The following is a 72,089-nucleotide window of genomic DNA, read 5'->3' as shown; positions in this document are numbered from 1 at the left end:
CAGGGTCATGAAACAGTATTACTATAGATATTATAGAATCATGATAATTCAGTTTATACAAAATCATGATAAATTAGTAAAATATAGACATAGTATTATATAGTATTAGATCCTTGATGGACCGGAATAGATTACAGAGCACGGTACCCTAGCTAGTTAACTAGATCAGATAGTGTAACCCTTATGTGCCGACCCGAGAAGTGTTGCGGAGAGTAGGATGGGTGGACTAGGTTGGTGTTAGCTGAAAGTGTAATCCTTGTGTGCCGACCTGAGAAGTGTTGCGGAGAGTAGGATGGGTGGACCAGGTTGGTATTAGCCAACAATGAAACCACACTATTCAGAAAGTGTTGGGTCGGAAGCTGATTAGCCCCAAAGTGTTGCAGAGGGTAAGGTACCCACTGCGTGCCGACCCAAGAAGTGTTGTGGAGAGTAAGATGGGTGGACCAGGTTGGGTGGGCAATTGTGCGTAGTTATGTTATGATTGACTTAACCTGGTAGGCCATCTAGAGTTAAGCCCAGCCAACAGGCCGCACAACCCGAATTATGCTGGGTTAATTCAAGATATACGACTATCCATCTATGGGAAAATATCAGTGATATATAGATATAACATATGATTTACATGTTATGGAAATTTATTATGAAATAGGTTTGAGACCAGGATGTATTTTTAGGGTATGATCCTAGGATATTTATGGTCCTTTTGGGATATATATGTGTATTTTTGGTTACAGTAAAACTATGGTATTATATAAGGTGAAGGATATTTTGGTTTCCACTACATAGTTGTCATGTATGTATAAACAGGTGTATCCCCAATTCCCTTGGGGTTTAGGTTGATTTTGTATATGATTTACGGTATCAGAGCCATTATTATTATTATTATGTGGAAAAAAAATATAGCAGAATTTTGGGGTCATTGCAGTTTGGTATCAGAGCTTAGGTTGTTAGGTTTTGTAGACTTTAGTGCACAACGGAAACAATACCAAAGTATAGGAATAGATTTTGGGAGAGGATAGGAAATGGAGTGGATCATAATTTTAGTAAGTCAATGCTAGAAAGTTAAGATGAGAATTTAGGACTTTGTTCCGCAGTCTGGAAGTAGGATTTCCTTTATTATCGGGTGGTGTTTCTAAATTGTAGGATTGAATCTTAAATTGAGAATAAGGACGTCAGGTTAATCAATGATATGAGATTTTAGTTAGATAAATATAATAGTTATGTTATGAAGATTAGGTCCTTAGATTACGTTTATTTTCTTTTTAGGATGAACCCTGGGGGTAGCAGTGCTCACGCTAGTGGTGATGATGGTGCAGAACCCTCTAGTATGGGCAATAGTGATTCAGACGCAGTCCTGCGCAGTGTAGCTTAGCAGGTTATGGCTAAGATTGCACGAAACTCTAGGGAGCAGGGAGGCCCATCAGCAGGCCAGGGCTGCACTATAGAGCAGTTCACCAAAATGAAGCCTCCAGCTATTTTAGGGAGTACAAACCTGATTGCGACAGAGAACTAGGTGCAGGAAATGGAAAAGATACAAATTGTACTACACTGCACCGATGAGAAAAGAGTATTATACGCCACCTATAGACTAACAGGGGAGGCTAAACGTTGTTGGTCTGTTATGAAACTTCTATAGGAGCAGAGATCGGTACCTGTAGCCATGACCTGAAGCCGATTTAAAGAAATATTCTTGGATCGATATTTTCCTACCACCACTAGAGAAGCAAAAGTGGAGGAATTTTTGAACCCAACTTAGGGGAATTAGATAGTCTAGCAGTGTGCAGCAAAATTTATTGAACTTTCTCGCTTTACCCCGTATATCGTTCCTGATGAGGCAAATAAGGCAAGAAAACTTGAGAGAGGTGTGAGATAAGAAATCTATGAACAGGTGGCAATTTTAAAAGTACTGGATTTCACTAGGCTAGTGGATAGAGCTGTTGTGGCAGAGGTGAGAACGCAGAGGGGTGCTGAGGTGTAGGGCTAGAGAAAGAGACCCACACCTCCTAGATTTCAAGCAGGTTCTAGCCAAGTCCCATGAAGGAGAAATGGATATAGCGGAGGACAAAGACAGGAGACGGGGAGCCGTGAGATGTAGGGCGAGTAGACTTATCCCGATTGTCCTAGTTGTCGTAAGAGACACTTGGGAGAGTGTCGAGTAGGGAGAAATGTTTGCTATCAGTATGGTAGATCGGGACATTTGGCATAAGACTGTCGTGCATAGTGGAGTAATGCTCCCGCTCCTAGACCATTCCAAGGAAATACCCAAGCGCCCCGAGGCGCTCAGTAAAGAAATACCGCGCAGGCGTGGGTCTACACACTGACACCAGGAGATGTTGAGACAGCTAGCGATGTGGTGACAAGTACATTTAATACGCTTTTAATTAAATCTATTGTTTTATTTGATTCAGGAGCCACATACTCGTTTGTGTCTGTGGGATACGTCAAGGTATATAGGGTAGAAACTCAACTATTAGACACCGAGTTGTTAGTAGCTACACCGATAGGGTCAGTAGTGAGGTGTTGAAGGGTGCTCAAAGGCTACCCAGTAGATATTCAGGGAAGAGTATTATCTGCTAACCTAGTAGTGTTAGACATGCATGAATTTGATATGTTTTGGGAATGGACTGGCTAGCTGTGAATTATGCTTGCATTGATTGTCATCAGAAAGAGGCGATATTCAGACCTCCTAGGGACAAGGAGTTTAGATTTGTGGGGTCACGCGTGTGTTCCTTACCACAGTTAGCATCAACTATTCAAGCAAGGAGGCTACTCCTAGATGGATGTCAGGGGTATATAGCCCACATAAAGGAAGCGATAGAGAAAGAATTGAAGCCTACCGATATTCTAGTGGTGAAGGAATTTTCAGATATTTTTCCAAAGGAGCTACCTGGATTGCCTCCCGAATGTGAGATTGAATTTACTATTGATTTACTTCCAGGGATGGCACCGATTTCTAAAGCTCCCTATAGAATGGCTCCAACTGAGTTGAGAGAGTTAAAAGATCAGTTGCAGAAATTGTTAGATAAAGGTTTTATCAGACCTAGTGTATCTCCCTAGGAAGCGCTAGTTCTGTTTGTGAAGAAGAAATATGGGATGATGAGGATGTGTACAGACTATAGAGAAATCAATAAAGTAACAGTTAAGAACAAGTATTCTCTTCCCCATATTAATGATTTGTTTGATCAGCTCTAGGGGACACAGGTCTATTCAAATATTGATCTACGCTCTATGTGTCATCAAGTGAAGGTTAAGGCAAAGGATATCTCTAAGATAGCGTTCCAAACTCGGTATGGCTATTATGAGTTTCTGGTTATGCCATTTGGATTGATGAATGCTCCAACTGTATTATGGATCTGATGAACAGAGTGTTCCATCAGTATTTTAATCAGTTCATAGTGGTTTTCATAGATGATATACTGGTCTATTTAAGGAGTTTCGAGGTGCATGAGACACACTTAAAGCTGGTGCTTTAGATACTCAGAGAAAAGAAGTTGTATGCAAAATTTAAAAAGTGTGAATTATGGTTAGAAAAAGTTGCGTTCCTTGGGCGTGTGATATCAGGGGATGGAATATATGTAGATCCTAACAAGATAGAGGCAATGGTAAATTGGGCGAGACCAAGGAATGTTCAAGAGATCATAAACTTCTTGGGACTGGCAGGGTATTATCGCCTATTTGTAGAGGGATTCTCTAGGCTATCAAGGCCTCTGATGCTACTAACCAAGAAGAATGCTAGGTTTGAATGGAATGATGAATGTGAGCAAAGCTTCCAGGAATTAAAGCAATGGCTCGTCACTACACCAGTATTGACTATTCCATCGGGAAGTAATGAATATGTAATCAACAGTGATGCATCTCTGAAGGGGCTTGGATGTGTTCTGATGCAGCAAGGGAGAGTTATAGCATATGCCTCTCGACAGTTGAAAGAATATGAAAGTAATTATCCTATGCACGATTTAGAATTGGCTACAGCGGGGTACGCATTGAAGATTTGGAGGTATTATTTGTATGGTGGAAGGTGCGAAGTATTTTCAGATCATAAAAGTTTCAAGTACTTCTTCACACATAAGGAATTGAATATGAGACAGAGGAGGTGGCTCGAGCTGATTAAAGACTATGATTGCACCATCAATTACCACCCAACGAAGGCTAATGTAGTAGCTGATGCGTTGAGACATAAATCAGGGAGCGCATATGTATCAGTGATAGTAGTTGCACATCATATCAGAATGGATTTGTAAATACTTGGGGTGGAGCTTGTAGAGGGTAATCATCAGCCGTTTGTCACTAATTTGGTGGTATAACCTACATTACTGGAAATAATTAAAGCTGCTCAGGTAAAAGATGTAGAGTTAATGAAGATTATGGATAAGGTGCAGAGTGGGCAGGAAGCAGAGTTCAGTATTTCAAATGACGGAGCTCTGAGGTTCCGTACCAAACTTTGTGTGTCTGTAGATGCTGAGATTAAATGAACCATTCTAGAAGAGGTGCACCATTTCCTATATATAGTACATCTAAGGAGTACGAAAATGTACAAGGATTTGAGATTATCCTTTTGGTGGAGCAATATGAAGAGGGAAATTACGAAATATGTAGGACATTGTTTGACATGCCAGCAAGTGAAGGCTGAGTATCAGAGATCGGCAGGACCATTTCAACCACTTCACATTCCCGAATGGAAGTGGGAGCATATAGCTATGGACTTCATATCGAGGTTACCGCCGGCAAAGCATGGACAGGACGCCATCTAGGTGGTCGTTGATAGACTAGTGAAGACAACCCATTTTCTTCCCATTAGAGTAAATTACTCCATGGGTAGATTGGCAGAGTTGTATGTATAGGAAATAATCAGACTGGATGGAGTGCCTGTGTCTATTGTTTCTGATCGGGATCCACGTTTCATGTCATAGTTTTGGAAAAATTAACAAAGAGCTTTGGGATCCCAATTGGCTTTTAGCACGACCTTTTATCCTTAGACCAATGGACAGTCTCAGAGGACTATTCAGATATTGGAAGACATGCTATGTGTCTGTGTGCTAGATTTTGGAGGCAGTTGGATTCAATACCTGCCATTAGTGGAGTTTACTTACAACAACAGCAACCAGGCCAGTATTGGGATGGTCCCGTATGAGGCATTGTATGGAGGGAGGTGTCGATCTCCGTTATATTGGGATGAAATTGGAGAAAAACAAATATTGGAGCCAGAGATGGTACAACGGGCTTATAATAAAATCAAGCTTATCCAGGAGAGAATTAAGACAGCTTAGAGCTGATAGAAAAGCTATGCAGATATTTATCGACGCGCACTAGAATTTGAATTGGGTGATAATGTGTTCTTAAAGATTGAGCCAATGAAAGGATTAATGAGATTTGGGAATAAGGGGAAACTGAGCCCTAGGTTTATTGGGTCATTTGAGATATTAGAAAGAGTTGGCCCAATTGCCTACGGGTTAGTGTTACCCCCAGCACTATCCAGAATCCACGATATATTTCACATGTCCATGTTGAAGAAATACATCTTAGATCCATTTCACATAATAAGTTATGAAGCACTGGAGATTGGTGAGACCTTATCTTATGAAGAAATACCAGTTCAGGTCTTAGATCATAAAGAGTAGGAATTACGCACCAAGAAAATTTCCATAGTAAAAGTACTCTGGAGGAACCATGTTGTAGAGACCCGAATAATTATCAGAATTTAATAATAGGAGAAGGAGAGAAAAGGAATTAAAAATTGAAAAATTAAACAGGGTCTCATCGACGAACACAGGAGATTCATCGACAAGCACACATGAGGGGCTCATTGACGGGGACGCGTCTCATCGACGAGAAGATACCAAGAGGCTATATTTCAGTTCTGAATTTTGTTGACGAAGAGTAGGAACTCATCAACGAACTTCCTTCTTGACCTCGTCGATGAAGTGATGTGGCTCATCAACGAACTTCCTTCTTGACCTCGTCGACGAAGTGATATGGCTCATTTTTCGAGTTGAAAATCATGCACAAAATCCTCCTTCTCTCTCCTATTTGTCTCTCCCACCTTCTCTCTAAGTTTTTGGGCCGGATTCTCGCTAGTTCGTCTCTCCCACCTTCTCTCTAAGATACAGATTGAAGAACACCCACTTGAATCAAAAATCAATCAACCAAGTTAAATAAGTTTTCTCAAGTAATGATCTTCTCAAAAATAAATTTTATATGAATTGATACACTCAAGATCAAAACTTTTCAATACTTAGTCAAGAACAAGCAATGAGATGAGAATTTCTTAAGAATATAAACTTGAAAGATCAAACCTCAATACTAGATTGAAGTACAGTAGAGTAAGCAAGTTCCCTTTGAGAATTTGAGTTGATTTGCTTAAGCTTGAAGATTAGAGATTGAGAAGTAAGCAATCGTATAGCACTAAGAGTAGATTTTCAACGTTCTCTCAACAAGGTGTGTTCTTTTCTTTCTTGTGTGTCTCTCTCTTTCGTTCTAGGGTTTAGACATTTAATATATATAGTGTATGACCCTTAGGATTGATCTCAGACGTTGGATCAATCAGATAGCTCGCATGTTTTTAATAAAAATCGGATTTTTTAGGCTTTCCCACAAATTCAGGCAACCGAACTGGGGTTCAGGCTCCTGAAGTGACAACTTCAGGCGCCTGAGGTTCTAGGGTCAGGCGACCAAAGTACCTCTGCCAGGTTCTGTCTTTCCCATTTAATTCTTCAGGCGACTACACTTAATCTTCAGGCTACCGAACTTATTCTTCAGGCTACTAAAGTAAAGTTCAGGCGACCAAACTCCCTTTTTTCTCAAATTTTCTTTTCTAAGTTAAAAATCTTCTTTGATTCTCTTCTTGGGTCTTTTATAAAACATATTTTTCAATGATTTGAAAACATTTCTAAGCTCATACAGGTTCCCTAATGATATACATGAAATGCATGAAACCTAAAATCACTCTAAGTTATATTTGAGCTTCAAAATAAATCATATGATAATGTAAATACATAAACTCTAAATACCCATTCCCAAGAGATTCTTGAACTTTGCCGCTTGTATCTTGATTCTTGTACTCTTTGAGTTCCATGGTACTTGCCAAGATGTGTAAGCTTTACTTGAAGGATTCCATGACTCATTATCTTTCCGTGCATGCTTAATATAGTTCTTAAACACAAACTCAATGCACAGATCAAATACCAAGTGATTTGTCATTATCAAAACAGGATTGGACTCGTAGAGTCAACAAAAGCTTGTGATCATAAAAAACCAAAGGACAGGTTGAAGGAAGATCAGATCGTGGGGGAAATCACCATAATCTTTGGGGGAACAACTAGTGGAGGAGATAGCAGAGGTGCCCAAAAGAGGTATACAAAGCAGGTGCTCTTAATGGAGGAACAGAAGCAGAACCATAAAAAGCAAAAGTAGGAGGAGACCATCACCTTCACTAAGGAAGATGAAGCAGGAGTGCACCAACCCTATGATGACGCCTTGGTGGTGCTATTACTCTTTCTCGATTATTGGGTAAGGAGGGTGCTAATTGATAATGGAAGTTTAGCCAACATAATCTGTTGGTCGGTACTATAGGAAATAAAGATTAGAAGGGAACATTTAAAACCTATTTCAAGACCTCTGGTAGGATTCGAGGGAGACGTAATACATTATTTAGGCACCATTACCTCTTGTTGGCTATAATGACACCTCCACTACACGCTACCTTTATGACACATTTGTTGGTGACTAACCACCCTTCAGTCTACAATATAATATTGGGCCATCCAACATTTAATGCAGCTCGAGCTATGGCCTCCACTTGTCATCTAAAGGTCAAATTTCCTACTCCAAACGGGGTTGGAGTAGTAAAAGGAGATTAGAAAGTGGCACACAATTGTTATATGATGACGTTGAAATGAAAGATAGAGGGAAGGGGGACCTTAGCAATTGAAGATTTGGAGGTAAGAGGGGAGTACCCGCAGATTGGCACACTAGATGAGAAACTGATCAGTATTCCAATAAAAGGCAATCAGAAAGGGCGCGTTCATATTGGGAGCCAATTTTCGGAGTCACTGAAGGAGGAACTGGTAAGATTATTGGGCGAATATGAAATTTTTGCTTAGTCTGCTAATGACATGCTAGGAATCGACCCTGTAGTTATTGAGCATAGATTATAGGTGGATCCAAGCCATCGCCTCGTGAAGTAGAAGAAGAGAAGTTTTGCCTTGAAACGAGTCAAGATAATTGATGAGAAGGTAAACAAGCTTTTAAAGGGTAATTTCATTAGGGAGGTCAATTATCTAGAGTGACTTAGTAATGTAGTTCTAGTGAAAATGTCAAATGGGAATGGCGAACCTGCATCGATTTTACAGATTTGAACAAGGCATGCCCCAAAGATAGCTTTCCTCTCCCGTGAATTAACCAGTTGGTGGACTTCACATCTGGACATGAGCTCTTGAGCTTTATGGATGCATATTCAGGTTACAACCAAATTTACATGCATGTAAAGGATGAAGTGAAGACTTCGTTCATCACTGAAAGGGGGCTTTATTGGTATAGCGTAATACTATTTGGATTAAAAAAAATACAGGAGCGACTTACTAGAGGTTGGTGAGCAAAATATTCAAAGATCTCCTAAGAAACACCATGAAGGATTATGTAGATGACATAATAGTGAAAATTCTAAAAGCGGAGGAGCATGGAGAGGATCTGAGTGGAGCATTTGAATTATTACGCATGTACAAAATGAGACTGAACCTAGCCAAATGTGTATTCGGTGTGTTTGCAAGGAAGTTTTTAGGGTTTATGGTAACCCATAGGGGAATAGGAGCTAACCCTGATAAGATACGAACTTTGATGGAGATGCGGGCTCCTTAGACGAAAAAGGAAGTCTATGTGTTAACAGGGAGAATTGCCTTTGTTGAATCAAGTGTAATCCTAAGAGGGGGGGTGAATTGGGTATTTAAAAAATTCTTTGACACTTATTTACCTCTTAAACCCTTCTTATATATTTACAAATAACTTCTTATTACTCAATTACTTATGTGTAAGGCTATCCAACCTATATATGCAATATACACAATTTAAATGCAGTGCTGAAAATAAAGAGTAAAGGGAAGAGAGAAGACAAACACAGTTTTACGAGGTTCAGCCGACTTGGCCTACGTCCTCACCTTGAGCAACCACTCAAGGATTCACTAAATCTTTGCTCCTTAAATTGGGACGAAAACTTCCTTTACAATCTGCTGCTTACAAGAGGCACAACTCTCTTTTATTCCGCTGCTTACAAGAGATACAACTCTCTCCTCACACACCGGTTCACACACCGAACCGTGTATACAATAGAATCTAAAATTTAACATTCAAAACATTGCTTCTAACAAAAGTTTGTGAGTACAATTCAATTTCTTAGCACGTTAACATATGATTAAAACTTGAAGCTCATGAATGTATGAAAACGATACAATCGTTTTATGTATGATATGCTTCAACACACAAACCCTCTTTAATCAAACTCCCAAGTAAAGATATATTTAAAATGTTTTGGAGTATACTAGGGTTCTTGGTTCACCTTGCAAAAATGCACAAATATATTTGATGTGAACTTGTTAACAAAAACTTTGTCTTGAATATTAAATCAATCAAAATCACAAAGTTTTTCTTTCAAGTATTTAATCACAAACTGAGTATATAGTTTTTCAGAAAATATCCCTCAATAAAATATATAGTTATAAGTACCAAGGATATATAATCAAGCATTAATATATCTAAAATATAGATCCTTTAGAAAGCACACACTTGAATCAAACCTTTCAATCAATCACACAACTTAAATCAAGTAATGATCTTGTTTAGAATAACTATGTATATGTATAGGCACTTTCAAGATCAATCTTTTAATCAAAATAGGTTTTTCAATAATAAGCTCTATGAACAATGTATAATTATGTTTATATACTCTTGAATCAAAAACCAATCAACCAAGCTAAACAAGCTTTCTCAAGTAATGATCTTTTCAAAAATCAATTTTTATACGAATATGCATACTCAAGATCAAAAACTTTTCTAATGATAATCAAGAGCACATAATGAGATGAGAAGTTCTTAAGAATAATAACTTGAAAGATCAAACCTTAATGCTTGATTGACGTACAATTGAATGAATGAATGCCCTTTGATTTTTGGAATAGATTTGCCCAAAGATAATGAAGGTATAATGAATTTCATACAATCAGCTCAAGTTTCTCTACAATCTTGCAATACGATGTGTTCTTCTCTTGTTGTGTGTCTTAGCTTGGTTCTAGGGTTTACATATTCAGCATATATAGTGTCTTACCCTTAGAATTGATCTCAATCGTTGGATCAATGAAATAGCTTGCGAGTTCTTTTAATAAAAAACAAGTTTTTAAGTTTCCCGCAAGTTCAGGCGCCTAAGGTCGAAAGCCCAGGCGACCGAAGATCCTTAAGCCTTTGAAAAATCAAGTTGGAATACAGGGTCAGGCGCCTAAAGAGGGAAGTTCAGGCTCCTGAAGTGGGTTCAGGTGTCTGAGGTTCCAAGGTCAGGCAAACGAAGAGCCTTTGCCAACTTGCTGTGTTTCCAATTAATTCTTCAGGCTACCGAACTTAATCTTTAGGCTCCTGAAGAAATTCTTCAGGTGACTGAGGTGAAGTTCAGGCTACCGAAGTCCCCTTTTTCTTCTCTAGTTTTAAATTTTGCTTGCTTCTTTTCTTGGGTTTTTTATAAAACATATTTTCCATGATTTAAAAACATTTTTAAGTCCATGAAAATTCCATATTGATGTACATGAAATGCATGAATCCTAAAATCATTCTAAGTTATGTTGAGCCTCAAATTAAATCATATGACAATGTAAGTATATGAGTTCTAAATACCCATTCCCAAGATGTTCTTGAACTTTGCCGCTTGCATCTTGATTCTCGTACTCTTTGAGTTCCATGGATCTTGCCAAGATTTGTAAGCTTTACTTGAAGGCTTCCATGACTTCCATGCATGCTTAATATAGTTCCTATTCACAAACTCCATGCACAGATTAAATACCAAGTGATTTGTCATTATCAAAAACGGATTGGACTCGTAGAGTCAACAGCTTTGATCAGCAGGGTTGTCTCTTGTTCAGGATATAAGTGTCTGCCATTCTTTAAAGCATTATGAAAGGTAGGAAGGTTTGAATGGGGAGAAGTTTAATGACTTGAAGAATAATGGTATTTAAATAATAAATAAAAGAGTAAATGGGAAATAGTAACAGAAGGAGGCAACAGGTTTCGTCGACGAACACTTCGCGTTCGTCGGCGACGTTGCGCGAAGTGTTCGTCGGTGACGTTGCATGTCGAGAGGATGTTTTGGGCCTCTAAATTTTATCAACGAAGGGGAGAGTTAGTCGACGAAGTGCCTACTTGACCTCGTCAACGAGGTGACGTGGCTCGTTGACGAAGGCCAGTGTATAAAAAGGCCAAACTTCATTTTTTCAACAGAATTTCAACGCTCAAACCCTCTCTCTCTCCTCCCTACGGTTTCTCTCTCCTCTCTCTTCGATTTTTGGCTCCACTGCTTGCCGGATCGACGATATGAGGCCGCCACGACGCTCCTGGGGAAGTTCTCTCCAAGTTTGTCAGAGCAGATTGTTGGTGGGGCAGAGTTGAAATTCATCCTTGGTTTAAGGTAAGACTTTTTATGCAAAATTTGGTCTTCCCATAGTTATAGGAAATGTTATTCACAGAGAAATACTGAAGTTTAGTTCTGGGAATTGTTTGATTCAAGATGGTGAATGGGGAACCCTGCGGGTGTAGGACGAGCGTATTTTTAGGGGGTTTCTTTTCAGTATCAAGTAAGGGAATAAACTAAAGCAGTTATTTTCTATGCAAATTATTGTTATTTATCAGAAAATTAATTTTCAGAAAAGCATGTATTATATTTGAATATTATTGAGAAAATGCATATTTGGGAAAATACTGTTGTTATACAGGAAATACAATTTTAGAATGAAATGTATGATTTTACTCAGCATTGTGTGGCATAAATATTATTTTACCTGATAAGTATTATGATATGGCAAATTTATGAATAGAGTACATTTTTCAGAAGTAATGAAATAATGCAGTATATTATGGTTTTTGAAATATATGATAAATGAATTATTTATTCAGAGTGATATGTATGAAAAATTCGGTGCAAGGCCGTGATTAATAGCCAGCGCAAGGCCGTGCTTTACGTATGATTTCGGCCCAAGGTCGTATCTATGAATGTTCGGCGTAAAGCCGCAGATATGAAAGAAACTAGCGCAAGGCCGTATGTATGTATGTTATTTCAGAAAATGCTATCAATCTATTTATTTTAGACAAATATATTATCATGTATTATATATTATTAGAACCCGGATGATAGTCCAGTTCAGTTATAGGAGCACAATACCGTAGCTATACATATTAGATATTATGTTCAGACTTGTGCTAACCGCCCCACAAGGGGGTGGGAGGTAGATAGTCGATGTGACTTTCAGTGTAGAGTTGTAAACGTCCACCTGGCAGTCCGGACTAGGGTATGGCGGGCCCATCGTACTTACAGACATTTTTGACTCAGCAGTGGTCAGCCAGCCATTGTCGGGTCCCGCCTTCGGGCTGCATAACCCGTCACAGGGGGTAATACATGACATCAGCTAACTATACATCCTGAGTAAATTTTCAGTATTATTAGTTATATCAAACATTTTATGAACTGTATGATTTATTAGAAAATACGAAAGTATATGATTATTCAGTATGATATGATGAATGTTTTCAAGTATATGAAATGTACTGTATATGTATAATTGCATCAAATATTCATGTTGCCACATCGTTGTATTTAGTTTATTTTCCCTTACTGAGAAGTGTCTCACCCCTAATCTTAAATAATTTTCAAGAAACCCAGAAGGATCGGCGGGTCGAGGCCGCCATTGAGTCTATTGTGCTACCCGGTTATGAGGGTAAATTTGAACTAGTATCAAGAGATTTTGATGTGGGATCCTAGAGTTATTTTTGTATTTTGGGAGATTGTATATAAACATAGTATTTTGGATTATAGTTGACTCTAGTGTTATGTATTTGTGGTTGTGAGAATGTGATTTACATTTACTATTGTTTAGGTTTCCGCTATGAATGTCAGATGAGTCCCTGTTACCCTCGGGTTCGGGTTGACCTTATTATTAAATATGTTTTATTATATGATTAGATTAGCAGGTTGTTACAAGAAGTGCAAGGTAAAGCCTTTAAACAACTCAAAAAATACCTCAGTTCTCCACCCCTTTTGACAAAAGCAAGAACTAGAGAAGATTTATACTTATACTTGACTTTTACTCGATACGTGGTAATTGCAGTCCTAGTTTGAGAGGAAGGTAGACAACACAAGTCCATATATTATACTAGCAAAGTGTTGCATGGAGCGAAGATTAACTATACAACGGCAGAAAAGGCTACTTTCGCAATCATCTATGCAGCCAGGAGGTTAAGACCCTACTTTTAGGCACACAAGGTGATTGTGCTGACCAGCATACCACCAAGGCAAATCCTTCCGCATCTGAAGACCTTTGGAAGGATGGCGAAGTGGTCGATTGAATTGGAAGAGTTCAATATCCACTATAAGCCAATACTAGAAATTTAAGCCCAAGTCTTAGCTAATTTTGTGGTTGAGCAGGTTCATGAAAGCCAAAAGGAGCTGGAAGTTTGGATGCTACATGTAGATAGGTCATCGAATATGACAGGAGGAGGTGCATGATTAATCATTATATCTCTAGATGGTTTTAAAGTGTATTATGCATTGCGGTTGGAGTTCGCAATAACCAATAATGATGTGGAGTATGAAGCCTTACTAGCAGGGTTGCGACTCTCAATATCCCTCAAAGTAAAAAAGGCTTCGAGTCTTGAGCTATTCCCAACTTGTGGTTGAGTAGGTGAAGGGTGAATTTGAAGCTAGAGATCAAAAAATAAAGAGATATATGGCAAAAGCACAAGAGTATATCCAGGCGATCTCTGAATTTACAATCGAGCACATTCCCCGAGTGGCAAATGCAAAAGTTGATGCATTGGAAAAACTGGCTTTAGGATCAAAACTAGATTAGGAGAAGGTTGTTTACTTAGAGCGAATAGAGAAGCCAACCTACAAGGATTCCTAGGTCAATGTAGAGAAAATAGAAGAGGATGAAGAATATTGGAGGACCATCCTGATACAGCACCTTCAGGACAAGTCTTTACCAGCAAAATAAGAAGCAGTCTCTAAAGATAAGGAAGAAGGCAGCCAGGTACACAATCATAGACAAATAATTGTACATGCGATCTTTGATGTTGCCATATTTATGGTGCTTGAGCAGCAAAGAAGGGGAGTATATATTAAGGGAAATTCATGAAGGGATTTGCAGTAACCGCCTAGCCAGTAGAGCTTTAGCCCACAAGGCTTTGTGGCAAGGGCATTATTGGCCCACTATGAAGAAATACGCGATAGAACTGGTGAAACGATGTGATAGATGTCAAAAATGTGCCAACATACCTCACTTACTTGCCATCACATTATCCTCCTTCACCAGTCCATGTCCCTTCGCTCAATGGGGACTAGACATACTTGGGCCATTACCACAAACAGTTGAGCAGCGGAAGTTTTTGTTGATTGCCATTGATTATTGCAAAAAATGGGTAGGGGTTGAAGCTTTAAAGCTTTATCCCATAAACCAGAACGAAACATCACCAAGTTTGTCTAGACTTCAATCATATGCAGATATGGAGTACCTTGGGCGATAGTGACAGAACATGGAAGGTAATTTGACAATAGCCATTTCAAAACTTTTTGCACCGACCATGGCATAAAGCTATAGCACATCCACAAAGCAACAAACATGTGGAAAATATGAACAAAACAATTCTACATGGCCAAAAGACTCGCTTGGAGTTAGCGCAAGGTAGGTGGGTGGAGGAACTCATTTCAATCATATGGGCATACCACACAACCGATGAATAGCTACAGGAGAAACCCCTTTCCTGCTCACCTTTGGGAGTAGAAGCAGTCATCCCTGCAAAGATGGGAATCCCTTTTTGGTGGCAAAATTTTAGTCAAGAAGAGAACAACGAAGAGCTAATAGAAGAATTAGAACAGTTGGAAGAAAAATGGGATCAAACCCAAATCAAATGTAATAACCCGAACCAAGAAAATAAAAGAAAAATGAATAAAAGAAAAAAGGGAAATAAATAAGGAGAAATAAAAGAAGGGGGAAAAGAAATTTAGAAAAGGCACCAGCAGGGACTCGTCAAAGAACCCTTCTTCGTTGACGAATGACCTTCTTGGTCTCGTCGACGAGTACACATGTCACGTCTATGAGTAATTATCGAGAGTAGGGAAAATTCAAATTTTTAATGGATTCATCGACGAACCTAATGTTCTCATTGCCTAATGTTCTTTTGTGGTTCGTCGACAAACCTTTTAGACTCGTCGACGAAGCTCAGCCTATAAATAGCCCTTGGGTAATTTTCTTTCGTGAATTCTCTCTCCTCTCTTACTCTTTCTCTAGGGCTTCAGTCCTTCCACATTCTCTCTTCGATTTTGGCCCGGATTTAACCCAATTCAATGATCAGAAACCACCATGAGGTTCCTAGGGCGATTCTCTCTAAGTTAACTGGAGCAGAAACTTAATTTGGAGTTCTTGGGCACCACTCCAAAACTAGGGGTTCCTTTTTTTGTTCGATTTGGGCAGAATTTCGAGGAATAGGTAAGGGCAATAAATTATACCAAACTTTTTATTAAATTTGAATCGGTTATTTTTGAGTACACAAGTCGTATATATATATATAAAATACGATTTTTCTAACAAATATGGCATTTAAAAATTATTGGTTTTGATCATAATTCATATTTGGGAAAAACCATGTGGCATGAAAATAATCCTTCATAATTAACTGGTTGTAAATACTATTCAGTTGTGAATACTGTCTACTTGTTAATACTGTTTGGTTGTGGATACTGCTTGGTTGTGGATACTGTCTGGTTGTGAATACTACTTAGCTGTGAGCACTATTTGGTGGTGAATACTGTTCGATTGTGAATACTGCCTAATTTGGGTGAATATTGTCTGTTGTGAGTGTAAAAGTGCAGTGAAATACGTAGCTGCCTTACGTGGGCCGTGTACGGTGAAGTATGTAGCTATCCTATGTGAGCCAAGTACTAGGTAGTACACAGTAATCCTATGTGGGCCATGTACTGTGGTAGTACACAGTAGTCCTATATGGGCCACGTACTAGGTAGTACGCAATATTCCTATGTAGGCCACGTACTGGGTAGTATGCAGTAGTCCTATGTGGGCCACGTACTGGGTTGTACGCAGAAGCCCTATGTGGGCCACATACTGTGGGGTATGCAGTTGCCCTGAGTGGGCCACGTATTGAGATCAATGGAATGTATTGTAATTCTGTGTGGTTGTGTGGTGATGTATGTGAACGCATGCATTTCTAGAATATGATTGATATTGGATTGTGTGTGAATACTGAATTGTGAATTTTATTACGTGAGTATTTATGGCAAAGTAAATCTCTCTGCTCGAGGGCTTATCGTAAAAGGGCAGTAAAAGGTGAGTGCCCTGATCGGTATGTAGCCACACCCGAATCAAAAGGGTACGGTTACAAACGGTATCAGAGTAGAGGGAATGTAACAACCCGACCCTTTATATGGACTCAGGTGTCACTTACTCATACATAATACCTGTACCTATTCCACATACATAGACAACCCGCCCTAAATAGGAACATACGAGTGTAACTCATACATAATAGCAATGTAAATGTTGCGAAAAAACATAAACATTCTATGTGATTTCTACTAGACTTATACCAGAGCTTACTAATGCGTCCACAAATACATAGATCCTATTATTACAATCCTCCTTAAAGAACCTTTATCTAAGTTTAATACCTGATTCGAATGCTTACGTAAGTTAAACCAAAAATCTGATCTCCCCAGTCCCTTTAGCTACTAGGACCGACGTACTGATGGACCTGAAAACAAAGGTTGTATGATAAGGTGAGACACCTCTCAGTAAGGAAGAGAGTGTTACAACAGTGTGTGACTGCATATATGCACATATTCATACAAACTCATACATTTGAGACATTTGTTTATAATACTATATCATATAATATTTATCTGCACATCAAGTATTTAAATCATGCGTATGATTGTTAGAACACATCCAGCTTGGTATGACAATTTGCCTGTTTACCCCGTGGCACGGGTTGTGCACTAATTGCCTCTGATAGTGTCCTATTCGTGCAGACAAAGTCGAACATCTTTATAGTCCGACCGCCCAATGGTTTATTTTTACTAGCAGCTTACTAACTCCTTGCAGGTCGACCATATAATATACCCATACTGATTTTCTCATGTATGGTTGCACTGCCAACATCAGTACCTAGCCCTAGGAGTTTATTTCAACCCCCGAATTGGAGTATCTTTCAACCCCTTTTACTGAAGTTTATTTCAACTTCTTTTGGTCACAAGTTGTGGTTCTAGTATCATATATACAATTTATAGCAAAATAGTAACTTGTGCAATTCCAGTATTCTTCACAATTTCAGATAATCACATTGGGTTCAAACTAGTGCCTTTCCACTCAGTTTACATCTTTTTGTTTACTGATTAAGCTCGGTGTTTCACCGGCCTCCATTTTTCACATTCTCAGTATAACAAATTGGAACTTCGTTCCCATATCTATATCAATAGTATAGAAAATTCATACATTTCCATTTCAACATACTCAGTATAACAAATTGGAACTCCGTTCCCATAATCTATATCAATAGTATAGAAAATTTATACATTTCCATTTCAACATATATCACACAAATTTAATCCAAAACCCGCTAAATGATAAAAATCCAGTAAACATCATTTAAATGGTTAAGTAAAGGATTCGAGCATCTCCTAGTATAGTATAAATAAAAATGCATGATTTTGTAAAGTTTGGAGATCATACGCCGAAATCCTCGTTTTTACCAAAAATCGAAAAATCATAAAACCGGCATTTCTACTTGGTAGAATTTAGCAAATAAGTAGTTAAATCATACATATAAGTATAAACTAGTTTTTTTAGTGGTTTAGTTTTCCAAAAATGTTGTTGTAATCAATTTCCCCTTACCTTAAACTTGAAACGAAACTTCGTACAAAACTAATCCAAACCGACAACCCGGGATCCATAAAACCTAAAAACCACAGAATATAATCTTATTATAATTCCGACTACTATCCAAATATCCAATAAAAATTGAGATTAGATCCTTACCTCGATTTTTGGGAAAACCCAAAAATCCTCAAAATAACGATATGATCCGCTAAAGTTGTAAAACTTCTTCTTCTGATCCCCGCAAGAACTTCCGTTTTTAGAAATGGGCGTTGAACGGTGAAGATCCTTAGAGAGAGTGAGAAAACCGCAAGTTAGAGAGAGAGAGAGAGAGAGAGAGAGAGAGAGAGAGAGAAAGAGAGAGAGAGAGAGAGCTTTTGGGAGCAACCTTAGCCCTTAAGCAACCAAAATGGATATTTATAGGGTCTTTGACCAAGTCCAACTCGTCGACGAGTCGGCGTCTTCGTCGATGAATCCACCACACAACTCGTCAATGAGGCCATCCCTTCGTTGCCAAGCCCAAGTTCCAGATATTTCTTCGATCCACTCGATATATGCTCGTCAACGAGACTCTGAATTTCATCAACGAGGATCTGAAGGACTTCTTCAACGAACACGACCCTTCGTAGATGAACCTAGCTTATATAGGTTTGGGTCTCTATAGGGAAGGTACATGTATGGGTGTGTTATCTTCCCAATCCTCAGGAACTTTCGCTATAAATTGGATTGTTTGTGTGACTACAATTTGTATGCGCCTTGCCAGATGTTGTTGAATAATTGATGAGTTATTTTGTGTCTATATTTATTTGTTTATTTATTTATTAAAACTCTTCTACCACACACTACTATAGTTTATTTCTTCCTTACTGAGAGGTTTCTCACCCCAGCAAATTATTATCTCTTCAGGTCCTTTGGGTGATCGAGCCTAGAAAGCTCCAAGGGCAGGGTTTAGTTTTTGTGATTGTGAGTGGATGTAGATACTGGAACTTTTAAGTTGATGTCTTTAAATTTTTCTGGTTATGTAATATAAAGTGAAGGGATACACTTTTGGAATGTATGGTATAGAACTCTGGTATTATAATGGAGAATGTTTAATTATTTCCGCTGCATGTATGTTAGATATGGTATCAGAGATGTGTGAATGGTCTCTTCACACCTGGGTCCCACCTAGTGGGTTCGGGGCATGACATCAAGGTTACGACATACCAACAAAGGGTGGTATTGAATTTTTGAGTTCGATCCCTATTTTTATGCTGAAAAAGCATAAGATTCTTATGTGAGTTTTTAAGTGTTTGAATAGGTTTACTATTCAACACACACATAAGTCAAAATGGAAATGGAAGCCAGAAGGACTTAAAGCATATTCACCTGGCATATTCCATGAAGTTTGAAGAGAAAAAGAAGAAGAAGAAGTTTTTTTATTTTAGTTGTATTGTGTTTTTGTTTTATATTCAGTCTGTAATAATGCATGCACTGCATGATATTAAGTGCTAAGCTCATATGACCTTAGTTTGACCTTAGGGACCTAACCTTTCAGGAGAAAAACCTTTTTCATAATTGCCTAAATCTAATGAAGGTCTTTTGAATTAGATTTAAGGTCAAAATGAGGGCACAAACTGAGGTATTCAAGGACCTCGGTCGACCGAACCCTTCCAGTTCTAATATACTTAGTCAATTGACCAAAGTTAGAAGTCAAACTTTAACAAGGCTCAGTCGACTGACCGTTTTTGAACGTAGTGTTCTCAGTCGACCGACATCTGGACTTTGCCTTTCTACCTGCCTCGGCCGATTGACCTCTTAAGTTCAAAATAGCCTTAGCCGATCGGCCTTCAAGGCTCAGTCGGCTAGTCATTTGGCTAGCCGACCAAACCTACGAAGAAAAGGAAAATCACCCCGAGTCAGCCAATTAACCCCTTGCTCGGCCGACCGAACCGTTTCAAATTTCAAATTCATTGTGAGAGGTCAGCCGACCGACACTAAGGTCAGTTGACCGAAGCTCTCGAATTGGCTTATTTTTTAAGCGCTAATCATCATTATTGTTTTCACTTAATCTTTTCTAAAATGACGAGCGTGTCCTGAACAATCATATTTTTTTCCAAAATCTATAAATACCCATTTATGCTTAAATTAGAAACTTTGATTATTTTCAAAATCCTCTCAAACCTTTTCTTAATCAAAGTTCCCTTACATTTACTTTTACTTCAAAAATCTTATAGGGGTTAAATTTTTATACTCTCAAACTCTCTTTCCTTTTATTCATTTCAAAAACTACTTTGGAAGAGAGCATTTTATTTGGACATTTATTTTTTAGTACTTACTCTCTATTATCCTCATATTTTTTTAGAAAATCGTTTTGAGAGTAATCTTTAAATTTCTCCCGTTTATTTTGTTGATAAATATTCTTGGAGAAAATTTTTATTGGTTATCTTTGAAAGACTTAAGCACACATTTTTACATTCATATTTTCTTGTGCTTGGAAAAGTCTTATTGCATTTATGCTTTCATAGATAAATTTTTATCTTGCAAAAATCATTTGAAAAAACAAAACCCTAGGTTCTCCTACTATTCTTTGAAAAATAATTTTTGGAGAAAATCTTTATTGGGGTTAAATCCTTGAAGCATTTATTATATACACCATCTTTCAAAGATTGAAAATATTATTTGGAGGAAAACACCCTTACTCACTTGAGCTCAATTCATATCTTGTGTGAGTGCATTTTTAGAGCTTAAATGTGTACATCTCTACTTATATTTTCAAAAGCATTTTACATGTACAAAAATATTTTTATTGTACCGGTTGGGTTCAGCCCGTAAATTGAACTGAGAAGTCTCTGCCCCATAAGGGAGACTAGTTTGGTTCAACCAGGTAAATTGAACTGGAGAGTCTAAGCCTCGTAAAAGAGACCAGTTGGGCTCAGTCTCGTAATTGAGCAGGGTCTTGGCATCGCCTGTAAAGTGTCGTTAGGTTATGGCTCTGCTCAGTAAGTGTAGCTAGGGTTTACCTTGCCCCGTAAGGAAATGTTGTAATGGCTTCTATTCCGCCCGTTTAAGTGAGCAAATATAGTGAAACCCTTGGGGTTTAAGTGAGCAAAGATAGTGAAATCCTTGGGGGGGGGGGTATGCCCGAGGCGAGGATGTAGGCTGGTTTGGCCAAATCTCGATAACAAATATCGTGTGTGTATCTCTCTCTCTTCCAAAAGTGTATGCTTGTTTATTTACTATTAAACTTATTTGCATGCACACATTTAATTTAAATGAGATAAGCTACACTCATGTATGTTCGTATTTATTGCTCAACCATTTTACATACACGCTTCAAATTTAAATAGGATATGATGTGGTATATGTATGCTAATAATTATTTTGTTATGAATGCCTTATTGGTTTTAAATATTAGCATACCTGATTATTTGGGGGAATTGGGACTGATTAGAAAGACTCTAGGTTAAGAAACGCCGTCTGAGATGTTAAATTGACCTAAAACGTTTTAAATCTCCAATTCACACCCCCCCCCCCTCTTGGGATCACACCAACTACATCAATTGGTATCATAGCCAAGTTGCAATAAACTTAATCGCTATTTGCATAAAGATTGCAATGACTCATGTTTGGTGTATCCATATTTTGAGGGTCAACCCTTTGTAAATCCTCCGCCATTTTCATCATATAGATTTTACCATTTGATTATTGGAAATGGTTTTGTAAAATAAATTGTTTGGAGGTTTTGAAAAGTGTTTGGAAATGGAAATCATATCCCATTGAAAATGGCTTTTAAATGCATAGTTTCCCAATTTTGAAAATTAAGTGAATGTACATGACACGAACTTTATGCATATTATTTAATAAATAAATGGAGGTGCCGCCCTCTTTTAGTAAAAAAAAAAAAATGTATATTTTATATTGCTCCTTAGCTACTAATATTTCTATCATTTTTAAGTACTAAGGACTTTGGGAACCATTAGAGGTATAAAAAAATCGAGAGAGAGGAAGACACCACTTCGCACTCAAAAGTCTAAGAAGGAGTCATTTGAAAAGGGTATATCTTTTCTCCTTCGACTTTATTAAATAATTTATGAAATGATTCATTCGATATATTTTGGAATTATATATCTTATGAATCATGTAAATTTAATTATGATTGCATGTCATCTTATGAGGTGCACCTAAAAAGAAATTTTTTAATACTCATAAGATTTTAAGATATATATTTATATGGGGTCATAATGTTTTGAATGCTTGAATAGTGTTTTGTGCTTAAATTCTTAAACTTTGGTATACACTATTATTATTCTAAGATTATTAGAAAAGCATGCCAATATGAATATATATGTGATAAGATCCAATCTATTTACTTAATGAATACATATCATTATGATTAGTTAAAGTTTGAAAATATTGGCTATAATTAGATTTAGTGAATCCCCTTCAAATGGACAAAAGAGTTTCATCAGTTGAAATAATTTTTAATGCTATATATATGCTTAAAGTTTACACTTCTCGAATATAGCATATTTTGTCTATCACACAGATTTGAAATTTAGGGAATTAATATTATATTTTATATATATATATATATTGTAACGACTCGAAGAATAATGGTATTTAAATAATAAAAGAGAGGGAAATGGAAATAGGCAACAGAAGGAGGCAGTCGACTTGCATTTGTCGACGACATTGTATTTTGGAAAGGATAAATCTCAGGAATTTTTCAACTCCTCGTCGACGAATACAGGGGACTCGTCGACGAGGGTATAACAGGAGCTCGTCAACGAGGATGGGATTCGTCAACGAAAATATACGTGGCTCGTCGACGAGGAAATACCGAGGGGATGATTTTGGGGTTTCTGAATTTCGTCGATGAAGGGAAGAGTTCATTAACGAATTTTGTATTGACCTCGTCGACGCGGTGACGTGGCTTGTCGACGAAGGCCACAATTTAAATAGGCCTAAAATTCATTTTTGGCCAAAATTTCTTGTGCAGAACCTTTCTCTTTCTTACCCTACGGTTTCTCCACCTTCTCTCTTTGATTTTGGGCTGGATTTTCACTGGTTTGACGATCTGAAGTCACCACAACGCTCTTGGGAAAGTTCTCTACAAGTCTGCCAGAGCGGATCGTCGGTGGGGCTGAAATGGAAACCATCCCAAATCCAGGGTAAGGCTTTCTACTCAATATTTGGATTTTTGACAGTTGTAGAAAGTGTTATACGCATAGAAATATTGAACTTTAGTTCTGCGAAATGTTGTTTCCAGGGTGTTGAGTTGGGAAACCTGTAGGTGCAGGACATATTTTCTTAGGGGCTTTTCAAGAATCAGGTAAGGGGATAAACTAAGATAGTATTTTATGAAAACATGAATATTGTTATAGCATTCGATTTTGAAAAATAAATATATTTATATATGATTTATATATTTGGGAAAATGCTGTTGAAAATGATGGTATGTTGAATATGCGAAAAACCTGTTAGTGTGGCATGAGTAGAAATTTTTATGGAATACTGTTTTCTGGGAATGTGTTAATGATATATATTTTTATATGTTTTGCCGGCGTACGGGCCGTGCTATGTGTATGATTTGCCAGCGTATGGGCTGAGCTATGGATATATTTTGTTGGCGTACGGACCGTGCTATGGATGTGATTTGCCAATGTACGGGCTATGATATGATATGTTTGCTGGCGTACGGGCCAAGCTATGGAAATGATTTGCCAACGTACAGGTTGTGCTATGATTTGCCGGCATAAGGGCCGAACTATGGTAAAATGTGAAATATCGGCGTATGGGCCAATGATTTTCATGATATACATATATATATATATATATATATATATGCAAAATGATATGATTGATTTGATAATTAATGATATGAAATATCCATATATCATAGTTTCAGTATATGTTATATGGTATCAGAACCGAGTTGGCTTGGTCTAGGCTAACACTTTCACGCTACCGTTGCTATGTATCCATGGTCTTCGTGATCATGATATTTGTGTTAACACTGCTGTACGGAGTGGTGTGAGATTGGATGATGTGGTTTTTTAAGAAGTGTGTGAGCGCCCCTGGTGTACGGACCAGGTCTGGCAGACCCATCAAACTTATAGACTGTACTTTTTAACTTGGCAGTAGTCGACCAACCATTGTCAGGTCCCGCCTTTGGGCCACACAACTCAATTATGTGGAGGTAATACATGACAACAGCCAGCTAACCTACCAAGAATGTTTTTGGTATTATTATTATATGAGATGAAGTATGTTTATGAAAATACAGTATGTTCTACCATATTTTAATGATACAAATGTTTTCCCAAATCTGACATAACAGTTGTTAAATATGTTTCCATACGATATATGTATGACATAGGATACTCATGTTGCCACACACTAGTATTAGTTTATTTCCCTTACTGAGAGGTGTCTCACCCCCAAAATTTCATAAATATTTCAGGAGCCCCTGATAGGAGAGCGGGTAAAGCCTCGCTGATCTAGTACGGTAGATCTGCCCTTCCAGAAGGGTAAGTATTTTGATAGGGTCAGATGTATTTTGTGGAAATGACCCTAAGACATCTTTTTGGGTTGAGTGTTGTATATATATATACAGTGATTGTAGTAACTCTGGTATTGTGATGTATGATATAATAAGATGTTTATGATTGTATGTTTCCTACTACTTAGACTTTCGTTATGTGTTTTGATGTATCCTTGGTACCAATGGGTCCAGGTGGGTTATGATCTGCTGAGTTGGGATTTGTGATATTCATTTTATTAAAAAAAAAATGTGAAAATTAAGTAGGTTGTGACATATATATATCATATAACCCTAAATTCGTAATGGAGCTTAAAGCTCGTCCCCTTATCAGAAAATATTAGCTTAAATCGAAGAAAATAATGCCAAATAATTGCTTATTGAAAATTAGAAACTTCTGGCTAAAAGATTTAATGTTTTGGCTACATAATTGAGGGTGAGCAGCATTTTTAAAATTCATTCAATAAGCAATAAATTATGTTATGCTTATGTTATTATGTTTATTGGATTACTTAAGTGATAAATGCATATATCCATCTTTGCTAAATAGTTATATTATGGATGGATTGTGTGATTTGTTTTTGAACTAAACGTTTATATCCATCATTCACTTAAACTTCAGTTATATTTAATGGATAATTTATTTGAACTGACTGTTACTACCCATTCTTGCTTAATAACTATATAATCTGATGAATGGATACCTTTTAAAATATTTTGAACTGAAAGCTTACTATCCATTCTTCGCTTAAATGGTAGATTCATTTAATGGAAAAATAATATATTCTCATTGACTGCACTACTAAATTGGATGCTTGAACTAGAATGCCAACTACATGGCTGATGTAGTACATTGTGAATTGCATGCTGGTAGTGGATATAAACTTCGTGTTGGACCCAAATGGTAAATGATCATGTCATATATTTCAAGTCCATGTGACTAGGGAAATAGCATAACTTAGGGGGAGTCTTTCATTCTGTACACACTCATTATGTATTTTGAGTTGTGTCATCCTTTTTGCACCCCTATTGCATTATTTTTTAATATAACCTTGATTGGCTATCGAGTGCTAAATTGAAATGCAATTTGCCATGCTTAAGTGCTAAATGACTAATATTCGCTGCATACTGAAATCCTTTGAAAAGATGACTATGTGATGAATGCTCTTAAATGATTATCATACTTAAACTAAATGCAAGTATGTATACATGCAAATATACATGGGAGCTTAAACCCCTCTCTTGGGAAAAATAAATTAGTGCTTAATGCCTATATTCTCTTGCATGCTAAGTTTTGTTATGAAGGATGAACATATGTTGAATGTGCTTAAATGAAATTCATCCTTGTCCATAAATGCACTTTTGTGTGCTTGAGAATTTACCAGGGAGCTTAAGCCACATCCTTGAGAAAAGGATAAAAAGTTACCTACCCCATGGATTCAAATTATTTGTAATGACTCAGGAATTTAAATAATTAGAAAATATGATAAGCGAAATGGATTAAAGGATAATGAAGGAAAAAGGAAAGAAATTAGAAGAAAATAACAAGCCTCGTCAACGAATGTCCTATATTCGTTGACGAGTGTCCTTCTAAGCTCGTCAACGAAGTCTACTTCTCGTCGACGAAGAAATCCCGAGAGAGAATTTTGGAAACCCTGAATTTCGTCGACAAAAGTATCTTCTCTTTGACAAAGTAGCTATAGTGCTTCGTCAACGAATCGATGTGTTTCGTTGACGAAGCCCTGCCTATAAATTAAAATTCTTTCATTTTTCAGTGTGAAAACTCGGCAATTTTTCCTTCTCTCTCTAGAAAACAACCTCCCAGCCTCTCTCTTCGATTTCGGGCCAATTTTGACCCGATTTGACGATCCGGAACCACCACGAGGTTCATGGGATCATTCTCTACAAGGCTATAGGAGCTGATCGTTGGGTTGTGAGGTTTGGGAAACATCCCAAAATCAGGGTAAGTGAGTTATTTTGGGATTTTCTTGAGGAATATTGTTATTTGGAGCCTAGGAAATAGTAAATAAGTATTTTCTTTAAGATTTAAGTTAATTGAAATTTATTTTTAATTAATTTAGGATTTTTGGATTCAGGGTCCAGGTGAACGCCATGTGGGTATCAGTTCGGGGATCCTACAGGCGTAGTTGAAAGTCAGGTAAGGGGGAAATTTATATATTAAATCAGGTTTTCATGAATTAAAATGGATTATATGTTATTTAAATATATATATATATATATATATATATATATGTATGTTTATACGTGGGTTTAAAATGCCAACCATGAAATTTATGTTTTCTGAGCTTAGGAATGTTTATATAATTATGTATATGTGAAAGTAAACGAATGAAAGTATATCAAGTAAGTGATGACATGTATTTTCAGTATATCAATGTTAATTATGGGTTGGCTTATTTTGTAAGAAATGTATATGAATTTTACTATTAAATTTTGTGGCATGAGATTCTGTGTGAATATATGTTAAATATACGAGATGCAGGTTAAGTAAGTAAAGTTTTATGAATAAAATATGATATGGACAATGTTACTTGTGTATGTTAAATGCAACCATGTAAATATAAGACAGCTGAAAGACAGTCATGTTAGTAGATTCTAGCGCATTTCTATGTGGAAACTAACTGTAGCAGATTTTAGCCCATTTATATGCGGAAACTAACTGATGATGGCTAAAGACTAGTTGTAGTACGAAGTAATGAAATAAAATGTTATGCAATGAAATTAAATGACAAATGTGAACGATGTAAATGGGAAAGAGTCACTTAAAGTGAAACAAAATGCCAAGTTAAGTTATGAACATGAATGAATGTGTATGAATGTATAATGACAGAAATGAATGATGTATTATGATATTAGAAGTATGTATGTACGTAGAACATGTTACGATTGGGTAAGGCGAACTCTTCGCCTAAGGGCTTGCTGAGAAAGGCGAGTGCACTAGTAGCTTCAGATGTGGCAGTAGCTGCATAACGTATTAAGGCAGAGTGAACCTATTTGTATGGGAGGGTAGATTTCCCTATCCTTAGGACCTTTGCCAGTAAACCATTGTTGAATGTGTGAGTATGAGATTAATTTAGCACTTGAGGGCTTACTCAGTAAGGTGAGTGCCCTAGTATGCTTTAGTTATGACCTTAGGGTTACCTATGTATCAGAGCAGAAGAGTGCTACTTATATGGGCGTGTAATCACCCCTATCCTTAAGTAATCTCGTGGATTAAATTTTTGCATGTGGTTGATTACGTTCAGAAAATGATTTCCGTGTTATGTTAATGTTTTGCACATGTAATTAAAATGATATTTATATACCTTATGATGGCCACAGGCTGTTTTAATATGTATATTTATTTCCTTACTGAGATGTGTCTCACCCGAATATAAATGTTTCTTTTTCAGGACATCCTCGAGATTGGGCCTAGAGAGCTCGAGGGTTTTAGTATTTTTTAGGATTGTAAAAGAGAAAGGGTGTATTATGATAAACTTTGGGGATGTAAATATTCTATGTTTTACATTTTTATGTTTAAAGGTTATTGAGTAGAGAATGGAATGATTGTGAATATACTGGAGTGTTTTGGAGATGTATGTATCTATGGAAAATGCAGGTGATGGATAATTTTATGGATTTTAGTTAGGATATAGCAAACTCTAGTATTATGGAATGTTGGTATTGTAGAACTATGTTTATAGAAATTATGGTTATGTTTTCCGTTGCGAATGTATGTAAGGATTTATGATTTATTAGGTTATTATTAGGCATAACACACCGGACTCGGGTTTAGGGGTTCGGGACGTTACATTATTATTGTTACTACTTTTTGAGTTCGAAGCTTTTCTGGCTACCCTGGACATCATATCTAGTTTTCTATGAAATTATATTTTTGATATGGATTGTTCTTGGGGCATATGAACACCTTGCACATAACTTAATATTAGAACTCTAGTGCTTGTGTGTTCTAGGAATTGTTTTATTGGTGAAACACAAATTGCTTAACATATATCCAATAAAATCTCTTAAAAATGAAAATAGCACTCATACTTTTCAAACTATTAATGAATCTTCACAATTAATATCAGTTTTAGTAATTAATAGAATCTAAGCACGTATTCAAATTGATAGGGGGAGCATCTGAAAATACATTTCCATCTTCTTGTGCTCACCCAAACTTCTAGCTTAGATTTACATTAAGCATTTTGTGGCTTGTGTTTTTAAATATAATGCTTTTATTGAATATCTTAAATGAAAATACTGCTTAGCCGCATATGTCTTAGAGTTTGCCATATGATCCCTATCTTTTCAAAATCTTTTAATATCTTTGGGATCTATATAGTTGTTTTTCGGTTATACTTTGGAATGCATTTAAATGTCACACTAGAAAAACATTGTTTGCTTAAGCTTTGAATTAAAGTTTCTTTTTCAGCAAGCATAGCCCCCAGTATTTATCGAAAATCATAAGGGGATATATTATATATAGAATATATCTTATTTCTTACATGTGTGCTTAAATGAACTCATGACATGTGCTATTAAAACTGCTATACAAATGCTATGTCATGAAATTTTTATATATATATCAAATTTTTTAAGGGTGTTGCATAACTGATTCATTGATTATACATGAAATGCATGTAAACTAGTTAGACCATTTTTATGCTCAAACCTACTCTTTCATATGCCGCATGTTTTTAAATTCCAATCTTTTGCGGGTCTTATACAATGCTCAAATTGAAATGGTTTGTGTATACTTCTGTCTGACCTTATTTTTCATGTCATTTTTTTTTAACCAGTTAAACTGCTTTTTTGTGCAAAATTGCCAATTTTTTTTTTTTTTTAAAAATAGTTCTACATTTTCTATGCCCAAATCTTATACCAAAAGGGGGAGAGTTTTCAAAGAACAATAAAAATTATTTTTAAAAGGGGGAGTTTCTCTTTTAAGCTAAGTTTTTTTTTTTTTTTAATGATCAAAGTGTTTTCTATTTAACTTAACCCTTTTTTGCTGATGCCAAAAGGGAGAGACTTATAAGCAAAATGATAATGACCAAAAAGGGAACATTTTTTAGGGCAAATAAGATAGGGGGAGATTATCTGAGCTTTACTGCGCTTTAGTGTTAAAACTAAATGCATGTTAATTTGTTAATGTCTTCTTTCATGAATATACTTGAGGAGTATTGTTTATTTTTACATTATGCGTATTATGAGGGGGAGCCTTTTCAAGCTTAACCCATTTTGCTCTGATATGTTTGTCATCATCAAAAAGGGGGAGATTGTTGACTTTTTGAGTTCGATCCCTATTTTGATGCTAACAAAGCACAAGGTTCTTTTGTGTGTTTTTAAGTGCTTGAACATGTTTACTATTCAGCACACACATAAGGCAAAATGGAAATGGAAGCTAGAAGGACTTAAAGCATATTCACCTGACATATTCCATGAAATTTGAAAAGCAAAAGAAGAAGAAGAAGACTTTTGATTTTATTTGTATTGCCTTTTAGTTTTATATTCGGTATGTAATAATGCCTGCATCTACATGATATGAAGTGTCAAACTCAGACAATTGACCAAAGTCAGAAGTCAAACTTTGACAAGGCTTAGTTGACCGACAGTTTTTTAACGTAGTGTCCTCAGCCGATCGACATTTGGACTTTGTCATTCTACTTGCCCCGATTGACTGACTTCTTAAGTTCAAAATAGCCTCAGTCGATCGGCCTTCAAGGCTTGGCCGATCAGTCATTTGGCTAGCCGACTGAACCTACAAAGAAAGGGAAAATCACCCCGAGTCAGTCGACCAACCCTTTGCTCGGCCGACCGAAACGTTTTAAATTTCAAATTCATTGTGAGAGGCCAGCCGACTGATGTTAAGGTCAGTCGACCAAGGCTCTCAGATTGGCTTAGTTTTTAAGCGCTAATCGTCATTATTTTTTTTCACTTAATCTTTTCTAAAATGACGAGTGTGTCCCCAATGATTATATTTTTTCCAATATCTATAAATACCCCTTCACAAGCTTAAATTAGAAACTTTGATTATTTTCAAAATCCTCTCAAACCTTTTCTTAATCAAAGTTCCCCTACATTTACTTTTACTTCAAAAATCTTATTGGGGGTTAAATTTTTATACTCTCCAACTCTTTTTCCTTTTATTCATTTCAAAAACTATTTTGGAAGAGAGCATTTTTTTTGGCATTTATTTTTTAGCACTTACTCTCTCTTATCCTCATAATTTTTAGAAAATCATTTTGAGAGTAATCTTTAAATTTCTTCTGTTTATTTCGTTGATAAATATTCTTAGAGAAAATTTTTATTGGTTATTGAAAACTAAGGTGTAGTCCTAAGAGGGGGTTGAATTGGGTTTTAAAATTTTCTTTTGATTCTTTTCGTGAATTCTTAACCTCTTGTTATTTCAGCAATCACACAACCAATCCTTTAGTTCTTTATTCAATCCACAACTAATCATAACACAACTCAAGTAAATCAAAACTTAAACATTCAGCCAATCAATCAACCAAAGTGTTCAACCTACAAAATTCAATATTCAGCTTTCAACTTTTGCAGCCCTGCATATTTGAAATTTGATTTAAGCCCTGTAGAGAATGAAATTGATTCTTCAATGCAAACTAACACTTAAATTCCCAACAACTCAGAATTTAAATAAACTCTTAGTTAATTTTTCTTTGGGTGTTAACCAATCAACGTACTCCCTTTGAGGTTTCTGCAAAGTATTGATCAACCAATGCACTCCTTTTCGGTTTCCGCAATCCCAAATCAAAATTAAACTTTGATTTATTTAATTTCCAATCCATGTAGTTTTTATGATTAAGAAATATAAATCATCCACGCAGTTAATCTATGCTAAAAATAAAGAGAGTAAGGGAAAGAGAGTGACACCAGGTTTTTACGAGGTTCGACTTATCCTCAGCCTATATCCTCGCCTTTGGCAAACCACCAAAGGATTCACTAAACCAGTTCCTTTTCGGGCGAAACAAAACCGTTACACACTCCTTAAATAGGCTAGAGCTGCACCTCTTCCAAGCGATACTCCACACTTGGTCAACGATCCAAACACCTTAAATCGTCTAAGAACTACAAGAAATATGAAATAAATGCTGCTTACAAGAATACTCTCAAACAGAGCAAATTAGTACAAATTCAGCACTATGTACTTCAAGAATTTAAATATCAAGATGAAATAGAATTGAAACTCAAGTATAAGATATCACCAATTCCTTCTTTAGATGAGGATCAGTAGTAAAGATCAGAGTAGGATGGATTCAACACTTTAGATTATCTCAACAAATCGGTTTTGCAACGTGTGAGCAAGAGAAGATTGAATTTAGAGAGCTTGAATGCTAATATTATGCTCTGGTAATTAATTCCTTGGGTCAAAGGAGTATTTATAGACTTTTTAGGATGAGTTTCCTTGTTTCCCAAGTTACTTGGAGTGTCCACCAAGTTTTTATAACGTTAACATTTGAAAGACTAATTTTTAGAAATTTTCCGTTGAAGTTCAAAAATTCAAATTCCTGTAGGGTCAGTCGGCTAGACAGGCGACTGGGTAGGTGTTTTATACATGGTCAGTTGGCTGGACTGGCAGCTGAGACCCTTCTGTCTGCCAGAAATAAATTTTAAGAAATTGTCAATCGACTGACTAAACTTAGTTAAAATATGTCAGTCGACTGGACAAGCTCTCATGTCAGTCGGCTGACGGATTACAATTAAAAAGTGTTAGTCGGCTGGACAGATATTCAACCTGATGTTTTTGTCAGTCGGCTGAGCAAATATAGCCTGTTTAGGTCAGTCGGCTGATCAGTTTCATTTTCTGAAAAAATTTCATTTTTTTATTATTTTTAAGCCCTTGTTATTTGAAAGACTCAAATGTGACTTTTCAAAAATCATTTTCCAAGGTTTTCGAAAACTAGTTTCTAAGTCTATGATTCATCCTAATGAGTTTCAACATATTTCAAAAGATATTTAAAATATGAAGCACTTACATAAAACTTCTTAGTACTTTTGACATTCTAAGTGCTTGAGTCTTCATGCTTGTTTTTCCTTTGAGCTCTCTTGCTTTGCTTCAAACTTTGATATTCTTTAATCTCTTTAATATCCATGTTCTCATAATAAGTCATCCTTGAATCCATGCTTCAAGCTTCATATGATCATCCTTCTTTGAAATATAAGCTTTCATGATTCCTTCTAAGTACTTGACCTTACTTTCTCATAGTTGAGTCCTAAAATGTCATCACTTAACCAAATATGTTAAGTTCCACTTGTTTGTTAGCATCAAAACAATATGTCAAGTCTTGTAAAGCCAACAGTTATCTTTGAAAGACTTAAGTAGACATTTTTACATTCATGTTTTCTTGTGTTTGGAAAAGTATTCTTGCATTTATGCTTTCATAGATAAATTTTTATCTTACAAAAATCATTTGAAAAAACAAAACCCTAGGTTCTCCTATTATTCTTTGAAAAATAATTTTTGGAGAAAATATTTATTAGGGTTAAATCTTTGAAGCATTTATTATATACACCATCTTTCAAAGATTGAGAATATTATTTGGAGGAAAATACCCTTACTCACTTGAGCTCAATTTATATCTTGTGTGAGTGCATTTTTAGAGCTTATACGTATACATCTCTGTTTGTATTTTCAAAATAATTTTACATGTACAAATATATTTTTATTGTACCGATTGGGTTCAACTCCTAAATTGAACTGGGAAGTCTTTTCCCTATAAGGGAGACTGGTTTGGTTTAGCCCACTAAATTGAACTGGGGAGTCTAAGCCTCGTAAGGGAGACTAGTTGGGCTCAGTCTAGTAATTGAGTAGGGTCTTGACATCTCCCAAAAAGTGTCGTTGGGTTATGGCTCCACTCGGTAAGTGTAGTTGGGGTTTACCTTACCCCGTAAGGAAATGTTGTAATGACTTCTGTTCCGTCTGTTTAAATGAGTAGGGATAGTGAAATCCTTGGGAGTTATGCTCGAGGCGAGGATGTAGGTTGGTTTGCCCAAATCTCGATAACAAATATCATGTGTGTGTGTCTCTCTCTCTTTATCTCATTTATTTTTTTGTACTTTAATTTCCATAAGTGTATGCTTGTTTATTTACTGTTAAACTTATTTGCATGCACACATTTAATTTAAATGAGATAAGCTGCACTCGTGTATGTTCGTATTTATTGCTTAACCATTTTACATGCACGCTTCAAATTTAAATGAGATATGATGTGGTATCTGTATGCTAATATTTATTTTGTTATAAATGCCTTATTAGTATACTTGATTATTTGGGGGAATTAGGATTGATTAGAAAGACTCTAGGTTGAGAAACACTGTCTGAGATCTTAAATTGACTTAGAAAGTTTTAAATCTCCAATTCACCCTCCTCTTGGGATCACACCAATTACATCAGGTGACAAGATATTGCAATGCTCGAGCCAAGGCATAGATTTTCAAGCTAGGAGATTTGGTGCTAATGAAGGTGCAAATCCCAGAGAAGTTCAAATGATGAAGAACCGACCCAACTAATAAGTGCAAATCATGAGGCCTGAAGAATCGGTTCAACTGATGAGCACAACTCATAAGGCTTAAAGAATCCACCCAATTGATGAGCACAACTCATGAGGTTTGAAAAATCTGTCAAACTGATGAGCATAGCTCATAAGGCCTGAAAGCTGCTTGGATTGGCAAAAATCCAACCAAAAGGCTGCTCGGATTGTTGAAATACAACGAAATAGTTGCTTGGTTTGTTTGAAAAATGGAAGAGTCGAATAGTTGACCGAATCAATAAACCGAATGAACAACCACCGAAAAACTGCTCGACTGAAGCCCTTCACATGAATAATCGAGTTGAAAAAAATAAAAAAGCATGAAAAATTATAAAGTCTTTGAACTTTGGAAGCTAAGCATGAAAAATTATAAAGTCTTTGAACTTTGGAAACTAGTTTCAAAAATTCGAAACCAAAAGGGGCAATTGATATACCTCAAAATATCTTCAAAACTATACCTAAATTCAGTAGAAATGATCTTCAATAATGTTGAATTAATCAACCCTCACCAGTACAATAATTCAGTACAAATAATATTTTATAATAATTCAGCACAAATAATGCTGAATTAATCAACCCTCACTAGCACAATAATTTTGTATAATAATGATCTTCAAATAATGCTGAATTAATTATCCCTCACCAACACAATAATTCAGTACAAATGATCTTCAATAATGTTGAATTAATTAACCCTCACTAGCACAATAATCCACAATAATAATGATATTCAAATAATGCTCTGAATTAATCAATCCTCACCAGCACGATAATTTAGCATAAATGATTTTTAATAATGATTGATCAACCTTCACCATTATAAAAGGGAGAAGAGAGAAGAGGTAAGCATCTCACTCATACTTATTCTTTCTATGTCTCTTTTAACTCTTTACTTAGTGAACACCGGAGCATACATTGGGGCAATTAGCGTTGATCGTTTCGAGCATTCTCAGTATAAAATTGAATTCAATTAATACAACAAACAAGTAAGATCCTGAAAGATAAACTTGAGGGGTTACTTGTCCAATTTACCCTTCTATATTGTCTCTGTTTTCGTTACAAAAGCTGCGACCTCTGTATACCTGACCTTCACGATCTCTCCCTTCCTTTCTCTCTTCTCGAAGAAGAAGAAGAAGAAGAAGAAGAAGAAGAATGGGGATCAGATTCATATTAATGGTGAACAAGCAAGGCCAAACCCGTCTTGCCCAATACTATGAGTATCTTACTATCCAAGAAAGAAGAGCTCTCGAAGGCGAAATCGTTCGCAAGTGCCTTGCCCGTACCGAGCTCCAGGTCTCTCTCTCTCTCTCTCTCTCTCTCTCTCTCTCTGCTGTTGAGTTTGTTTTTGTGATTCCTTCCGTTACTCAATTTAATTCAACTTATATGCGTCGTCGCCATCAATTACATTGACCCAATTGAAAACCAGGCAGATAATTGTCCTGTTCTGATCTGGGGGTAAGCATTCCGCACGGCTGATAGCCAATTATCCCCCAAATCATCTCTAGTTTGAGGATTGTTTTTTGAGTTTTCTGTAATCAACATGTTCTGATGGAACTGGTTCAGATGCTGCGAAGATCCTATTTTAGTTGATTCAATTTCAATGGACGCTAAACAATCTTTTGACTATATCCCGTTCTGGGCTTTAGGCCTCCCCACTTTTAACAATTAGTTTAAATTTTAAAGTCCACTTATCTATTGTAAGTCAAGTTTCATTTTTTTCCTCTCATTGCCCATAAAATGGAATTGCAAGAATAAGCGACCTAGCATGCATTTATATATATTAGCTTTTTTTATGGCAACCAAAGGCCCCAACACTGCCGCTACAGAGCACGCTAAAAGGGCCTTGAACACTGCCTTTGCCATTATGGAATTCCCACAAAACCCACAAAGGACCACAACATTGCTCAGTGTGACGGTCCAACTATTTTCACACCTTTGTGAAGGTCTGTGCGGCGCTAGTTAAAGCACTCTTGCTTAACTAGCCAACCTATCGTTTACCAACATTCATTCATGAAATACTTTCATTAACATTCATTCATATAGCAGTGGAAATAGTAATTAATTCATGAAAGCCGTGACAAGTAAGCAGTAAATATTGAAGCAAACGTAATTCATTAACAACACCCCCATTGACATTGTGTGCTTAGCCAGGGAGGCAAGTAGGCTAAACACATTGACAAAAGTTATTGAGTTTTATAATAACTGATGAACACTCACCCTCCCTTAAAGAGCTTTCTAAGCCATTCTCACTCTAACACTAGGAAGCATCAAAATGACCGAGGAGTCATATTGCCTTATTTGGCATACAAAGACACTAGTCATATTGCCTTATTTGGCATACAAAGACACTACTAGTAGAAAATAACCCTACACTAGTATTTATATGATGGAAACCCATCCCAAGTGCAAGAGACAAGCGGTCACAGACAAGCATAATGCCCTGAATAAGTTTAGCTCGTGACATTTTCCCCTACTTATGCGGTCGACGTCCTTGTAGACTTTGGCACTAGGTACACTTCAACTTTGTCCACGAATGGTTTCATATCTTCTGCAGAAATCCAGCTGATTTTTTTGTCATCAAGGCATTTCCACTTCACTAGGAACTTTTGTCGCTTCTTCCTTGAGGACATGAACTTTTTGTCTGCAAGGATCTCTTCAACTCCACATATGTCAGGTTGCACTGTCTTCAACTTTGCTTTGTTGGACTGACTTCTGCTTAGGTCATTGGTGTCGGCATTGAACGGCTTGAGCCAGCTAACATGAAACTGCGGTCTTCTTCCCTAATTTGCCCACTTTTTCATTTTCTTAGAAGCTTTCTCCAGATAGGCTTGAGCAAACTCTGCATTCTGTCTCCATTCTCTGGTGAAGACGTACACCCTGGAACTCTTTTGTCTGTACGGCTCATCCACTGTGTGAGGTAACAGCGGCTATTGACCTGTAACAAGCTCAAAAGGGCTCTTGTTAGTTGTTGAGCTCCTTTGGGCATTGCCACAGAACGGAACCACGTCAAGTAGTTGCACGCCATTCTCTTGGTTGTTGTTGACAAAATGGCGCAAGTATTTTTCTAGTAGCTCTCTGAATGTCTTCATCTATCCGTCTATCTGTCAGTGGTAACTCGAAGAGATGTCAAGATGTGACCTGAATATCCTGAAAAATTCTGTCAAGAAGTTGTTAGTGAACATTAAGTCTCGATCACAAACAATAACTTGGGGAACACCCCAATGTTTCACAACAGTCACAAGGAACAATTGTGTCATCTCCTTTGTCAAATAGTATTTGGTTGTGACCATAAAAGTACCATACTTCTTCCGCTCCCCCTTGTATTGTTGGCAAGTGAGACAAGTTCTAGTATAATCAACCACATCATCCCGTGGGTGCGGCCAACAATACCTTCTCAGTAGTCCTGTCATTGGAGTCATTCTTCGTGAATACCCCTCAGCGAACTTCCTGCAATATCTAGTAAGGCCAAGAAAGGAACACAACTCCTTCACTGTCATGGGGATCTTCCGTTCTTGAATCATCCTTACCTTTTCCATTCCTCTCCGAATACGACCTTGTTCAACCACATGACCAAGGAATTTGTTGCTCCACTGTGCGAAAGAGAACTTCTCTTTCTTCACATTCAGATTGTTTCCCTTCAGCCTGTCGAACACTTTTCGTAGATGCTCTTCATGTTTTCTCTGAAACAACACCGATGCTCCCAACGGTGCTTTGGAAGGGCGAACACATCTCGCTTCCAATTTATCAAGCTGTTTCCCAACTCTACTATCTCTGGAGACGCCATCCAACATGACCCTTTTGTAGGTGGTTTTTCTCCTAGTAATAACTTGATCTCATGCTCCACAGTCGATCGTGAAAGCAAATAGTGAGGCAGCTTATTCGGCCACACCTCCTTGTACTCATCCAACACCGCTTGGATGGTCGTAGGCTCCAGCTCTTGGCCTACTTCTTTGTCTACCACCACCGTGGCTAGACGTGTCTGCTCACCTTGATCCAATCTTTCATTGAGTTGTATGGCTGAAAGGGACTTCCCATCGTCTCCTTTCGTTGCAACGACTTACACCATGTATGAGTGATCTCCCATTAGACACAGGGAACCAGCCAAAGGCATCAGCACTGCCCTGGTCCCCCTTAGGAACTCCATTTCTAGAATGACTAGAAAGTCATCCAATGGCACCGCTGTGAAATTCGCATGACCTTCCCACTGTCCAAGCTTTACAGTCACTTGCTTGCCTACTCCCAGAGTAGGCTGGGCTACAGAATTAACTACTTTCATGCGTCCTGTATCCTTCTCTAAGGATAAGTTGAGTCTCCATGCTTCCAACTGCGAAACAACATTATGAGTAGCCCCCGTATCAACCATAGCGCGGGTATTCTTCCCATTTATCCTTAAATCCACAAACATTAACCCTTTTGCTCGTATAACTTTCGGTGCTTTTACCTGCTTTTCCAATGTGCTCACCAGCTGCACTGAACCCATCCTTGGGGCATTGTCCTCTTCCTCCTCGCTTTCCACCACTTGTCCCGAAGTGGAAGCTTGTATGGCATTGAGTAATCCCTTGTGTTGACACTCACTCACTCCGTGAGATCTACCACACAAGTAGCACAAAATTTTACTCTTCCCCTTTTCATTGGGTCTGTTGAACCCTTGAGACGACGAAACTTCCTTTGAGCTTGATGATTTAGAGTCGGCTCCCCCACTCTTGGATTTGCTTTTCTTGAAAGACTTTCCACTGTTTCCCTCTCCGCCAAACTGTTTGGACGAAGCGGTATCATCACCAGTGTAGTTAGTCAAGCGTTCTGCAGCAGCTTGTGCAGTAGACAAGTCTTGAACTCTTTGCCTATGAAGTTCAGTTCTTGCTCATGGTTTCATCCCCTCTAGAAAATAGAACAACTTGTCCTTCTCCGGCATATCCTGAATATCCAACATCTTAGCAAAAATTGTTTCACATATTCCCTGATTGACCTCATATGATTGAGATCTCTTAGTTTTCTCCTTGCATTATGCTCAACATTTTCAGGAAATAATTGGGCCTTGAGCTCTCTCTTCAAGTCTGCCCAACTATTGATTACATAACTTCCATTTTCAATATCTTTGTACTTGGTACGCCACCACAGTGGCATCACCAACCAAAGTACATGGTCGCAGTATCCACCTTTGCTTGTTCTGAGGCTATCCTCACAACACGAAAGTACTGCTCCACACTAAATAAGAAGTTCTCTAACTCCTTGGCATCACGGGTACTCCCATATGTCCTGGGTTCTGGTACCTTGGTCTTGCTAACTCTCGGAGTGTTGGGGTTCCTCATAGCAAGAACCATCAAATTCAGCTTTGCATCTAGATCCACCAACCAAGATTGCAAAGTTTCCACTGTGTGGCGAAAGTCTTCTAACATCTCACCTAGCAAACTTGTTTGATGCTTTTGTGATCCCATTACTTCATCAACAAGTTCTCTCATCTGGGCTACCTCCGCTGCCATAGTATTGGTTGTTTCCTCAACCTGTGCTTTTAGCACGCTGATCCTCTCAACATTGTTTGGTGCCATGGTCACTTACCAAAGCTTTCCAAATCCCACAACAAAGGTAACTGAATTCTCGTAGTAACTGAGCCTTGGCTCTGATACCAAGTGTCATGGTCCGACTATTTTCACACCTTTGTGAAGGTCTGTGTGGTGCTAGCTAAAGCATTCTTGCTTAACTAGCCAGCCTATCGTTTACCAACATTCATCCACGAAACACTTTCATTAACATTCATTCAAATAGCAGCGGAAACAGTAATCAATTCATGAAAGCCATGACAAGTAAGCAGTAAACATTGAAGCAAACATAATTCATTAACAACACCTTCGTTGATGTTGTGTGCTTAGTGAGGGAGGCAAGTAGGCTAAACATGTTCACAAAAGGTAGTGAGTTTTACTCATTTACAATGACTAATGAACACTCACCCTCCCCTAAAGAGCTTTCTAGACCATTCCCTCTCTAGCACTAGGAAACATCAAAGTGACCAAGGAATCATATTGCCTTATTTGGCATACAAAGACACTACTAACAGAAAATAACCCTACACTAGTATTTACATGATGGAAACCCATCCCAAGTACACGAAACAAGTGGTCACAGGCAAGCATAATACCCTGAATAAGCTTAGCTCGTGACACTAAGGAAATTTGCCTCAAACCCCCATCACACTTGAGTGCGTTCTTCTTAAAGCAGCAGAACATTACACCATGCACAAGAATTATACGAAGAACCATTACTTTCAGCCTCTCAACTGCCTGCTTCTTTTCAAGCTTCTTAACTTTGTGCACAAGAATAAGGATTACGTCCCTCACACATCCTTAGAGAAGGGGCATCATACCACGCAAAATGCATGTGCACAGCTTGGCTATAAAGCAAATAGCAGCAACGAGTCATCTTGATTCATGAAACCAAGAAAATACCCCATAGTTTTTGCAACCAAGAAACTTCCTCCCAAGGTTAGAATTAGTCCATGAAGTCTCCAATGATGCTGTGTCTATAATAGCAAGTGGGGATAACAATTTTTTGTCTCCAGCTGAAGTTGGCGCGATGAAACTAGAAGGAATGGAAGATGGAATAGCTATGTTCCTTTGACTGTGAACTATATTCGTGAGCAATCCTATAACTGCTCTTTTCCTCTCCTTCAAACTATGGATGATCAGGGTCTTTTGAGTGCTGATTTGGATGCTCCATTGGCATTCCTTTTCAAATTCACAGAATGACAGTTAAATTGAAATAATTTGCAAAGTTCAATGCCTGATATGAGGTAAATTGAAGTTCATCAACCAATTTGAAACCACCTTATAAGTTCAATGTGCCTATTAAATTGATAAACGTCTTTTCCTTGGTTAATTAGGAGGCCCATTCGGCTTGAACTATAAAAGAAGGGAATTTCATCCTTCATCCTCCACCTCAAATCCCTTCCTATCCTTTCTAAAAGTTTGAAAATGAGATCACCCTTCTGTTTATATGCTGAAGAAACCTCCTTTAGCTTTTTAGCACTCCTTAAAATAGGGAGCTTAGGAGCCATGGAAACATAAAGTGCATACCCGTGGCTATTATTGTCTAAAGGTACAAACTTTGCATATGTGCGGAGTAAGAGATGCCCAAAATAATATATAGGGCAAATGACACTCACCTCCCCTGAGGTTTGGTAAAAAGACAGAAATCTCCTCTGAAGTTTCAAAAATGCCATAGATCTCCCCTGAGGTTTCAAAAATGTCACTGACCTCCCCTGAGGTTTGCTGAAAAGAAACAAATCTCCCCTAAAAAACCTATCTTTTTGCAAAATACAAGGGGAGGTTTGTGTCTTTTTGGCAAACCTCAGGGGAGGTGCCTGGAATTCTTGAAACCTCAAGGGAGGTCTGTGGTATTTTTGAAACTTCAGGGAGGTCAATGTCTTTTTGTCAAACCTTAGGGGAGGTCATTGTTTTTTGCCCTGATATATCTATATGTATATATATGTGTGTGTGTGTGTGTGTATGTGTATGTATATATACATATACATATACATATATATATATATATGTGTGTGTGTGTACATATAAACCTAGTGGCTTGGTACCAAGAGTACCTATGGGGTTGGGGGGGGGGGGGGGGGGGGGGTTTAGGGCTTTTTTGAATTGGGTGATGCATGAATATGAAAACAATCTGCAGTGGCTAGCAGTGTAAGTATACACAAACAACAATTAAAGTAAAATAGAGAGATAAGGGAGAGTGACAAAAATTCAAATTTATTGTGGTTCCAGGCCTCAAGTTTGCTTATGTCTACTCCCCTAGAGCTTGTCCAGGACTTTATGACTGCAATACGACAGCGTGCAACTTGTACTACAGGATACTCGGCGACAACAAGGCTTTACTATCTTCGGGGCCTCAACCTTAACAACTTGAGGTTAATTCCTTTCCAAATTTTGATGATCACAAAATGAGGACTGAGTTTTTCTGTCACAGTAATACGATGAAGTGCAAGAAGTGCAAGCAAACAGACCACTTCATTTGATATGGCTTTAGGATGAGTCGTCTCACAAAATAATGAGCTGGCTCATTTTCTCAGCACATAGAATTAACTCAAGTTCTGCTATTTCCTATTGCTATGTGTAAAACTTTTAGATTTAGAATTAAGCCTTCAATCAGCCATTAGAGGACAAAAGATCTTGTAAAACCTATTTAAATGTTTCCTGCACAAAATATAAATCTTTGTGTTATATTAGGGAGCAAGATAAAATCATTGTTAGGTCACAATAAGGAAACGCTCAAGTCAAGAAAGAAAATCATTGGCTTTTGAAAAATTTTTGCAATGTATGAATTCATATTTCAAAAATCTTTTCTTTAGAGATAAGGTAATCAAATATGCATGCCTTATTTTTAAAAAATGTACAGCTTTCTTGCAATCACATTAGATGGCCATGTTTCCTCAAAATCTCCCTAGAAGTGTGGGATTTTTTCTGAAGTCTGAATTATTTACACCTTAAAACATATATATAAAGATATTCCAAAATAGTAATAGTTTCAGGTATTATAGCATATGATATAAGCAATCATATCTTGAGATTAAACAGCAGTATTCAAGTTAAATCCTAAATAAGAATTTCAACAAACTCAAATGTTGAAGCAATTAATTAGGACAGCTCTGTATTAGGTTGAACCATTTCATATAAGATGCGAGTCAACTTATTAGTCAGTTATTAACTAACTTATTCCTGTAGCAAGTATGGCTGTAAGGGATAGAACGTGAGTTACTCTCGGAAAGAATTATTGCATCAATCATTAAAGAACCATCAAACAATTTAAATCCATGATATAACTCATCACAACTTAAGTTTTGTAATCATCAAAATCATCCCCTAGGGTAAACAGAACCACTAAAAGTGCCCAAAAAAAGATATCATTAATGCAGGAATACCAGAAAAGGGTTCAAGTTGGTTATCTATGGTGTGGTTTGGATTCTCGACATTTACTAGGGTCTTACTGCTTTTCCTTCCAGATGTGGCCTGATACTGGGAAGAGGAAATGAGTCAGATTTGGAAGACGTTCATAAGTTCATTACCCTTGGCTGCAAAATTGCAAAACACGAGTATATCAGACTTGGCAATGAACTGCAAAGATTGAGGTTTGCAAGTTCATTTTTTCTTGTCTAATATGTGAAGCAATGAATACAATCAGAGGAAGGCTTCATTGAACAATATAGGGAGCGTAATTTTTCTAGGGGAATGAATGAGCTCCTGCGGCGAAGCTACTTTGCCTTCAAGTTGATGTAGATTTTGCTCCTCCAGTAAAAAAGTTTTTCACCATCGAGTCAATTTAGCTATCAATTGTTTTTTAGTTAATAAGTGAGTCCAATTGCATCTTAGTAAAAGTATTTTTTCTTTTGTGGAGAATGTTGAGTGTTTCAGAATTATGAAGAGGAATGATTGTCAGTTCTTCCACATTTTTATGGCATGAGAGTAAAGATGCTGGCTTTCTGAACAGTTACACCTTTTCTCCTTCACAAAAATTGAAAACCCTTAATTAATCTCCCTCCCCCCTCCCCCCTCCCCCCAAAGCTTTGGCACCCTCAACTCCTAGCCTTCGCTGGCCACCAGTTTGCTGCTGTTGCTTTTGTGACTTAGCTCCACATGTCTAACTCCACCATTGAGGCCAGTTAGGTTTCATTTTGGTGCTTGCCACATGTTTTGGTGCTTTGTTTTGCATGATATCTGGCGGGGAGATTCCGAGCTCAGCACTAAATTCCCCTCTATCTTTAGGTTTGCCTGCAATAAAGATGCCCTTGTCAGTCAGTTCATGGAGTTCTTTGTTCAGGGGTTGTTCCTTTGACTAGGAATGCTTTTGACTGGGAGATGGATATTCCATCAGATTTCTTTAGTTACCTTTATAAATTTCAGCATCAGGACATTTCCAACAAGCCCATGTGGACCTTGAACAAAGAGGGTATTTTTCCTGTCACTTCATACTTCTATCACCTCAGCTCCCTTGCAGTTTACAGCTCTAACTTTCCTTGGGCTTCCATTTGGAATTCTCCAGCCTCCTCTAAGGTGACCACCTTCACATGGGAGGCAACTCTTGGCATCCTTACCCTCGACAACCTTCATAAAGGGGCTTTCTGCTTGTGAATATGTGCTTTCTTTGTCTTGAACAAGCTGAATTGGTTGATGACATACTTTTGCATTGTCCTTGGATCAGAAACCTTTGGAGCTTCACCATCTCCATGGTCAAGCAGAACTGCAGAAGTGGGTTGTTGCAGCTTTGGTGGAGGGTGAGTTATGGGCTTGGGCTGGGATCCGAGTAAATAGGGTAAGAAGGAAGTCCCTCTCCCTCACACCCTTTGCTGTTTTCTGGGATGTTTGGAGGGAGAGGAATAGAAGAGCTTTTGAGGGAACTTTTTCCAATCTTCAGGTTGTCAAAGATTGTTGGTTAGCTAGATTTCTAGTTGGTACAATGAGAAGATTGAGAGGGACTTCTTCGTAATTCTTGATTTCCTCGAGACATTACATTGACAGTTTTGTTGCTTTATTTTTCTCACTTGTACTTGATTGGCTTCCCCTTGATGCCCTTCTCCCTTAACAATAAATTGCATCTTTTCTCATTTAAAAAAAAAATGAAAATCGAAAACGCTTGGATCAAGACTTACAGTGCTCCAAATCATTGCTTCATGTTGAGATTGAGAGCAAACAATTTTAGTAGGTTCCTTTCCTTGGAGAAAATCCTAAACAAAGGCCCTATATAGATTATTTGCGTTCTGAAAGGGAAAGAGGCAAGGGGATTGTTAGCTTTACCGTGATCCCAAGAGGGGGGGTGAATTGGTGTTTTTAAAATTTATCTCCTAGGTATTCCTCCTAACAGTAGTATGTTTACAAGCCTATGGTCAATCTAGTACAAATTATGTAAATATACCAGAAATTAAATAAAGCAGTTTAAACAATCACATAAGCACCAGAAAGCAGTAAAGAGAAGATAACACGCGGATATGTTATCGAGGTTCGGCCAACTGCTTACGTCCCCGCCTTGGCTAACCAGCACAAGGATTATCACAATAACTTGCTCACTTAAACGGGTGGAGCGACACCTATACAAATCAGGTCAAATTATCACATGACTGACCTCAACCTTAACCAATCCTTACCGGGCTGGATTACCGCCCCCTCAGGCCACGCCTAGAATCTCTCAGATATATAATCAAAAGGTATAATGTATAGGTGCTTTCACGTAAAGCAAATTTGTACCACAAATGCGCACAATCACAAACACCACAGATGATTTAATAATGTAAGCTTAGTGTGGTCTAAGTAGTTCAACTCTCAAATATATTTTCTATCAGTGTTATGTACGTGAGAGTGTCAACTAGCAATCTTTGTATTTCTAGATGTTCTCAATCAAGAAGCTCAAACAAAGATATCATGCAATGTTCAAATATCTCAAATAGCAGAATAAGTCAATCACGTGAATAGTGTATATGCTTGGTTTGCAAGATATATGTAATCTTTGTATTTCAGCAAATGATGTAGACTTGAATGGATATTGCCACAAAGATTAATATAACACACACAAATATCTTTTCACAAATATATCGATATGAATACCACAAGATATTTGAGTACGTTTGAAAATATTTTTGCAAGCCAAAAACAAATACAAACTTCCTAAGATATTGTAATGAGAATGCAACACATAGAAGTTCAGCAAAGTCTTCCTAGGATAGGCTTATGAGAGAAGCCCCCTAAGAATACTTAGGTAATGCTCTCGAGAAAATCGATTCAAACAATCAAAGAATGAGAGAACAAAACCTCAAACCAATAACACTGAAATACACTTACAAATGATACTGAAATGAAGTAGGTAAGATTGAGTGGATTTGGAGATAGTATGAGTAATAAGAAGTATTTAGCTTGAGAGAGAAATTTGATTTTGGTTTTTGCTAATCAATCCTTAATTCTCCCAAATGAAGGAGTATATATAGACATATTGAAAATTTTGACCGTTGGGGACCTATTAGGGATTGTTAGAAAAGTTTAATGACATTTAAAACATTTTAACCCCATTTAAAGATTTTAACTGTGGTAAAAATTAAGTGCAACCGGAGAGGTCTGGTCGACCAGAACAAGTTCGGTCGACCAAGTCTCATATGGTTCGGTCGACCAGGGGAATTTTGAACTGAGGGCTCAGTCAACCAAGAGAGGGCAATTTCCCAAATTTTCGAGGTTCGGTCGATCAGGACATTTTGAACTACCTGGTTCGGTCGACCAGACCGCTGGGATTTCTCCCGAGGACCCTCCGGTCGACCAGGTAGTTGGAGTACAAAAAGGGTCGGTCGACCAGATGGTCAAACTTTTGACCCAGGGGGTTTCGGTTGATCGGGGATTTTTGAACTACCTGATTCGGTCGACCGGGACCTTGGTCAACGGTTGACCAGGACCTGGGTTCGGTCGACCAGGGCAGAATGAACTGCCTTGTTTGGTCGACCGAAAGTGCACCAAGTGTGCATTTCGGTCCCGTTTTGAAGCATACAAACCCTATCCAAGTGCCTAACAAACATATGTGCAAATGTGTGTCCTAGGGTCACTTGGGGTCCAATTTTAAGACACCGAAAAAGTCTGATGTCAGTCGACCAAAGGTCGACCGAAGGGTACACCCTAAGGTCATGCTAAGGTCATTTTGTATTATGATTTGGTTTGAGCTTACAAGATAAACCATGCATGTGATGTGTGTGCTTATTACAAACCGAATACCCTAATTACTATTACAGACAAAGTTCACTAAAAATATTACAATTAATAGCATGAATTTGCCTTCAAGCTTTGATCTTTCACGTGCCATTAATGATCTGCTAATATGGACCTGCAGATGAACTAGATATTTATAAAATACCGGAGTATTTGTCATTATCAAAACCGGGTATGACCTATAAGGTCAACAGGGATTGAAGAATTTCTCTGGGATTGTGAAGGGCACTACAGCAAACAGAAGTTGAAACCACAGGTCTATCATGCTGCATGGATCATGGTATAAAAAATGTGTGTAGGATTTGGGACCATGAGCAGTTACTTCACAAGAGTAAACAATTCACCATGGTGTTAGGTGCAATGTTTTAAAGGTTCAATCGAGGCTTGCCTCAAGACAAGGCATGCCTAAAATGCCTTCAGGCTCAATCTAAAATGCCAAATCCCATAAGGCTCTTACATTTGTACAAAAGGCACACTTTTTGCATATTTATAGTTGAGGCCTGTGTATTTTAAGTGTGTGATTCTCAACCTAGATTTGGCTAGAAAATTTTAACTCCATGTTTATATAAAAGGAATGTCATGGTTTGAGTTGATTTCTAAAATGCTTGGACCTCATCCTTTCCAAAATAATTGAAGAGTTGTATCTTAGATCTTGAAAATAATTTGAACTTTGTAATGTTATAGCTTATCTCGTCATGGTTTACGTAATGAATTTAAGTTAAAAATTTTTGAATGGCCAACAAGTGGTTTACAAATTATATTTTATTTTTTTACAATATATTGTGATTTTATTAATTATTCCTTTATTTTAAAAAATATATGTAATTTATTAACTTATTTTTATCTAAAAATAAGATTCTCAAAAGGCTTATGCCTCACCTCTTAATGGTTAAAGCACCTCACCTTTAATGGTTCAAACACCTCGTCTTACGTCCTCACCTTTTAAAACATTGGTTTAGTGAAGTTCTAGAGTAGTGTCATGGGAGGAAATTTGGTGAAGAGCAGCGGCGTGGGAAGAATTTTGGCGATGGAAACCAAAAAAAAGGAAATAATTTGATGAAGGATGGTTTGATTGAACCAAAATTGGGGGGGGGGGGGGGGGTTTGGGAGGGGTTTCCAAGGTTTCCTCAATTTCACCAACATTATTATAGGGGAAGATAGTCTCGGGGTACAGTGGGAGATTTTTAGCATAGAGCCATAGAGGAGATTATTGGAATTGGGCTAATAAATATGGGTATGCTGGACTTAATAGAATGCAGGAGGGTGCAAGGCTTAACCAAAGGAAATCAACATATAGTCATGTTCTGAAAAAGGGGCTGGTGGATATGGGCTCACATGAGGCCCAATTGGAATTTGTGGAGGGCCAAGGGTTCATTGGGCTGGGAGGCTTTCGGGCTTACTACAAGTTCAATGAACAGGAGCCTTCTTCTTCTAGAGAGTGATTCTTTTGGGCCTAAAAGGAAAGGGAAGCAAAGAGATCCATGGAGCAGCTAGAGGAGTTACAAAGTGATGAAGATGAGGTAAGGGGACAAAAGAGTTCATGAGAAGAATAGATCTGAAGCAAATGAGGAATATCAAGAGGAATTTGCAGGGTCTTGACAGTGCCTGAAGGACCATGAGCTCTGAATCAAGCTTTGCAAAGATTGTCAGAAGCTTACAATTGAGTGAAGAAGAAGATGGATGAGGATGGATTTTATGACAAAGAAAGAGGAAAGGAAGTTATGGAATCAGGAAACCAAGAGGAAGCTTTTTCAGAATTTGCAGGAGACAAGGAAGAGTATCCTTTTTTGAATTCAAAGCTGAATATTTGCTAATTGAAAAGCTGAGGAGGAGGGACAGTGGAGGGAGGGATGAAGCAGAAGGTTTGCAGGTTACAGGGATTTGGGGGGATGATGCTGGCTTAAGCTCAACGTCTCCTTTATCTAACAAGGTTTGAATTGGTCTGGGTACGAGAGCTCAGAGGACAAATGAGACCAGAATTTCAAAGGGAACTAGTCTTTCCACATCAATTACTGCTCATCTCTTTGACAAATTTGTACTCCAGGATCTCTTCCTCGTACTAAAGCGATGACATGAGATTTGGGAAACGACATTCTAAGAGCAAAGATGGGGAACGTTGCAAATTCTGAAGGTAACCCTTCCATTTTGTGTCGTGTACTTCTAATGCTGAATTATTGAATTTCCATAATAAGTTAGAACATTAGGCCTGAGGGAAATCATTGCTTTTGAGTTTTGACAATCTTGGGGATGAGAGAGAAAACCAGGCAGCCCCAGGAACTTCTTGAAGATTGGGGTCTTAATTGACAATATTCTGGGGATGTGGTCACGCTTAAGAAAGAGGGCATTGGAGAAAGGAGAAAAGCTAAAAAAATTGAGCAAAGAAATGGTTAAATTAGCTTCCTAAGTCAATCATGAGAAAGGGGGTAGGTTTTCAGGGGTCAATAGGGTTACTAAATGAAGCTCTTGTCCTAGCTATAGGGTTTCTCTTTTTTGTTTTGTGGGGGGTGGAGGGGGGAGGCGTGTGACAAATAAGAGAAAGATTGTTAGACTTGGTCAATATAGTTAGTCACGATATTTTGTTTTCTCAAGAGTCTAAATTAGGTAAGATTGATGCTTATCTCTTTGGAGCATCTAGGATTATAGACTCAAAGAGTGGGCACCTTTCCCTTCTTTAGGAACTTTGGGTCAAATTGTGGCATGGGATACAAGGCTGGTTGTCTGTAAAGATTGTATTTTCATCTCTTCTTGTTTTCCTATATACTTATCTATTTGGAAGGCCAAAGCTCCCCTAGAGATTCTTATTTGTCCTTACACATTGATTTTTCTTGGAGCATTTGGAATAAATTATTTGGCATGTCGGGAGAAACTTGGGTTTGTCCAGCGTCGGTGGAAGGAATGTTGGCTATTTCTTTTTAGGGTTTTGGAAGAAGGAAGGATTGGTCTACTCTTTGGAAAATTGATATATTTGCAGTGCTGCGGGGATTATGGTTAGAGCGTAATGCAGGTGTTTTCAAGGAAAAAAATTGAAATGACAGCTGCTTGGGAGAAGATTTACTACTTGGCCTCTTTATGGTGGGTTGGCTTGGGATACTTTAGGGGAGTTAGCTTTTTGGAAGTTCAGCGAGAATGGAGGAATCTTTTGCTTTGATATTTCATAGTATTTATTTGTTTTTTAGTTCCTTTTTTCTGGTTTTTTCCAGAATTTTGATGGGAGATGTCTTATTCTCCTCGTTGCAAATTCTTCTCTTGTTAATGAAATCTCTTCTTTTACTATATAAAAAAAAATTGCACAACACTAGCCCTTCTGATTAAACAAAGCTGTATGGATAGCAAAGACTCCTTTTAAAACCTGAGCTTTCATTTGGACCCTTGCTGTCAACAAGATGAATATGAATGACAAGCACAAGCTACAGATAAGGAGGCCTTATAAAGCCGTACCTCCAGATGTTTGTATGCTGTGCCGCTATGCAAATGAGATTAATAGTCATATGTTCCTTCATTGCTGGATAGCGAAGTATTTGTGGAATAACTTGTTTTCTTGTTTTGGTAAGGATTGGCCAGCTTCAGCGACAAAATCACGATTTTTCGATGGTGAAGTTTTGAGAAGCATGAAAAGGGTAGGCTCTTCTTGAACTGCGCAGTGTGCAATTCTAGGGATGCTCTGGCTTGAAAGGAATGCTAGAATTTTCAAAGATGAGAAGACTTCTCCCAACTTGCTTTGGGAGAAAATTACTTTTTTTGCTTCTTAATGGGCACATTCTTTTGGGCTTTTTGGGAGTCTCCCTCTGTTCAATATCCGAAGGGACTGGAAGACAGCCTTGATGTAATTTTGGTCTTTTCTGCCTTATTTTTCGGGGGATTTCTTATCATTCTTCCATTTTAATTATTTATTTTCATTAATAGATTTAGTTTTTTTTTTTTTTTTGTTATTTAAAAAAACAATATAGGGAGCCGAGATAGGGATATCTGGTTGTAATAAGCTTATCCCATGCTGCAATTAAGTGGGGTTTGAAACTCGCAATCTCCTTCCCCACTTTCCTATGAAAAAGAGGAAAAAAAAAAAAAAATTCAGCACAGGGAGAAAAGTATTCAGAAAGGATGCAGCTACTAAACTATGCATGGTGGGGAATGGGGAAAAATATTTAGAGGAACAGAGAAAATTAGAACGGAGGAAGATGCACTTGGGGTCCAAATAAGACATTGTTTGTTTTTTTTTTTTTTTTTTTGACCTTTAAATGGCTTTGGGTCACTTGGCTCCAGCTTTATGTAAATGTGAAAACGAAAAACAAGGGTGTCCCCGGGCCATAAGACTCCCCGCTTTGCGAGGGTAAGGGGAGGGTCGTCACAATGTATGCAGCCTTACCTCTACTTTTATGTAGAGAGACTGTTTCCTTGGACTCGAATCCAAGACCAACTGGACACAAAGGAGCAACCTTACTGTTGATCCAAGGCCTGCCCTCTAAAAAAAAAAAGTGAGTATAGTCCTTAAGGGTATATATGCCCACATGGTGACCCTATATGCAATTATGTGTCTTTCATTACCTGACATGTTTTTAGATAATTAGAAGGAATCAATCAGTCCTCTTGGCTAGAAGTTGGCCTGCTGCCAATTTAAAGCCTTCTATACTTGAGCAGATGCTTGCTTCATATAACTTCTTGTTGCGTAACTGGATTTGTTTTCTCGACTGCATGGTATCCCATCCTCTAGGTTGTTACAATCAGGATCCTACATTGACTCATTGAGTGAGTCCGCAGGATCGGACTATGGATCGTAAGATTCTACTTGCAAGGTAAAATAGATTAAAATTTCGTGTATGTGACATTTTATTACAATTTTCAAGTAAATAAGCCTAAAATTTCAGTAATAAGTTTAAGAAGCTAAAGCAAATTTCAGTAATGTAACTAGCTTGCTAGCTAGCACCTAGCAGATTTTCCTTCAAAAATTTTGGTCCCCAAAAAAGATCTGAATGGTCTGAATTGCAAATTGCTCCGCAAAGGGCAGACTGTTGCTAGCTTGTTCATTCAATAATTGTAATAAAAAAGAAAAGTGAAAAGAATGAAGAAATGAAAAGTAAGGTGTACTCCCAAGAGGGGGAGGGTGAATTGGGATTTAAAAATTTCTTTATGACTCCTTTTATTAATTCTTTCTCAACTCTTTAGTTTCAGCAATCACACATGTAAGGTTTGATTTTAAATCACAAGTTCAGCCAAGACACAATTTAATTTAAATATTTATGAATGAACTTGACTGCTTTGCAACTTTCTTAATGCTTCTTTCAACAATCAAAGTTAAAACTCAATAAGTCAATGTAATCAATCAAGATAAGCTTCACAATATGAAATATTATAACAATTCCAGCAAGCTTCCAAGATTCAGTCTCTTGATATTGACTGTAGCTGATGAATGACCTGTATAATGAACGTACTCCCTTAGAAGGTTTCCGCAAGATTCAATCAGCGTACTCCCCTTTATTCAAGGTTTCCGCAATTCTTAATCACAAAATAATTTCCAGCAATTTAAATAAGAATCCATGCAGTTTATATATGCAGAAAATTAAAAGAGAATAGGGAAGAGAGTGACACTGAGATTTATACAAGGTTCGGCTAAATCTGCCTACGTCCTTGTTTTAGGTACACCACCCTAGGATTTCACTATACCACTCCTTTAACTAGACAGAGTAAACCGTTTACACACTCCTTCAAGTAGGATGGAGCCCTCCTCTCCAAGCGATATCCCATGCTTGGTAATCCAACGATTCAACAATCTTAAACCGTAAAAAACAAACAAGAACAATTCTTGTGTACAAAGATCACTCTCAAAATAGAGTTGATTAGTACAGGTTAAAGCACAACTAATATACTTCAATTTAAAATACCAATAAAGAATTGAATTGAAGCTTAGAAAAATTATCACCAGGATCTTCTTTCTTTGATTGAAAACTCAATACATGTGCGCAAAGATCGGTGAGAATAGATCAACGAGACTCAGAAAAATCTCAGCAAAGAGTGTGAGCAAGAAAGCTTTTGAAGAGTATTGGCAATAAGGCTTGATTGCTGAATGTAATTCTTGATTGTATGTAGTTGTATAAAATCTTTTGGTTTTCCATGCATTTATAGAGTTAAAAAGGTTCTATTTCGTGTTCCTCAAGTTTCTTCGAGTGTTTCCCAAGTTTTTACAAAGATTGGGGTCCAAGAAATCTAATTTGAAAACTTTTCTTCACTGTTTAAAAATAGTCGTTACGAAGTTCAGTTATCTGGACTTATCGAGGTTAGTCTCCTGGACTTTGAATTTCAGTGAAATATCAAAGTCAAAATGGGGTCAGTCACTTGGACTCACAGGAGTTAGTTGATTGGGCCTATTCTGTCTTCTCAAATTAATTCAGCATAAATGTCAGTTGCCTGACCAGAATGGGTCAGTCGCCTGGACAGGCAAAAATTAATGCTTTTGTATTGTTTGTTTCCAAAAACTTTTGTGGGCTTTTACTTGCCAAATTACTTTGAGTCTTTTGAAGATATTTTCCGGGGTTTTTCAAAATTTTGTCTCTAAGTCAATAATTAATCCTAATGAGCTTCAAAGCATCCATATTGACTTTTAATTGAAGTACTTACATAAGACTTTAAGACTTAGAAACAATCTAAATGCGAAGTCTTCATGTATTGGCTTCCATTCTTTGTATCTCTCTTGAGCTTCTTCCTTCAATTGACTTTTGCTTTATCATGAGCCATGCTCTAAGCGTATGTGATCTTCTTTAATCACTTGAGCTTGATCTTTTAGGAACTTGATCTTTTATAAGAACTTTTGAGCTTGATCTCTTTATAAAAGCTTTTGAGCCCTGAAACTTATCTTAGCAAAACATGTTAAGTTCGTTTGGTTTGCTATTATCAAAATAAAATTCTAAACCTTGTAATCTTAATTCAAACTGCTGTAAACTTCTCAGCTTCTCTGGGTTTGTAATCAGACCATGAGAAGAGAAAGAAGAAGGAAAGAGAGGAGGAGGAGGAAGAAAATAGGAAAAAAGAAAAGCTTTTTACTGAATGAATAAGAACTTTTTGTTAGTCAAAGCAAAAAGAAGAAAAAGAAAGCTGTTTGCTCTCTGCTTTGGGAAGAAAAAAATGGGTCTTTGGCTTGTCAATGATGAGAAAAGACAAGGAAGAAAGTGAAAAATTATGAAGATGATGTACAACTGTTACAAGCCTGCTACTTTAAGCCCTCAGCCTAAGTCTACAACTCCCTGGTTCTTGAAACCCTCTGCTGATCTCAAAGCTCTGAGCTGGCCTCTGCAGCTGCTGGAAGAAAGAACAGTCCCAACCTGCTGATAGAAAACTTGGCATCTGCCTATCAAGAACCCTAAGCTCTTAGAGAGCTTTCAATTTCAATGGAAGAGAGCTTTCAAGAGATGCTCAGCTGCTCTCTTGACTTGGATTAAACAATCATTAGGAGATGCTCATTATTTTGCCCTAATGTTGATGCATATGGGCCATCTGGACCAAACTTTGTGTCTATTGCAAAAGTAAAGTGTTGTTGGGCCTATAAAAATATAAATTGTGCCTTGTTCTTTAAAATCGTAATCAGAAAAAATCCATATTCTTTTGCACAAGTAGGATCAGTAGGATCCTAGGTAGGATTGCAATCCTACTATCCTATTAGGCTCCTATGATCCTACTGGGATTCTGCTTGATTCCGATTCTACATATGATCCAGATCCATTAGGCAAGCCTGGATTGTAGGATCATAAGATCTTCATTGAGATTTTGATTACAACCATGATCCTTGGTAACTTCCTAGATGCCTGTGTCTGGCTGTAACATCACTGATTACATGCATAACAGCCTAGATAGTGTCTGCCTGTAACATTACTGCTTATATGCATTTTGGTTCCTGCTCATATCTTCTGTGAACTCGTTTTTTTGGTGTTTGTTAGCTGATCACCACCTTTTGACCTTAGAAATGCATTTTTCGACTGTGTTATTGTTTTATTGTTTTTAATTGTCAAAAGAATCAGATTTACTTAGAAATTTCAAAATGATATGAAAATGATGTTACTGTATTATCAATTTTAATTATTCGATAGAATATATTTGCTGATACTCTTTGTATTTGATGCAGTGTTCATTTGTTGAACATCGGAACTACAAAATTGTATACAGGCGATATGCATCATTGTTTTTCTTGGTTGGAGTGGACAATGATGAAGTAAGTACTGTATTATTTTCCTTAGGGTGATTAGCTTTTGCATTTCCAAGACCATTTTGTAAATGAAATGAATGAGGAACATTTGGCCACTCATTCTTTTAGTGCTCATTCTGCTCTGAATGTACTTATGTTATCCTGTCTAGTAGCAACTGATTTTTTATTTTTATTTATTTATTTGCCTGAGAGGACTGCTGACTCCTCATGTTCCCGAAGCATGCGGAACCAACTACCCCTGCAAGCCAGATTGGCAGTCAGGAGCATCTGTTTTCTCTTGTTAAGGCAGTGTTTCCAAATGCTTTCATCAAGTTTGGATTTTTTAGTTTACATCTGCACATGGATGAATTCATTGTATATATGAATACAGTTTGTCACTTTTTTTAATGATTGTATAAATTATAGAAATTCAAAAATGTAGAGGACAAAGGATAGCCCAGTACTAACTGGCTCATCTCATATGGCATTTGAGCAGGGTTCAAACCTCACTAACCCTCTCTCCCCGCTTGTCTATATATACAGGAAAAAGTATGACAAATGCAATCTTATGCTTGTTTTTGGTACTTTTTGGCATGGTTTATTTGTTATGCTTTAATATATAATTTTGGATCATGAGGACCTCACTGGAATTGTAGAAATGTTCTCTTCTCCTCTTCTTAACTGCATAGAGTTGGTTCTTGTTTAACAATGTCATGTAGGATGGGAAGCTGGCCACTGGATTGGAGGCCGATTCCAAAGGATAGGGTCAAGGGCTTGTTGGATCCTGAACCTATATGTGTTTTAGTTTAACTACTATTAGGTCTATCATCTATATGTATGTGGGGGTAGGTTTATGAATAAATGTGAGTAGGGGTTATCTGTAATTTTCCTGTGGGTTAGCCTTTTCTATAAATTGGATCATTGAGTGTTGTTGTTAACACACTTGGTGAATTTAATTTTGGAATTTAGATGTGACTTTCCCCCGTCTTCTTCTTCCTTCAGTCTCTTCATTCTGCTTCTCTATCTCCATGTTACGTGACAACAACTCCTACTTCATTATTTTTAGGATGATATGGGAACACCTGCATATCAGGCATGTGAAATTTGGACACCGGATAATTTTTTTTCCCCCCACCAACTTGATTTTATTCTAAGGCCTCTGCTCCTAAAATTTGTGTCTCTATTAAATGCCTGCATTCTTGTTTGTGTTCTTGTTAGAAATGTTGGAGCTCATAAACAACTAATATTTCATTGGTCCTTACATTAAATTATGGTCTTTGTGATTGACTACAATACTACTAAGATTTCATTGGTCCTTATATTAAATTATGGTCTTTGTGATTGACTACAATACTTGGGCAATACATGGTGGTTGTTTTCTGTTATTCGAAACCTTACACTTGGTGTTTTGTGATATGAAATGAAGTAGGAAGTTGATATTTTCTTAAAGCACAATCTTATTTATGAATAAATAAATCATACTTGGACATTTTAGCCAATTAAAACCCCATCATAGTTTAACTGGCCTTCTAATGCCTGAGCAGCTGAGTTTCAGCTTGTATCCCAGTAGCTTGTCTCTAGTCCTCTACTCCCTTCTGGCAGAGGTAGTGTGGTGCGGTGTTAAGGTGTGCTTGTGTATAAAAAGAATTCCCATCTGATCAAAAGAAAAGAAAACAAAACTTTTTACTGAAAGTCATACATGCACAGTGAGTATGTAATATATCTAGTGGAAAAAAATTGTTGTTTGCAATGGAGCATTAAATTTTTGGGTGCAAAAAGGAAATATAAATGAAACAAATATTAAGGGCGAGCAATATTTAAAAGACGCTATTTGCAGTGAAAACTTAAGCAAGGTCATTCCAGTTGTGTGCTGCTGGGAGCGTGATCAATTGTGTATTCACCTTGCATGAAGAAAAGGGGAAGGTGGGGAAAAAGAGAAAGGGAGAGAGACTGCTGTTATTTACAAATCTCAGGGGCATTCTATTTGCTGTTGATAGCCCCTTTATGTTGGCTTGCTTCTGAATGGTTCGCATATAAGTGAATCAGTCTTGTTTGTTGGCACCTGTTATAGACTGCCAATCCCTCTTTATCTGGCTAGTGATTTCCACTCTTATTGTGTCACTGCATCTTTTTAAGAGGTTTTCTGAAAAAAATTACTTCGCCCTTTCTCTCTCTGGTAGCTGGTGATGAACAAGAAGAAGAAACAATTTTTGGCAAACAGCTAACAAGATGTTGTCAATGGTTCAGATCTGGCAGCGACCTAGGTTAGGTCAAACACCGACCTCTCTGATAGTGCAGCTGCCATTGTCATGGTCTCTTGTATTTTCACTAGTAATCATAGAGAGGCAATGGATAAATTAAATCTGGAGTGCTGTTGTACACCCTCTCTAGTTATCTCCCCTTTTTTGAGTATTGTTCCCCCTCAATTCCCCTCTCTGATTCTAGAGGCTTGAAGCCTCTATCCATTGCTTGGTTCATTGCTGTTGATTCTGTCCCCTGTGCATTTTGAATTAGTTATTTATTTTTTAAATGTGATACCAGATCAGTGTTTGGTTGCTATTTGTGTCTTTTTGCTTCCCCGGCAATTGTAATTTGACTAATTTCTGTTTGGCTTGTGAGGAAATGAAAATGAAAAATGAAGATTTGTTGTTTGATTTATTGATTAGTTGGTCGCTTGTTTTTTTTGTTTGTTTGTTGTTCATTTTTTACTGCAGACCATATTGCTGTGTGGTCGCAAGTTCTGGTTTTTTCCCCTGAGCACTTGCAATTTCTGTTTGACTAGTGAGGAAATGAAACAAAAAATAGAGATTTGTTGATTCATTGCTTTTTTATTTTTTGGTCTGTTAAGTTTTGTTTTTGCTTTTTTTTTTTTTTGGTTCAGTTGTTTGTTGACTGCCCTTTTCTGGCTGTGGTCCTAGATTTGTTATCTGGTTGCAGTTTGTTCGGTTTTTTTTTTTCCTTGGGCAGTTGCAATCTGTTTTGACTAGTGAGAACACGAAACTTAAAAAGCAAAATGTTTCTTTATAATTCGTTAAACAGTGGGATAGAAAAATGTACACTTATTCAATCAAACAAATATATATCTGATTCAATGTTCAGATTCAGATGTTGATACAACAATGCAGAAGTTGATTTGGTGTTCAGAACTTAACCTTTAATCTTATAAAAAGCCCCTTTGAGGAAATGGATGGTTGAAAAGTAGTTTGAGATTACTTATTTTAAGTACTTTTTTAAGATGAGTACTTTTTTTTTTTTTTTTCCAGAAAATACTTTTCCTTTGAAAAAAAGTAGTTAGGAAAAGTAATTTCTGAAATAAGTACTTATTTAAGTGTAATGCAAATACTGCTTATTGACACAAGTACTTATTTTTAGTGTAAACCAAGTGCTGTTTATTGACACAAGTACTTAGATTTAAGTTCTTTTTTTTAAAGACATTCCAAATGGGGCTTAAGACAGGCTCCATCAAATCTTTATACATGGAATGTTTTATTGGTACCTTTCTGGGTATTGCAATTGAATTTGCTGCACTTTGTGTTGGTTAAATCACCAAATAACTCTTTATGCAAATGTCATTTTGGCTTGTGGAATGAGGATTAGAATGACATTGAATCAAAATTTTAATGGAGAAAACGAAGACAAGTGATAAGTTAGATTCCATTCTGCCCAATTTCATTTGATTCCTACGTACCAAGCATGTAATAAGTTGCTTTCTCATTTTTTTTATTTATTTCCTTTTTCAGAATGAGCTTGCAATTCTGGAGTTCATACACCTGTTAGTTGAAACCATGGACCGTCATTTTGGCAATGTGGTGAGTGCTATGGAAAGAGTTAGAAATTCAGATAACCATCTCTTGCTACTTTGTATCTCTGTAAATTCTTGTCTTCGTAAACATGCAGTGTGAGCTAGACATCATGTTCCATCTGGAGAAAGCACATTTCATGCTAGAGGAAATGGTCATGAACGGATGCATCGTTGAGACAAGCAAGGCTAACATCCTGGCCCCTATACAGTTGATGGACAAAGCATCTTAAACTATCCGGTACTTTGAAGATGCTGAATGATGCATCGAGATTTTCTGTGAGATTCATTGTATTGTTGCTCGGATCTCATTTGATATTTGCTGTTGTATTTTATTTTATTTTTGCTAGGCATGTTAATTCGTGTTGTTAAAGCAAGCAAAACAAGCTTTAAGTGTGTCAGAGTTGGATTTGTTCAAAACCCTGTAGGAAAATGTGCCCTTAAATTGATTAAAAGAGTTAATAAAACATTGGAAGGTGGTGTTGATCCTTTCATTACCTGGTGAGCAATGGTCAATTATCATCTTCTTGTTGCTTGATAGGGGTTTGAGATGGCATTCAAGCTGCTTGGAAGGTGTAGGCGAGACAAATCCATAATCCACCAGCTATTTTTTTTCAATAATTAACTAGGAATCATGTATTCATGAGCACTTTGCTTTCAATTTATATACAAATTTCATACAAAAATATTACAGTCGAACAAGCTGCTAAGATCAAGCCAAATGTGGGGAAGGGATGAATATATTTTCATTAATGTAGTGATTGGGAGGATGAATTTTGGGTCTTAGATATTTGGATTTATGTGGACTTAAGAAAGTCAATATGATTTTGTACCATATTTTGTCTAAATCCACATAAATTTAAATATAAAAATCAATATTCATGCTCCCAAACACACAAGTGTATTTATAAATCGTAAGGCAGGAAATGGATCAAATTACAGTAGAGCAAGCTGCCAACGAGACCCCTGTTGCTTTGTAAATGAACCGAAGATTATATAGCTGCAGGCCTCCCATCTTTCCTAGGGTCACTCACAGCAGTAAGCATTCCATGGAATGATTGGGATACCTTTCCATTTTTCCTGCCCATGTCGACTGGTTTCTGTTTGTCAAGACTCTGAACAACAAGCTGGCAGGTAGCCCCCCCTGCCCTTGCCTCTAGTTGATGACCCCTCTCTATCAAGAAAAGTTTACTTTCCTCGGGAAGTTCAATGTGATCGCCATCGATCACTGTCCAGTTCTCATACAAGACCACGTTGGGAATTAGCTGCACAGAATGAACATGACATCAAAATGATTGCTGTTTTAGTATGTAATGACAATGCCTGCATAACATAAACAAGCCAGCCAGGAACCTTGTGATAGACCCTTGGATTCAGAACAGCAGCTAGAGGTTCCATCCCCAAGACAAAATGGTTAAGGAAAACCTGAGTCACTGCTGCAATTATCTCCAAACCACCAGTACCACCAAGGACTCCGGCTAACTGGCCATCCTGTGAAAGGCCCAAAGGAGATTAAAAAAAAAAAATCAGACTGAAGAATAAACTATAATCCAAGATTCTACCAAGGGAAGAAAGTGCAGATGGTGTTCCTGTACCTTGACAACAATGATTGGGGTCATGGCTGATAAGGGTCGTTTGTTTGGTTTGATGAAATTTGCAGGAGCGGGAGGAAGTTTATCAGGGGATAATTCTGTTGGCGTGGAGAAGTCACCCATCTCATTGTTGAGCAAAACACCTGTAGACGGCGAGAGAATCCCAGCTCCAAAAGCATAGTTTACAGTAGTTGTCATTGATACAGCATTCCGCTCTGCATCTACAATGCACAAATGGCTTGTTCCTCGATCACTAAGCTGACTCCACCTGACAATTAGAGGGTAGAAAATTCCAATCATGCCTTTATTGTTGGTATGATTTTGTTCTGGCATGATTTGGTTTGGGTTTTTAAAGTATTTTTCTGGTTTCAAAATTGTAACTCCTGGAGAAGGGATAATTTACAGCAATTCAGAAGAAAAGTACTTCAAAAAATGAAACAAAATGAAATCTTAAATACTATTAAGCATACGGTGAGGTTTTTCTTTGAAATCTTAAGAGAATGTTTAATTGTCCATCCAAATTCCAAACCCTTGTGCTTGGATTCTTGTGTTTGAAAACGAAAATAGCAAAGTTGTATTTTGCATATTTTATACTCAAGAATGCATTTGGTTAATTATGTTTGAATTATTTATTTATTTATTTATATATTTGCCAATGAGAACAATGGGAATGTGTTTGAAAAAGCAGATTTGCAGAAGACTCGAGACTTCTGAAAATAAGAATAGCTGTTTGGTTCCAAAATCAATACTCCTTTTTGTTTTTAATTCGCCTCTAGTGCCTTCATTCAAATAAATATCCTTCACACACACACACACAACTAAGGGATTTGAGTCCACAATATTTTTTCAAAGAAGCAGCAACAACATCCCATTCATCATTCTAAGGTTCTTAAACTCCGTACCTGTTCATATAGTAATCAGGAGGAAATGTGGTGTTATCTAATATCTTTTTCTGAAGTTGCCTAGCAAAGGTTGGGGAAAGCATGTCGGACACGTATTCAGAAATATTTACAAAATGAGGGTCTCCCAGGTTCATTCGAATGGCAAGCATGTGTTTCAATGCCTCAACTAAGCGATGACGACCCAAAGATCCTTCTGCAGCACTGGGACTTCCGTAGCTGTCCAAGATATTCATTACCTGTTTTTTCAACACCAGTTTGATAGATAAACTCCTCACACAAGCAGTTCCAAGATCGAGGAAGACTATTCAAGATACAATGAAAAAAAAAAAAAAAGAAAAAAAAAAAAAAAAGCTTATTAAATAATGACAATCCTCTGATCATTGATATCTCAGCCCTTGCATCAGATGAGCGGATGTCCATCCACTGAAATCATTTGAATCAATGGACTGATCATTACATAAACCTCACTATTGCTAATGCTTATTGCCGACTCGGAAGTCATTGTTCAGAAAATTCAATACAGAAAAGATGTTAGAAAAAAGAAAAAAGGAAAGAAACCCACCAGAGAAAGCCCAAGAGTTCCACTTGAAGGGGGCGGCATTCCTAGCACAGTGTGTCCCATCAAATTCACAGGCATTGCATCCATTACTTCCACCCTATAATTCCTCAAATCCTCCATTGTCAAAATCCCTCCAGCATCTCTTACATCTCTCACCAACTTCTCACCAATAGTTCCATTATAAAAGGCTTGAGGTCCTTGTTCTGATACTGCCTCCAAGGTGCGGCCAAGTTCCACATTGTAGCACATATCTCCAGCTTGCAACAACTTCCCATTCGGGGCATACACAGCTCGTAAGCCAGGGTCAGACATGATCTTTTCCTTGTTCCCACTCATGCGCAGTCGAAGATATGGAGCAACCACAAACCCCCCTTTGGCAAGTTTTATGGCTGGTTGAAATAAGGTCCTCCAAGCCAACCGCCCATGTTTCAACCATGCCTCATAAAGGCCAGCTAACTCACCAGGAATTCCTATCGACAGTGGACCAAAAAACTTTGCTTCGGGATTATTCTCATACATGTTCTGTTTATTAACAATTGCATCAATATAACAGCCAAGAGAAACAAACAGTTTTAACTTACATTCCAACTTGTTCAACTAATGGAACTGGGAGTATTGCTAACCTCTGAGGCAGATAAGGGAGCAGTTTCCCTCATGTCGAAAGCTTGGGCTTGTGACGTTGATGCAGACCAAACAATCATGAAAGATCCACCTCCTATCCCACTGGAAACGGGATTGACGACACCCACACACAATGCAGTTGCCACTGCAGCATCAATGGCATGGCCACCTGCTCGAAGCATTGATGCACCAATTTCAGAACAACGCCCATCATCGGCAGCTACAACGCCTCTCTCTGACTCAACAATTTCAGCATCTTTGAGTTCTGTTCTCTCATGATACTTGCTGTCGCCTCTAAGTGCCCAATAAATTGTGTTTCCTCCAAGGCCTAAAACTGGAACACAGAGTATGCCCCAACATTATATTAAATGAACCCAGATGAGTAATCAGTAACCTATGCATATGAGGAACTCGGGTTTCAAGACTTGCGGATGATAATTCCAAATAAACAGAAGTACTAGAATTTGAACCAACAGGAAAATGAAGATTTGTTGAAGTTCAACTAAGAACCCATCTTGCAGTGACTAAGAGTCTTCTCTTTTGCTTCACTTGCCTTGAAAGAAGTTGAGTATAAAATATTGCTTGATCATTTTGCTTCGTTTTTAGCTCTGATAGGATTAATTTTGGCATTTTTTGGGCTATACACCCAGAAGGCCAGCCTTTGTAACTCAAAAGAAAACAAAAAAATCCATGAGTAATAAAACAATCCATGTAATTTGAACTAAGGTAGTGTTTGGAAGTATGAATTTAGAATTGGGAAACACACATTATAAAATTTTATTGAGTTTCTTCCATATCCAAACAAATCCAAATCCAAACTCTACACTTTATGCTCCTAAACACGGTCAAATTTTTTAGTATAGACTCAAATCATTCAACTATCCTGAAAAGGGAGAAAAAGCATGGGGTTTGAGGAGAATACACTTTCAGCAGTTTATAACTTGATACACTTTTTTTCTTTTAACAACAAAGAACCCCATCCTGGCCCAAAGACCAAACAGGTGAAGTCCAGGTGTCCTATTGATTCCTTCAACAAGGCAGAATTATGTGCGCACACACAGCAAAACAAAAAATAAAACAAAACAGAAAAGAACACAGCAATTTTATGTGATTCAGCTGCGTGCCTATGTCCTTTGTCCCTGCAAAATCTCCACCATTCTGTAAAAAGAGAACTGTTCCTCCACTTAATTAAAACCTCCCCTCTCTATCCAGTGTGAAAGAGATGGGGGATTGTGTGTTAGGGAAGCAGCGAGATATGTTTGGCAATCTCAGACTAGGTTGCGAAAGTTCAAAGAATGTGTAAAAATAGTAAAGGTTACCACCCACTAAATATGAGCCACAAGACCCACAACCAAATAATTTTTAAAAAAATTAGGAAGACCTCATCATAAACCAAATCCAGCAACAGTAGCATAAAGTTAATTACAAGGGTTGAGACTAAATAAGGAAGCAAACTTTCTGGCATACAAATAAAACCGCAACATAAAATTAGGATCAACGCTGACAAAAATATAATTCCAGATTTAAACCCCAGATAAATATAATTGAAATTGAGGATCTTCAAGAAAAATCAGAGCATATCAAGGAAAATTATTACTTAATTTAATTAGTCTCTCCACAGATTCAAGCTGGAGATTCTGCAATTGGTACAAGTTTATCATCCCTATTCAACAAGAAGCTAAAACAAGCAAACAGATAATTAATAAAACACCCAAATTAAATATTCATAAATAGAAAACCATCCGGATAAAGTTCCATGTTTCCTCACTGCTTCTCCTCCAAACATGTGCTTTCTGCTCACCCTGGTTGCATGACAGCGATTCATTCATGCTATAAACTCATTATTCACTGATTCTTTTGTTAACACTAGATACTCTAAACGACCCAATAATTCAAAATTACCAGAAAAGAATTAATTAAAGAGGGCTGCAGCCTCACTCACTTGCAACTACCGTTATCGCCGCGATGAACAACCACAGCCACTGAGCTCTGCTCCCACTCTTCTTCTTCTTCTCCAAGAGGGGCGCTTCCATGGTCTGTTTCCCCATCAGAAAAAGAGAGAGAGTGGGAAATTGAAAGTGAGTTTGGAGAATTCGAATTTACCCGACTGCAAATGGGATTGTTGGAGAATTTGATTTTACCTTTGCATACATGAACTTAAAGGAGACTGGTCGTTCAGTGGCCTCGCTGGACGCAACTTCAATGAAATTAAAAAAAACCTGAAATAAATCCAAGGGAATTTATAGTACCAAACGGAATCGGCCACTGGAGGGACGGCGGATTGCCCACCGGAGCTGCGGGTCCCGCTAGAACATCGCTCCTCCTCAGTGGCGTCATGATAGACGCAATCGCAGCTGGCCATTTGGACAATCAAAATCCAATCAACTTCAGTTTTTGGAGTTTTTACCATTTTATTACTATTTTATAATAAAATATTTAAAAATACTTTGGTTGTGAAAAATTTTTCCCGGCCAAATCTCGCAGGATAGTCAAAGTTTAAGCAAATCTGTCTTTTCCAATTCCCTTCCCATACACTAGGCCTCCCAAATCCATCTCCTCTCGTCTCTCTTCTTCTTCATCTTCTTCTCTCTCTCTCTCTCTCTCTCTCTCTCTCTCTCTCTCATCATGCCTGCTATCGCAGAGACCTCCACAATAGCATAGCATATCAGTTTAAGAAAACCCAAAAACTATTCCATCGTAAAAATAGATCCAAACCCACATATTCTGCGATGAACCCATTTGAAATGGAATGAACTCAAAACAATTTGTAATGAACTCAAGGAAGTGATAATTTCTTAATTGAATGAATTACTTGCAAGAGAATGAAATTTTAGAGATGAACTGAATTTAATATTGCAATGCATACAAAGAAAATGGAAATAAGAATAGGTTGGCTGGTTCGAGAGAGCCACTCTCCTAAAACAGAAAAACAAATTGATTCCCAATTTTCTACTCCCCTGTATTCCCGCTGACCCCTATCTTTATACATAACAAACTCTAACTAATAAGACTGACTCTTCACAATATGAGGCCCTAAGCTAATGATTTAATCAAGAATCCTTAATATTTTGTTTAATTTTTATTTTTATTTAAAATTAATTTTTCTAACTTTTTGAGATGCAAAATCACTAATTAAAGCTTTATATTCAAGATTTTCAAATATTTCTTTTTCTATTAATAACATAGCCAATTCATTTAATCTTTCTTGTGACATAATTGATCGCAAATAATTTTTTATAAATTTAAGTTTTGAAAAACTTCTTTCTGTAGAAGCCACTGTCACAGGTATCGTTAATAAAATTCTATAAGCAATAAATGCATTTGGAAAACAATCTATCTTTTTTATAAAGTTCAATGTTTCAATTGCTCTACTCGTTTCTTCCAAACTTTCTTTTAAAATTCTCAATTCAGAAAATAAATCAAAACCATTAATATCTGAATGTATTCCACATTTTAAAATATTCTCAAGTGTCAAACATTTTTGTTTCAAATTATTCTCATCTAATGATTTTAATATTTTTAAATCATATAAAAAACCAAAAATATTCTCGTATGTTTGAAATTATTCAAATCTATTCTCAAATGAAATAATAGCTTGATCTATTATGTATAAGAAAAAATTAATCCTAAAAGATTCTTCAACTGAGTGTGTTGTATCATCATTAACATTCTCATCAAATTGTTTTTTCCTATTAATTACACGTTTTTTACGAAATATAGGTTCAATATTCATTTCAAGTGCAATCTCTTTTTCTGAAATCGTAGAAGATATAAATCCATTCTCCCTATAATTTTTTAGAAAAACAATAAGACCTTTTAATTGATTAATGGCGACATCAATACACATATCTTTTGATTGTAAATTTTTACTAACACAATTAACAGCAAATAGTATGTCATACCAAATAATCATTCCTAGTAAGAAATCAAAATTTTCCATTTCATAAGTTGCTATACAATAAGATTCACTCTTTGTTTTTGGATCATCACTAGTTTTTTCTAATTGAAGTAAAGCATCTCTAATTTGAGAAGCTTGAAACCTTATTACTTTAACACTCTCTATTCGACTTTCCCAACGTGTTCGTGATAATGATTTTACAGTTAAATTTGATACTTATTCGGTTAAAATTTTCCATCGTTTCGTAGAAGAAGAAAATAATGTATATATTTGTTGTACTACTCTAAAAAAAGTTATAGTTTTAGAGCAACAATTAGCCATATCACAAAGTACTAGATTAAGACTATGACAACTACACGGAATATAAAATGCTCTAAGATTTATATCTAATAGTCTCTTTTGTACACCTTGTTGTTTTCCTTTCATATTAGATCTATTATCATATCCTTGCCCTCTTATATTCTCAATATCAAGTTCAAATTTTTGTATGACATTTATTAATTCATTAAAGAATCTTTCTCCTGACGTATCATCTACTTTTAGAAATTTTATAAAATGTTCTTCTATTTTAATTAGACTTGTAGAAAGATTCAAATATCGTATTATTAAAGACATTAGTTCTTGATGACTTACATTCGGAGTGTAATCGAGTATGATTGAATAATATTTTGTTTCATTGATTTACTTTATAATTTTCTTTTTAATATTAAGAGTTAATAAATTTATCAATTCATTTTACATATTATGACCAAGATAATGATTATGAATTTCACCATATTGAAAACGTCGAATATGTTCTTTCATTATTGGATTATATTCTGCTATCATTTCAATTAAACTTAAAAAAATTTCATTATTCTCTTGATAAATTCGTTCATTTTTCCCACAAAATGCCAAATTATTTTTAGCAAAAGTTTTCACAACAGAAATAATTCTCAATAATACTTTTATTTTCCAGTGTTCTTTTTCTTTGTTAATTTGTTCTTCTATATTTTTATCAATTGTTGTATTTTTTAACAATCTTAACTCTAAATCAGCCCATTTACTCATATTGAAAATATGTTCTTCACTAATTTCATGACTTTTAAGTTTAGTACTAAGATTTTTCCAATCTTTACACCCTTCATTAGCTAGTTGTTGGTTATTTACTTTTTGGCCAAATAACTTACAACAAAAACAAAATACTCTATCTAAATCTTTAGAATATATAAGTCATTTTCTATCATGTTTCTCTCCATTTGATAATTTTCGAATATAATATATATTTGAAAAATGTCTTAAATTTTCATCTTTTGGAAAAATCAAATCATTATCCCTAATAGGACCTTTTTCAATTAGTAAATTTCATAATTTGGTATTTATATTTTCCTAATATTTTGGATCATAAATATTATCATCATTATTTATTTTTTTTCTTCTATATTGTTAAAATATCTTTCAAAAGAAATACCATTACTGAACATTTCCTGTATATCAATGTTATCTTTATCAGTATTATTATTATTATTATTATTATTATTATTATTATATTAAATTCTAATTCCATCTCTGGAATTGATTGCTCGTTTCTTGAAAGATTTTCATCTTACTCATTTATATTTTGCTTAGAATTAAAAATAAATTTATCAAGAGGTCCCTTTTGAGATGACACTAATTCTTCTATTTTTTTTTCTTTATTCGTTTTTTATATTCGGATTCATATTTTCTTGTTAACATAATTAAATTTCAAAATTAATACTATAAATTGACAAATTAGGTAAACAAATAAAAATAAATTTAATAAATCTATAAAAATAGTAGATTGAAACAATATAACCTGATTATTATTATTATTGCAAATTGATTGGCGAGCGAGATTTTAGAGATATCGGATTCTTGCCGGATACAATGCTCTAACCTCAAAGCTTCCAAAATCTAAGAAAAAATAGAAAAAAAAAAAATTTAGAGTGAAAATAATAGAAAAATAATATACAAAGATTGAAATCAAAATTAGAGTTGATGAAAATTACGGAAAATTGGAGGCCCGAAGATGATGAACACAATAGTTTGAGCAAAAATCATAGAGAGAGCAAGAGATGAGAGTGAGAAAGTGTGAGAGATGAAAAAAATTTTTTAGAGAGACTAAGAGGGAGAGATGGGAGTAATAGATAATTTGAAATACAATAAAAGTGTTAGTTGGGAAGTATAAGACTTGAAAAAAAAAAGAATTAAATTATATTTATTTTATATTTTAAAATATAATTTAATTTATTTGTTAGTTGGGAAGTCAATTATGGGAATAGAGCATAATAAATAATATTAATATTATTTAATTAAAAAAAATTTTGGGGCCCAAAAACTATATTATTATATTAAGAAAAAATTGAGGGGCCCCAAAAATTTGGGGGCCCTAGGCGGGTGCCTCAATTGCCTAAAGGCAGAGCCGCCCCTCCTAACTAACTATTTTGGAATACCCCATGCGCTCTACTATAGTTGGCCCCTTAACACTTAAGAAACTAATGAGTCGTTGAGGGAGTTCGGCCCAGCACCTAGCCCAGCTGCCACGTGATCCACGCCTCAGCCCACGACAACTCAGGCTACGAAGAGCTGACCTGTGAGTGGTCGACCCGCACAAACCCCTCACTCGGTTCAGCCTCTTATGCCGACCTCAGCTCCGAACCCTCGGTCCGAGCTCCCCTATGCCCAGTTGTTTCGTCCGAGCCCCTCAAGCCCTCTACTTGAGCTCCACTGTAACGAACCGCCTCATCCGAGCCCTTCAACTTGCTCGGCATCTTCAATTTGACGATCAGCTTGGAACCCTTCTCATCCGAGCCCTTCAACCTACTCGGCATCTTCAATCTGACGATCAGCTCGGAACCCTTCTGTCTGAGTTCCCTGGTGACGAGTTACCTTGTCCGAGCCCCTCGATCTGCTTGGATTCCCCTCTGGTCGGTATCTTTGACCTTATTCATGACAATACCCTCCCCTTCAGAGCACCTTGCCCACAAGGTGAGAGAATTTCTCCTTCATCATGTGGTACCACTCCCATGTCACCTCTTCCTTCTCCTGTCCCTCCCACTGAACTAGTATCTCCGTTGCTGGAAGGTTCCCCCTTTTTTTTTCATATGCCGTTCTAAGATCTCTTCCAGCTCTGGGCTGAGGGTTCCATAGGAATCTATGGGGGGAAGCTGTGGGTTTACCCGAGCAGATGCCGCAAGATGTGGCTTGAGCTGAGATACATAAAAAACCGGATGGATTTGGGTTTCATCTGGGAGTTCCAGTCGGTATGCCACTTCTCCAATTTTTTGTACCACCCGAAAGGGTCCGTAGAATCTCAATGACAATTTCAAGCTTCGCCGAACTACTACGATTGTTTGTCGGTAAGGTTGGAGTTGAAGGTACACCCAGTCGCCCACTGAAAACTTTCGTTCCCTTCTCTTTAGGTCAGCATACTTTTTCATTCGCTGTTGCGCTTGTTGCAAATTATGTTTAAGGAGATCTCGGGTGACCTCCTTATCCCTGAGGTACTCATCTACCATTGCCACCTTGGTGGTCCCTAGGATATAGCTGATAAGGGATGGTGGTGGTACACCATACACAATCTGGAAGGGGGTAGTTTTCGCCGAGGTGTGGTAAGATGTATTGTACCAATATTCAGCTAATGGTAAGTGCTTCACCCAATTTTTTGGCGTATCTCCCACAAAACACCTAAGGTATCCTTCCAAGCACTTGTTCACCACCTCTGTTTGGCCGTCCATCTGTGGATGGTAAGTCGCACTGAATTTCAGTTGGACTCCTTGTAGACTAAAGAGTTCCTGCCAGACTTTGCTAAAAAATGTGGTTCCCCTGTCGGAGATAATTGATCTTGGCATTCCATGTAACTTGGAAATGTTCTGAATGAAACTTTGTGCTACTTGACTTGCCGTGTATGGATGACTTAGGGGTAGGAAATGAGCATACTTAGAGAGACGGTCTACCACTACTAAAATGACATCTTTCCCATGTGAAGGGGGTAAACCTTCTATGAAATCCATGCTGAGATCTGTCCACACCTCTCTTGGGATGGGAAGTGGCTGTAGTAAGCCTGTCGGGTAAGTATTTTCTCCTTTCATTTGCTGACAAATGGGGCATTCCTTGATAAACTGCTTAACTTCTCTCTTCATGCCACGCCAATAGAAATCTCTTCCGGCTCTCTGGATTGTTTTTTCATATCCCTCATGCCCTGCTACTGCATTGCCATGAACTGTTTGTAATACTTGTTGCTTGATCTATTCGTTTCGGCCTATAAACAACTTACCTTTGTAAAAGAATAACCTATCCCTCAGAGTGAACCCTTCTACTGGTGTGCTTGAATGAATTTGTTGCTGGATATTTTGTATTTCAGCATCATCGGCATATGAGGCTTTTAAATCTTCAATCCACCCAAGAGTGGGGAGAGAAATAACCATTATACTCGCCTCATTGTTTGTTGCGTGGTCGTCTGTTGGGTTGAAGGTGTCACCTTCTGAATCTTTTCTGGATAGAGCATCTGCTACTTGATTTTCTTGTCCCCTTTTGTACTGTACTATAAAATCATATCCCAGTAGTTTAGTGATCCACTTCTGTTGCACGAGAGTACCCATTCTTTGTTCCAACATGAATTTTAAACTCTACTGATCTGTTTTGACAATGAATGGCAGCCCTAAGATATATGGTCTCCACTTCTTAACTGCTGTCACTAAAGCTACAAATTCTTTCTCATAGGTTGACATGAGAAGGGTTCCGCCCTTCAGGGCTTGACTGAAGTATACTATTGGCTGCCCTTGTTGCATGAGTACTGCCCCAATCCCCTTGCCTGGTGCATCACATTCAATTGTGAATTTCTTCGTGAAGTCTAGTACGGCTAGAATAGGGGGAGTAGACATGGCCTCTTTTAACTCCCTAAAAGCCTTCTCAGCTTCCTCGTTCCAGTGGAACCCATTTTTCTTAAGTCAACTGGTCAGGGGTGTGGCTATGGCTCTATACCCCTTAATGAATCTCCTGTAATACCCGGTAAGACCTAGGAACCCTCGTAGAGCCTTGAGAGTCTTAGGTGAAGGCCAGTCAATCATAGCTTGTAATTTGTAGGGATCTGCTCTCACCCCCCTACTTGATACCAAATGTCCTAGATACTCCACCTCTCGACAGCCAAGTTTGCATTTACTTCTTTTGGCAAACAGTTGTTGATCGAGTAGAATTTGTAGGGTTATTCTTAGGTGGTTGAGGTGTTCTTCCATAGATTTACTGTACACCAGAATGTCATCAAAGAAAACCAGAATAACTTTTCTAAGATGTGGTCGGAATACCTCATTCATCAAACCTTGAAAGGTTGATGGTGCATTGGTCAGTCCAAAGGGCCTTACGAGAAACTCGTAGTGTCCTTCGTGTGTCCGGAAAGCGATCTTAGGGATGTCCTCTGCCCTTACCCTTATCTGATGGTACTCAGATCTCAGATCCAGTTTTAAGAAGACCTCAGCCCCATGTAGCTCATCCAGTAGCTCTTCGATCACAGGCATAGGGAATTTATCCTTAATGATAACCTGGTTCAAAGCACGATGGTCCACACAAATTCTCCAGGTGCCATCGGCCTTTCTTACCAACAAAACAGGAGAAGAGTAAGG

General features: G+C 37.3%; 2 protein-coding genes across 3 annotated transcripts; one reads left to right on the top strand and one right to left on the bottom strand.

Annotated features, from left to right (window-relative positions):
• Nucleotides 1–35,047: 35,047 nt before the first annotated feature.
• On the top strand, nt 35,048–59,396 carry LOC131157476 (AP-4 complex subunit sigma). The gene is made up of 4 exons (XM_058111665.1): nt 35,048–35,492; nt 55,041–55,127; nt 58,841–58,909; nt 58,998–59,396. Exons 1-4 carry the CDS (start codon nt 35,352–35,354, stop codon nt 59,130–59,132), a joined length of 432 nt encoding a protein of 143 aa, XP_057967648.1. The 5' UTR covers nt 35,048–35,351; the 3' UTR covers nt 59,133–59,396.
• A 228-nt stretch (nt 59,397–59,624) lies between these two features.
• Nucleotides 59,625–64,933, bottom strand: LOC131157475 (glutathione hydrolase 3). Of its 2 annotated transcripts, XM_058111663.1 has the most exons (8): nt 64,715–64,933; nt 64,516–64,609; nt 62,576–62,907; nt 61,956–62,474; nt 61,394–61,629; nt 60,495–60,759; nt 60,253–60,390; nt 59,625–60,164 (listed from the first exon to the last, which is right to left on the bottom strand). In XM_058111663.1, exons 1-8 carry the CDS (start codon nt 64,724–64,726, stop codon nt 59,892–59,894), a joined length of 1,869 nt encoding a protein of 622 aa, XP_057967646.1. In that variant the 5' UTR covers nt 64,727–64,933; the 3' UTR covers nt 59,625–59,891. The 2 variants fall into 2 exon arrangements, with proteins under 2 accessions (XP_057967646.1, XP_057967647.1); XM_058111664.1 differs by lacking the exon at nt 60,253–60,390.
• Nucleotides 64,934–72,089: the final 7,156 nt, after the last annotated feature.

Source organism: Malania oleifera, chromosome 6 (assembly GCF_029873635.1).
Source record: "Malania oleifera isolate guangnan ecotype guangnan chromosome 6, ASM2987363v1, whole genome shotgun sequence".
Classification (NCBI taxonomy): domain Eukaryota; kingdom Viridiplantae; phylum Streptophyta; class Magnoliopsida; order Santalales; family Ximeniaceae; genus Malania; species Malania oleifera.
This window is presented reverse-complemented; position numbering and strand designations above follow the sequence as displayed.

What these genes read in the sequence shown, in the direction of transcription:
- LOC131157475 (XM_058111663.1), bottom strand. An exon ending in CCTGATTACTATATGAACAG is followed by an intron (nt 60,760 to 61,393) that starts GTACGGAGTTTA and finishes TCTAATTGTCAG; the next exon opens with GTGGAGTCAGCTTAGTGATC. An exon ending in CCCCAATCATTGTTGTCAAG is followed by an intron (nt 60,391 to 60,494) that starts GTACAGGAACAC and finishes GGCCTTTCACAG; the next exon opens with GATGGCCAGTTAGCCGGAGT.
- LOC131157476 (XM_058111665.1), top strand. Translation starts at nt 35,352, where the DNA reads ATGGGGATCAGATTCATATTAATGGTGAACAAGCAAGGCCAAACCCGT. An exon ending in TTGCCCGTACCGAGCTCCAG is followed by an intron (nt 35,493 to 55,040) that starts GTCTCTCTCTCT and finishes TATTTGATGCAG; the next exon opens with TGTTCATTTGTTGAACATCG. An exon ending in TTGGAGTGGACAATGATGAA is followed by an intron (nt 55,128 to 58,840) that starts GTAAGTACTGTA and finishes TTCCTTTTTCAG; the next exon opens with AATGAGCTTGCAATTCTGGA.